We start from the raw sequence: 72089 nt of genomic DNA on the forward strand, positions 1-72089 counted from the left end.
TTGCTAGTTCTCTGTCCAACTGGGTAGGGGTACAATCTGCATGAGTCTAGGTTATGTGTGGTGGGGCTGGTTCTTGGGCAAGTACAACTGTGGTTCTATCTCCATCGGCAGGTAGCACGATCTTTTCTGAAGACCGTGTTTTTACTCCCATAGATACTGCCATCACCCCCTCCAATTGAAATGGCTGATAAACAAGAAAAGTAATTGAATGTACAGACATTATAAGATAGACAGGTGCAATGGATAGTAGCAAAGAAAATAGGGCATGAAATAATTCACATTTATGTTGTCTAACCAAACAGAATAACAGGACATAATTTCACATATATGATGGCTAGTTAAACAGGATAGCATGACACAATTTCACATGTATGATGGCTAACTAAACAGGATAGAATGACATACTTCAAAATATGATGACTATGTAAACAGGATGACATGATATAACTATACGATGTGTCTATTAAAGTGGTTGGCATTCCATAAATCACAAACATGCCGTCGATGAAAACATGATGGCATGATATAATTCACGGATAGAATGACATAATTCAAAATATGATGACTATGTGAACAGGATGAGATGATATAACTATATTATGTCTTTAGAAAATGGGTTGGCATGCCATAATTTAGATACATTTTGTCTATGTAAACATCATGGCATGATATAATTCAAATATATGATTTATATACTAAGGAAGTGAGCAGAGGGCAATCGCATATATGATGTGTCAACTAAGGAGATGGCATTCATTATCGTGTATATGATGTAAAAACTAAGCATTGCAATACAACATATGCATGATATGAGTAATATAACCCCGCCAAGTTTGAGCATACACCTCAGGGGGATAATATGACTGGTCATCTGCCTCTGAATCCTCCTCTGAAGAGCTATTTGTAACCAGCAAGATATCTGCTTCAGCAGGTAGCATTGTCTGCTCTGAAGACCTTGTTTTCACTCTAGATTTCTCCATCACCAATTCAAATGGCTGATGCGCAGGAAGAGCAGTTGAATATACAAACATTGTTGACAAAAGCAATGAGAAATACAAAAAAGGACGGCATGATATAATTCACATATATGACACTTGGCTAAATAGCGTGGCATTGCATAATTCACATATATAATGCCTTGCAACAAGATACCATTGCATAATTCACATATATAATGTCTTGAAACAAGATGGCATTGCATAATTCACATATATGGTATTAGACACTAAACAGGTGGCATTCACACAAAGCATGTCTAAACTAAGCAAATGACATAGAAATGCAAGATACCATACGCACGATATGAGCAATATAATCCTGCCAAGTTAGAGAATGCACCTCGGGGGGGAATAGGACTGGTCATCTGTCTCTGAATCCTCCTCTGAGGAGCTATCTGTAACCAACAAGACATGCGCTTCGTTAGATAGCATTGTCTGCTCTGAAGACCTTGTTTTCACTCCAGATTTTTCCATGACCGTGTCGAATGGCTGATGCACAGGAAGAGTAATTGAATGTACTAAAATTGTTGACAAATTTAACACGTAATAAAAAATGATGTCATGATATAATTCACATATAAGATGACTGGCAAACCAGGGTGGCATTTCAAAATTCACATATATGATGCCTGGCTAAACAAGATGGCATTGCATGATTCACATATACGATAAAGAAACTAAACAGATGGCATTGACACAAAGCATGTCTAAACTAAGCAGATGACATCTTTGATGCATACTGTAAGCAATGCAAGGCACCATGTGCATGATATTACCAACATCAGCATGCCAAGTTAGAGCGAAGACCTCATGGAATAAATAGGAGTGGTCTTCTGCTTTTGAATCCCCCTCAGAACAGTTATCTTCCTCTTGATTACGATCTGAAATGGGTGGAGGGGGCTGCCTTTGCGCCCACCATGGAGCGATGTCTGCATGAAATTTTATTGCCACGCAAGGCTCGTCTCTTTTGCTCTACATGTTCAGTTCCATTGTGTATAATAACTGACATGCATAGGAATAAAACATAGTGAGATTATGTAAGGAGTGCATGCACAACTCCAGAGTGATGGTAGCAAACTGTGGATAGACCCAAAACCAATGATAGCAGGCAGATAATAGCTTTAGTTAAAAAATACAAATAATGGCTCCTTTAATGTTTGTTTGCACCCAACATGAAACTCATAGTAGACACCCGAGATTAACCAGATAGTAGACAGATAGTACTGATTGCTGCCCCAATATGTACCCCACGACCATTTAAAAACTCAAGTTTCAGCATAAGTTTGGACCTGACTCGGAGTCTAATAGGTGAACACGACGATAAAGTAGCATGTCATCATATTAAGCGATGCATAATGTAAGCAGACACGGAAGAGTGTGACCTCTCTTGCGGAACCGTGTAGTCCTCAAGGTCATCTACTCAGTTGATGATGGTAATGCAGTTGTCGTGGCTGCCGGCGGCGGGGAAGAAGATCTGAGGCGGCGAAAGATAGTCTGGAGTGCGGATCCCTGCTGTAGTGAACCCTTCCGTCATTGGAGCAGCTGAGCTGGGGTGGAACACAGCACCACAGGAGCAGGATAAACCACACAAGGTTTTCTTTGACGCATATCTGTAACAGAAGTAATTGTGTAAGGGCCTGTTTGAATTTGAGGATTCTAACAATGCAGGGATAGGAAATAGACAGGAATAGGATAGGAATGCACGTGCAAAATAGAAAATTTAAAAACACGGGATTTCTACCAATCTGGGTGTTTGGTTCACAAGAATTGGAAGATCACAAGATGCAAAGAAGCACGGTGAGATTAAGTCAAACCACAAGAAAATGTACGGTTATAATGCTATTATGCTACTATCTCTTAGTCTTGTGCTTCATGAATAGGAATTTGAAAAGGAGGACAAGTGGAAATTAAAATTCCTATGGTTTTTATTTCAAGGAGACACTAAAGGAACAAATCCTACAGTTTTCCTTTGCTCCATTCCTTTGCACCAAATTCATGAAAAGTAGTACCATAGGAAACTTTCCAATTCCTATGTTTTTCATTCACTTTTCCTTTCAAGCACTGGCGATTCTAGTAGGCAGGCTTGAGCAAGGAAAAGCCTACACTAAAAAAATGTTTTTGTGATTCTTCTATTACTTTGGACCCAGGCCACTGCCCTACTAGCTCAACTCCCAGGGCCATCGACAAATGCACAGCTCAAACGCGTAGAGATAAATTATGATGGCGTTCAAGAGAGTCCATCATGGATAGCTAAGTTGCCTGGTACCTCACTGCTTGTCATATAGTAGGATAAAATAATCGTATTTCCCATTACTCCGTGTGCTCACTGGACAATATATATAACATGTAGAGCAAAAAAGATATGCAACAAGTGTACAACCTCTTTGGCGAAGCCATGTCGATCTCAGCGTGATTTGGGTTGGCTGTGAGGATGCTCCGGCTGACTTGGCTGTCGGAGGAGGGGAAGAAGATCTTAGGAGTCTGGAGATGGAGCCCAAGGTACTGCTCCACTGTGATGGAGGGTTTCGTCGTTGGAGCAGCTTCGGTGAGTTGTACGACGCTGAGGCTAAAGCAGGACAAGAGAGACAATGTTAACCTGAGTGGAATTCTAATAGCATATCCAATAGATGACATGAAATGCATAACCACAAAGTGCTAGATGTAAAATACATCAGCCTCTCATCTCTGAACTTAACTGTCAAAACTGAATTTAACTGTTGAACCTGAACTTGACTGTCAAAACTGAATTTTGCCGTCGAAACTGAATTTGACTGTCGAAACTAAACGCACTGGAGGTGAGGCTACACGTCAGTCGACTGACTTTTTCATCTCTGGTCAGTAAATTTTGTAGCCGTTGGATACGAAATCAAGGGCCTGCAGTTCATCTTCAACCTCCACCCTCCTGAGCCGCCAGCCAGCATCGGCCAAATAACCGCCCGCGGCCGGCGGTGTGCCGCCCCGCCCGCCCCGAAAACAATCCCCACCGCCGGTCCGCCGCCGCCCCGGCCATCCCTCTAGGCCCCCCGTGCCGATCTTTTTCTTCGGCGATCCCCATGCCACCGTCGGCGACCACCGCCCCCACCCTGAACCCTAAGATAGATAGTGGGTGAGGGAGTCCTGGATTAGGGGGTGTCCGGATGGCCAGACTATACCTTCAGCCGGACTCCTGGACTATGAAGATATAAGATTGAAGACTTCGTCCCGTGTCCGGAAGGGACTTTCCTTGGCGTGGAAGGCAAGCTTGGCGATACGGATATGCAGATCTCCTACCATTGTAACCGACTTTGTGTAACCCTAACCCTCTCCGGTGTCTATATAAACCGGAGGGTTTTAGTCCGTAGAACAACAATCATACCATAGGCTAGCTTCTAGGGTTTAGCCTCTTCGATCTCGTGGTAGATCTACTCTTGTACTACCCATATCATCAATATTAATCAAGCAGGACGTAGGGTTTTACCTCCATCGAGAGGGCCCGAACCTGGGTAAAACTTCGTGTCCCTTGCCTCCTGTTACCATCCGGCCTAGACGCACAGTTCGGGACCCCCTACCCGAGATTCGCCGGTTTTGACACCGACATTGGTGCTTTCATTGAGAGTTCCTCCGTGTCGTCGCCGTCAGGCTTGATGGCTCCTACGATCATCAATGGCGATGCAGTCCAGGGTGAGACCTTCCTCCCCGGACAGATCTTCGTCTTCGGCGGCTTCGCACTGCGGGCCAATTCACTTGGCCATCTGGAGCAGATCGAAAGCTATGCCCATGGCCATCAGGTCAGATTTGGAAGTTTAAACTACACGGCTGACATCCGCGGGGACTTGATCTTCGACGAATTCAAGCCACTGCTGAGCGCGCCGCACTGTCATGACGAGCATGATCTAGCTCTGCTGCCGAACAGTGCCCTGCAGGCCGCACCCGCATCGGCTTCGACCCTTAATTCGGAGCCAACTGCGCCGATCGAGGATGGGTGGTTGGACGCCGCCTTGGGGGCTGCGATCCCAACGGCGATTGAGCCGAACACCAGCCTCGCACTCTGCGAGACTCGTGACTCCAAGGAGCCGGACTCCGAACCCTCCGCGCCCCTGCCGATCGAATCCGATTGGGCGCCGATTATGGAGTTTACTACCGCGGACATCTTTCAGCACTCGCCTTTCAGCGATATTCTGAAGACACTGAAGTCTCTCTCTTTATCAGGAGAGCCCTGGCCGGACTACGGTCAGCAAGGTTGGGATTCGGACTATGAAGAAATTCAAAGCCCACCCACCACCCACTTGGTAGCCACTGTCGACGACTTAACCGACATGCTCGACTTTGACTCCGAAGACATCGACAGTATGGACGCCGATGAAGGAGACGATGAAGAACCAGCGCCTATCAGGCCCTGGAAAGCCACCTCGTCATATGACATATACATGGTGGACACCCCAAAAGAAGGAGAGGGCGATGGAACAGCGGAGGATGACCCCTCCAAGAAACAACCTAAGCGCCGGCGTCAGCGGCGCCACTCAAAATCCCGCCAAAACAAATACGGTGATTCCAGCATGGGAGATAATAATACTCCGGAAAGTGCCGAAGAAAACCCCCTCCAGCAAGATTTAGCATAGGAGGATGGAGAAACCAGCCCTCATGAGAGAGCAGCAGACAGAGAGGTCGAGGACGATAATTATATGCCTTCCTCCGAAGACGAGGCAAGCCTCGACGACGACGAATTCGTCGTGCTAGAGGATCCTGTCGAGCAAGAGCATTTTCAACACAGGCTTATGGCCACGGCAAGAAGCCTCAAGAAAAAACAGCAACAGCTTAAAGCCGATCAAGATTTGCTAGTCGACAGATGGACTGAAGTCCTTGCGACCGAAGAGCATAAACTCGAACGCCCCTCCAAGAGCTACCCAAAGCGCAGGTTGCTACCCCGATTAGAGGAGGAAGCACTTGATGCGGCCGACCGGCCACCTCGTGGCCGCGACAGAGAGGCCCCTCGGCCCTCCACTCAAGCCGCACCCCGTCCCAAGGCACGGGAATATGCGCCGGACTTACAAGATATGTTGGAGGACAAGGCAAGGAAAACAAGATCGATCTACGGATCGCGTGGGCGCCGCACGGCTCGAGACGGTAACCGTCACGCCGGCCACAAATTCGGCAGGGCCGAACACAATAGACAAAGCTCATTGGAGCTACGTCGTGATATAGCCCAGTAAAAAGGCGCCGCACACCCACTATGCTTCACAGACGAAATAATGGATCATCAAATCCCCGAGGGTTTCAAACCCGTAAACATTGAATCATATGATGGCAAAACAGATCCTGCGGTATGGATCGAGGATTACCTCCTTCATATCCACATGGCCCGCAGCGATGATTTCCATGCCATCAAATACCTCCCACTCAAGCTTAAAGGACCAGCTCGGCATTGGCTTAACAGCTTGCCAACAGGATCAATCAGTTGTTGGGAGGATCTGGAAGCCGCATTCCTCGATAATTTCCAGGGCACTTATGTGCGACCCCCAGACGCCGATGATCACGTAATTCAGCAGCCAGAGGAATCGGCCAGGCAATTTTGGACACGGTTCCTAACAAAGAAAAATCAAATAGTCGATTGTCCGAATGCTGAGGCCCTAGCAGCCTTCAAGCACAATATCCGTGACGAGTGGCTTGCCCAGCACCTTGGACAGGAAAAGCCGAAGTCTATGGCAGCACTCACGACACTCATGACCCGCTTTTGCGCGGGAGAAGATAGCTGGCTTGCTCGTAGCAACAATATGACCAAGAACCCTGGTAATTTGGATACCAGGGACAGTAGTGGCAGGCCGCATCGCAACAAGCAGAAGCGCCGCATTAATGGCGACAATGCTGAGGAGACGGCAGTTAATGTCGGATTCAGAGGCTCTAAATCCGATCAGCGGAAAAGCCATTCAAAAGGGATCCTAGGGGCCCGTCCAGTTTGGACCGTATACTCGACCGCTTGTGCCAGATACATGGCACCCCTGAAAAGCCGGCCGATCACACCAACAGGGATTGTTGGGTGTTCAAGCAGGCAGGCAAGTTAAATGCTGAAAATGAAGACAAGGGGCTGCATAGCGATGACGACGAGGAGCCCCGGCCGCCGAACAACAATGGACAGAAGGGTTTCCCCCCACAAGTGCGGACGGTGAACATGATATACGCAACCCACGTCCCCAAAAGGTAGCGGAAGCGCGCATTAAGGGACGTATATGCGGTAGAGCCAGTCGCCCCAAAGTTCAACCCATGGTCCTCCTGCCCGATCACCTTTGATCGAAGGGACCATCCCACTAGCATCCGTCATGGCGGATTCGCCGCATTGGTCCCAGACCCAATTATTTATGGATTTCATCTTACTAGAGTCCTTATGGACGGCGGTAGTAGCCTGAACCTGCTTTACCAGGATACAGTGCGGAAAATGGGCATAGATCCCTCGAGGATTAAGCCCACAAAAACGACCTTTAAAGGCGTAATACCAGGTGTAGAGGCCAACTGTACAGGCTCAGTCACACTTGAAGTGGTCTTCGGATCTCCGGATAATTTCTGAAGCGAGGAGTTAATCTTCGACATAGTCCCATTCCGCAGTGGCTATCACGCACTGCTCGGGCGAACCGCATTCACCAAGTTCAATGCGGTACCGCACTACGCATACCTTAAGCTCAAGATGCCAGGCCCTCGAGGAGTAATTACGGTCAATGGAAACACCGAACGCTCCCTCCGAACGGAGGAGCACACGGCGGCCCTTGCAGCGGAAGTACAAAGCAGCCTCTCCAGGAAGTTCTCCAGTCCGGCCATTAAACGAACCGACACCGTCAAGCGCGCCCAGAGTAACCTACAACAAGACCGCCTGGCATGATCCAAGCAGGCGTAGCAATGCGGCCCCAACCCCAGCCCTCGCAAAAATGCGACACTAGTACTTCGCGTACATAACTACGCTCTAGAAATACCATGGGTACAGGGGGAGGGGCACCATCACGGCACGCCCGAAACACGGCTTAAACCGCACCAGGGGCTGCCGATTTTTTAATTTTCTCTTACTTTCATGACTCCACTCTTCGGAAGGCCTGTTCGGCAGTTCAATTGCCACACAAACGATGCAAGAACCAGGGAAGCAGACAAGCCACGCCGCATTACGAAACTCCCAGGTGGTTTCTATCACGAGCAGTATACCTGTTTTGCATACTATTCCGCAGCTTGCCCCTGGAACGGACATGTTACATAGTCCAACCTTTTGCTTATCGCATTATTTGTATTGTTCTGCTTTGATCGCAGCCCTCTTTAATAAACAATGCATAGCTTTTGTCTATTTTTTCATTACTCTTTATATATATATATATATGTTCCTTAACGACATATTGCACCCGTACACTTTGGTACGGCCTAAATACGCCAGGGGCTTTAGCACCCCTCAATATGGTGTGAGAAGTACGAACACTTTAACAAGTGCAGCACCCCGAACTTATAGCATTATATGCATCGGCTCCGAATCATGTCTTGGGTCAATAGTTGGGTTTGCCCTGCTCCTATGTTTTGGTGCCTTACGTTCCGCTATATCGGCTAAGGTAGCACTAGGAGAACCACTGCGATTGTGCCCCAGTTGAGCTGGGTCGAGCACCTCAGTGGAGAAAGCTAAAACTGACTGTCATGATGAAGTGAGAGCTGGTCGCTGTTCGAGAGGTGTTTCGAGTCCCTAAAGACTTATGCCGCTTAGAGCGAGGAGCCGGCTCTGTCCGGCCAAGGCATGGATAGTGCCCCGAACTCGGTCTTCCGAATACCAGGGGCTTCGCCGAAATTTAAAATTATAGAATTCTATGGCTAAGTGAGAGTGTTCACGCATTATAGTCTGATTGCCTTGTTCGTTGGGCTGAGCGCCTCCCTCGAAGGACCCAAACATGGGAAAAAGAGCGCTCAGGTTTATCCCCGAACACCCCAGCACTAGCGGCACGGGGGCAGAAGCCGACAACTTGCCATCTCTCAGAATTGATAAACAACCACACAGAAGGTAATATTTTAAATTCCAAACAGCATTGCTTAGCGGATATGAACAAGTTTTTAGCGCACAGGACAAAACGAGCAAGTTTCACTCAAAAATTACATCCCTAGAACATTCATCCGCCACAAGGCAGGCACCCTTCAGAACATCCTTATAATAATTCTCGGGCTTGCGATGCTCTTTCCCTGGCGGTGGCCCGTCCTTCACAAGCTTCTCAGCATCCAGCTTGCCCCAGCGCACCTTAGCATGGGCAAGGGCCCTACGGGCACCTTCAATGCAGACGAAGCGCTTGATGATTTCGAGCCTTGGACAGGCCTCCACCAGCCGCTGCACCAGCCTGAAATAGCTCCCAGGCAGAGCCCCTCCAGGCCACAGCCAAACTATGAGGCCCTTCATGGCCTGTTCGGCCGCCTTGTGGAGCTCGACCAGTTGCTTCAGCTGGACGCTCAGGGGAACGGGGTGTCCGGCCTCAGCATACTGAGACCAGAACACCTTCTCTGTCGAGCTGCCCTCCTCGGCTCGACAGAATGCAGCGGCATCGGACACACTCCGGGGAAGATCTGCGAACGCTCCTGGAGAGCTCCGGATTCGGGTAAGTAACAAGTAACTCACGTTTATGTGTTTGCTTTAGATAAAGAATGCCTTACCTTCCGCTGTCTTCTTCACCTCATCCAACTCCTGGAGGGTCTTCTGGGATTCAGCATTGGCAGACTTGGCATTTTCAATAGCCACCGCGAGCTCGGACGCTCGCGTCTTTGAGTCAAGCTCCAAACTCTCATGTTTTTCCATGAGAGCCTGGAGCTCTTGCCGTACCTTGCCAACCTCGGCCTCATACTTCTCCAGCTCGGTGCGCTCCGTGGCCGCCCTCTTCTCGGCCTCGACCACCGTTTACTTAAGGGTCGCCACCTCAGACGTGGCCCCTACAATAGCCACTATAATCCTGCCATTTTTTGCAATTGCAGCTTTTTATATATATTTAAACAAGGTATTTCTTACCTTTATTGTCCTCGAGCTGCTTCTTGGCACGCCCGAGCTCTTGCTCGGACCGTGCGAGGTTCTGCTTTAGTGTGTCCACTTCCGCAGTCAGTGCGGCGGACGCAAGCAGAGAAGCCTGCATACGCATATCGACTCCTTTTTGTTAGACTCCTGCGAATTTTATTTGATCCTCTATTCGGCTTTTCTTCCCGAACGCCAAATAGAGCATGAGGGGCTACTGTCTATGCGGTAATATTATTTACACATTCTTTACTTACCTCAAAGCCTGTTAAAAGGCTAGTACAAGCTTCAGTCAGTCTGCTCTTGGCGGACTGAACCCTCTAGACCACCGCACTCATAATGGTGTGGTGCTCCTCGTCGATGGAGGCGCCTTGGAGCGCCTCCAATAGATTGTCCGGCGCCTCCGGTTGGACGGGGGTCACCGGCACGGTGGGCTTGCTCCTCTCGGATGGAGGTCCCCCGCCGGACTCTGGAACCTGTGAAGGTTCCGGAGCAGTGTCCGGCCTAGAGCCGGAGTTGGAGCCCTGGGGGCTTTCATCCCCTTTACTCCTGGAGTCCAGGAGGTCGCCTTGCGGCGCCTCCAGGACCACCTCCTCCCAGCTTGGAACCTGTTGGGACAACACTTCGGTGTCGTCCATAGGGCGGGGGGACGAAGCCGTCGGAAGCGAGTTCACATCCGACGAGTCCAGTGAGCCGCTCGACGACGAGTTGAGCCGGTCTTTGGGTGGGCTACATAAACATATTCGACATAAGGGAAAGCTGTGCAATAAACGGATACTATGAATTACTCGGGTATCCAGATACTTACGATTTTGCCAGGGGCTTGGCCCTGGGTGGCCAATCCTCTCCGCCGTCATCGGCGTCGGTGGAGTAGTCCGGAGGAAGGGTTTTCCCCTTCTTGGACCCTCCGGCCTCCCCAGAGAGGGCGACCTTCCTTTTCTTCTCTCCTCCCGCTGGAGGGGGAGAGGTCTCTTCTTCTTCCTCCTCGTCTTCACGGGAGGAATGCGCCTCGGAACCGTCGAATGGTGGATCTGACACCTCCTGGCGTCGGGCACTCTTTCGAGTCCCCGTGACCTTTTCCGCGACCTTCTTCTCCGGCACCACATAGGGTGCCGGAACCAGCAGCTTCGCCAAGCGAGCATCCGCTGGGCCTTCGGGCAAAGGAGCCGGACAGTTGATCTGTCCGGATGTCACCTGCCAATCCTGTCAAAGGTAAGGGAGCTTAGATCCCGCATGGAGTCAAATTATGAAAAATTGATACCCTGTAAAAGGAAAAAACAGCTTATTGCATGAGCGTGACACTGCGTACTGAATCCACGATCCTCGGTAGCGGATGCGGGGGCCTCGGCGCCCTTGAAAAGCACCTTCCAGGCATCTTCGTACGTCGTGTTGAAGAGCCTGCTCAGAGTTTGGTGTCATGCCGGGTCGAACTCCCACAAGTTGAAAGCTCGTTGTTAACACGGGAGGATCAGGCGGATGAGCATAACCTAGACAACGTTGACAAGTTTGAGCTTCTTGTCCACCAGGGTTTGGATGCATGTTTGGAGTCCGGTCATCTCTCCTTTTTTACCCCATGACAGGCCCATCTCCTTCCAGGAGTGATCCGCGTAGGGGGTCCGGATCAAAACACGGGGGCTGCGACCCATTTGGGGTCCCGCGGCTCAGTGATGTAAAACCACCCCGATTGCCACCCCTTCAGGGTCTCCACAAAGGTTCCCTTGATCCATAAGACGTTGGCCATCTTGCCCACCATGGCGCCTACGCACTCCACCTGGTTGCCGCGCACCACCTTTGGCTTGACATTGAAAGTCTTGAGCCATAGGCCGAAATGGGGGCGGATGCGGAGGAAAGCCTCGCACACGACGATAAATGCCGAGATGTTGAGGACAAAGTTCGGGGCCAGATCGTGGAAATCCAGGCCGTAGTAGAACATGAGCCCCCGGACAAATGGGTGAAGAGGGAAGCCCAGTCCGCGGAGGAAATGGGGAGGAACACCACCCTCTCATGGGGCCTAGGGGTGGGGATGAGCTGCCCCTTTTCGGGAAGCCGGTACGCAATGTTGTTAGACAAGTATCCAGCCTTCCTCAGTTTTTTGATGTGTCCCTCCATGACGGAGGAGATCATCCACTTGCCTCCCGCTCCGGACATGACTGGAGAAGGTTGAGGTGGGGAGTGCGGACTTGGGCGCTGGAGCGCGAGTGCGCGAGAATGGATAAGCAAGGGAGGAAGAAGGCATAGGTGAAAAGGTGGATCCTTATCCCCTTATATGGGTGGATGCAACTACATGTCCCCACCAGCCTGGTAAAACTCGCTTATCTCCAAGCGCTGTAATCAATGGCGCGGTTGGGTTACCCACGCCCGTATTGATGAGAATCTCAGAATAATGGGACACGATCTCTGCTTTAACAAGACGTGCCAAGGAAACTGCCTCGCATGACGCGCTGAGGTGGGATAATGAAACGACTCGGATAAAGGCTTGGCCGTGGTGTGTCACACTACGGAATACGTCAGCGGATTAGATTTGTGTAAATGTTATTCTCTCTATGTCAATATGTGGAAACTTATTTTGCAGAGCCGGACACTATCTTTGTGTTCAAAATATTCTATGAAATACTTGGAGGAGGAACCCGCCTTGCAATGCCGAAGACAATCTGCGCGCCGGACTCATCGTCATTGAAGCCTAGTTCAGGGGATACTGAGGGAGTCCTGGATTAGGGGGTGTCCGGATGGCCGGACTATACCTTCAGCCGAACTCCTCGACTATGAAGATAAGACTTCGTCCCGTGTCCGGAAGGGACTTTCCTTGGCGTGGAAGGCAAGCTTGGCGATATGGATATGCAGATCTCCTACCATTGTAACCGACTTGTAACCCTAACCCTCTCCGGTGTCTATATAAACTGAAGGGTTTTAGTCCGTAGAACAACAATCATACCATAGGCTAGCTTCTAGGGTTTAGCCTCTTCGATCTAGTGGTAGATCTACTCTTGTACTACCCATATCATCAATATTAATCAAGCAGGACGTAGGATTTTACCTCCATCGAGAGGGCCCGAACCTGGGTAAAACTTCGTGTCCCTTGCCTCCTGTTACCATCCGGCCTAGACGCACAGTTCGGGACCCCCTACCCGAGATTCGCCGGTTTTGACACCGACAGTGGGGTACCTCTCCGGCAAGCCCTCCTCCTCGCTGCGGCTGGTTCTTCCTTAACTCCAGCGGGCCCCCCCACCCCCTGAAACTCGACTGACCCAAAAGTCGATTCAATCGACTGAAGTGTAGCTAAATTGGAGCAGCATCGCAAGCAAGAGCAAGAGCGAGAGCAGAACCGCGAGCAAGAGCAAGAGCATACAAGGCAGGGGACCGAGAGTAAGAGCAGAGCAGCAACTCCTACTGATGTGGACGTCGCCGCCGAGGGAGCGACGCCGTGGAGGAAGTGGCCGACGACGCCGCCGTGGATGGAGCCGCGTCGTGTCGGCTAGGGACCGAGCGTCGGCAACACCATGAGATCGAATCAAGAAGAAAATGTGGCGATTAGTGAACACTCTCTTTGGTGGCGCCGATTAGGATGCAGCTTCATCTGAGGAAACGATGATGATGATACTCTTCCGGTGGTGCAGGTGAAGACGGCGGTGTGGGAATGGAGGTGGCGCGAAAGACGAGGGGAACGTCGGGGCAGCTCCTTGGAGGTGGAGGACGGGGTGGTTGAACCGGCGGGACGACCAGATCGACGACGGATCCTCATCCGGTACGGTGGATGAGGGACGTCAAGGTGTTTCTGTGGATGACATCATCGGGGAAGAGGCTCCGGCTGGGTGGCAGACGGAGGAGGGTGTGGGGCTTCGCGGTTTTTCCCGGCCTTGGTGTACAAATGGGTGGACGGATGGGATGGGAGTAGGGAACCATGGCTTAGGGACGCGCTTGTCCGAAATGTGGGTAAGTTACGAAAGTACCCCCACCGATTTGAGGCGGTTCTTTCGGTTTAGGGGTATCACGGGCATTTCACATGTCGGGATTTCACAGGAGGTGGGAGTTTTCGCGCGCGTTGTAATTTTGGAATAGCAAGGCGCGGGTTGAGATGGAGGGAGTTGTCGAAGCACAACGAGACAAAGATTTATCTTAAATATTTTGGGGTAACAAGGTGCGGGTTGAAGAGGCGGGAGTTTCGCATCACGATAGACAGAGACGCTAGCTTGAAATTTTGGCATAACAAGGCGCGGCTTGAAATTTCGGGAGAACAAGCTTAACGTGTATCCAAAAAAGACAATTTAGACTAGTATGATATACTACGTACAATGTGTTTAACACGCACAACACACACACACACACACCATTTAGACTAGTAAGGTACACATGCATTGCACGCAAGAGATTTGGCAACCAAATTATGAATAAATACCACATTATAGCATGTAAGCTTTGAGTCATATATGCATGATGTAGATGTTCGTTTAATTCTTATAGTTCATTTCATTCAAAATCATCTAGTTTTTATAAGAAAGCTAATCTATTTTAAGATTCATGGAATTGTGCGTTGTAAGGCATAAAGTAAAAACAAATCATGTAGAAAAACATTTGGGCAATTCTGATACGGAAGATTCTAGAACAAAGAAGAAGTACTTGTGTTTTGAGGTTTGTGCATTATGCTTAAGTTCAACCGTAGAGTCTTCTAGATTGTACATGTGGCAAAATCTGGTGGAATCTAGATGATATAGAATGGCCAGTAGTGCTCAAATTTGCCAGCTCTGCACCATCGGATTGGCCTCATCCAATGACCATCTTTCAAAGTTAAAGTTATCCGCACACTATATAAAAAATATAATATATAATATATATATATATATAGGTATAGATGTAGATATGTGATGTGAAAGCCACCCATCATCTCCAATTATAATAGTGTGTCCATGCACGGATGCAATGTGGCCAAACGATGTCTGCCATCGGTATCTCAAATTCAAACCAGTCTGACCTTGTTCAATGTGTATACATTACAACATGCTCGTTTCCAAACCACATCGCGCAGATCTCCGTTATATTCATGCATGCATGGGTTTCAAACATCATGATCTCTTATTCAAATATTTGAATTCAACTTTACATTGATTATGACCTCACCTAGTCTTTTACACCCACACATTGGTCTTCTCTTTATAATTGTACCACTAACTTTCTCTCGTGCATGCATTCACACACACTACCAGTCGGCAGTATCCATCGCACACATGCAATCTTTTTCTTCAGGTCGGTCTCCCATGAAGGCACACACACACACATCCCCCTCTCCATCATATCGGGCATTCTTTATCTCTCACGTGCATGCGCAACGATCGATGTTCCTCTGTGTGTGTGTGTATAGCTAGGTCTTTCATAGTTTTCCACATAAACCGATCAATCTATATATCTAGTGAGGTCTCACCCTCTTTCCCATGTCCACATCGATCAATCTATACCTCTCTATATAGGATTACATATATAGCTAATACACCCACATTAATTATATATCCAATGCCCCCCTCTCATCATCCATGCATTTTGCTTCATCTCTCAGACGTGCGTACAATGGCGAAGACAGGGGCAGCAAGGGCCCTGCCCCCCCCCTAACATCACTATATATCGAGGCTAATATGAATGTGATCATTAGACAATTGCTGGTAAAAATGGTTTAAGTTGATGAATTGGCCCTCCTCGTAAAGGATTAGCAATGCTTGGCCCCCTAGCTCATGGGACATTTTTCATGGCTCTGCCACTGCGCGCAACAGCGCACGTTCTCACCCCCTCTCTCTAAATATCGATCTCACAGTTGTGCACTCCTTCATAGTCTCCCTCCACTCGGCCCCTCGCACCATCTTCTAGCCCCCCACCGGATTTTGCCACATGTACAATCTAGCAGACTCCATGGTTGAACTTAAGCATAATGCACAAATCTCAAAACAACAGTGGTTCTCCTTTGTTCTAGAATCTTCCATATCATAACTACCCAAACTTTTTTTCTAGTTGAATTGCCATTATTTGTTTTTACTTTATGCTTTACAACGCACAATTCCATGAATCATAAAATAGATTAAGGGCTTCTTTGATTCAAAGGATTCTCAAAGGAATTTTGGAGGATTCTAATCCTTAGGAATTTTTCCTATTTTGGTTGTTTGATTCGTAGGATTGTAAACCATAGGAATTTTTCCATATGATTCATTTGCACTAGATTTCATAGGAAACATCCCATCCACTCAAACCTCTTTGAAAGAATTCTGTGGTTTTTTCTATGCACAGTAAAACACTCGTACAATCCTGTAGGATTCAAGACGGCATTCCACTCTAATCCCATGTTCTTCCTATTCCCGCGTTTTGGAAATCCTACGAATCAAAGAGGCCCTAGGTTTTTTATAGAAACTAATTAATTTTGAATGAGATGAACTATAAGAATTAAACGAAGGTCCACATTAGGCATATATGACTCAAAGCTTACATGCTATAGAGTGGTATTTATTCATAATTTGGTTGCAAAATCTGATGCGTGCAATGCACGTGTACCTTACTAGTACTTCAAGTATGTGCAAAACACAATGGCACGCTACACAGTGTCTCTCTTACAGTTCATGAAGCCACGTGGCACATGTGGAGGTGTTGTCGTGACATCCTTGTGTGGATTGATCGCAGTGACGTGTTGTTGGTTCCAGAAGAATGTACTCGTCTTCCCTGAGGCACACTGGCGGTACATGCACGAAGCGAAGATGTGCACGCACGCCACGCACACACTCATTCCCTCGCACGCACACACGGGTACACGCGCGGACGCAATTTTGTACCAAGATCCACCCCATGTGATAATTTGACGTGTGTAAAGTCCTTCACTTCATTGATGGTCAATTAATACAGCGCATGCAAATTGAGTGGACATGAGGGCGGAAGAAAGACATTACTACTCCACTGCGCGCATGTGAGTAGTTAAATCATGGGTTGCTAGTAGTACTTCCATTGGTATCCTTCGTATTTTGTGCCAATTTTTGATAGTAACATAATATTTACGCATCTGAGCAGTGTAGTCTACTTGAAATTTATGTTCCACTAAACTCATCGGGAGCCGTTTCGGGCCTCGAAACCAAAACCCATCAATTTATCTTTACCTTGTTCCCATCACATTTGAAAGTACTAGTGCTACAATTAAGTGCAAGCCTGCTCACACCTACTAGTACGTACCAAACCTGAATGTGTTCCCACTATGCAGGTATTAGTACTAGTGCTAGTACTTAGGTTATAAAAAGGGGAACTACCTAACCAAAAATTACTCTACCTTTCCTCCTCATTAGTGCTTCTTCTTCGTCTGTCCTTGCCATGTCCGGTGCGCAGAGCTCTAAGTCGAGAACTACTCGTAACAAGGGAGCGGCAACCAAGGCTACGAAAAAAGAGAGGGCTCGCCGCCACGCAGAGACCTTGAAAGATCTCTCACGGGCTGGCGATGGCTCCCAGGAGCGCCCTAGCCGCGGAGACGAACATGCCGAGCTGGCGGCGCTGGAGTCATTATCCCTCGACGGCATGCCCGATCAGCTCAATAAGCACCTCAATAACCAGAAGGAGTTCATCCACGGCTTGGTGGAGCTGCTGAAGGAGAGCCTCGATGACATGCCCGCTGAGCTCAATAAGCAGGGGGAGTTGACCACCGGCTTGGTGATGCTGCTAAAGAAGAGCATTGCCTCAGAGAAGAAGGCGACCGGCCAAATCCTGCAACTTCAAGAGGACAAGGCGAAGCTCTGCCACGAGCTCGACCTGCTGAAGGAGAAGAACGCCGGCTGGAAGAAGCTGCATGAGAGTAGTAGTTCCTCGATGAAGATGCTACAGGCCCTCGTCATGGAACAGAAGGAGGAGTTGGCGAAGCTCCGCATCAAGCACCCGGCTGCTGTCAAGGTACGTAATGCGGCCGTGGAACAGATGATGAAGGCTCGCGTCGAGAAATCACGCATCATGGACAGAATGAAGAAGATGGCGGAGGAGACGTGCAAGGAGATGGAGGTCATGGAGGCGATGAAGAAGAAGTTACGACTCTGCGGCAAATTAGATCATTTGGGGTGATAATCTTCCTTCTTCTTTTGCTCCTGTGTTTCTTCTTTTCCTTCGGGTGTTTCGTCGCACGTGTCATGTTCTCTGTGAGGCATGAATAGAACAATTTTAACAATGAGATGACTAGCAAATTAGATCATTTTTATCGCCATATGGCACTGGGCTGCCGTGTTTTGTGCTCCTCTACCGTAGTACTACTCCAGTGGAAAACTTGAGTATACCGCATGGTTCTTTGCTCCTCCTCAGGTCATCGGCACATTTATATGAGCAATCAAATCATAAGGCCCCGCCTTCCAGCAGTAATGAGTTGTCAAATCACAAAGGCCCTCGCCTCTCATGAAAAGGACCAAGCTGGACTGTTGTAACGCCCTCGATGCGGCTATATCTCCCACGTGTTGAAGCACGACTTAGAGGCATAACCGCATTGAAAGCAATGTCGCAAGTGAGGTAATCTTCACACAACCCATGTAATACATAAGGGGAAGAGATACATAGTTGGCTTACAATCGCCACTTCACACAATACATGAATAAATCATTCAACCAGATACAATCAAGGTCCGACTACGGAACCAAAATGAAAGAAGACTACCCTAAAAGCTACACAGATCCCCGATCGACCCCAACTGGGCTCCACTACTGATCAACTAGAACAGAACAACACAAAGGACAAGGTCTTCATCGAGCTCCTCCTTGAGCTTGGTTGCGTCATCTACACAGTTCAATGGCACCTGCAAGCTGGTTTTGGAAGTATCTGTGAGTCACGGGGACTACGGGGACTCAGCAATCTCACACCCTCGCGATCAAGACTATTTAAGATTATGGGTAAGGTAAAGGTACGAGGTGGAGCTGCAGGAAGCGACTAGCATATATGGTGGCTAACCTATTCGCAAAAGAGAGCGAGAAGAGAAGGCAAAAGCACGGTCGAACAACTATGATCAAGAAGTGATCCTAGAACAACCTACGTCAAGCATAACTCCAACACCGTGTTCACTTCCCAGACCCCGCCGAGAAGAGACCATCACGGTAACACACGCGGTTGATGTTTTTTAATTAAGGTCAACTTCAGGTTTTCTACAACCGGACATTAACAAATTCCCATCTGCCCATAACCGCGGGCACGACTTTCGAAAGTTAAAATCCCTGCAGGGGTGTCCCAACTTAGCCCATCACAAGCTCTCACGGTCAACGAAGGATATTCCTTCTCCCAAGACAATCCGATCAGGCTCGGCATCCAGGTTACAAGACATCCTCGACAATGGTAAAACAAGTCCAGCAAGACCGCCCGATGCGCCGACATCCTGATGGGAGCTGCACATATCTCGTTCTTAGGGCAACACCGGATGAACACTACGTACAGCTAAAACCAGCCCTCAAGTTTCCCCGAGGTGGCGCCGCAAGTGGCTCTGTTTCGGACCAACACTTAGACAAGCACTGGCCCGGGGGGGTTAAAATAAAGATGACCCTTGGGCTGGCCTAACCCAAGGGAAAAAGGCTAGGTGGTGAATGGTAAAACCAAGGTTGGGCCTTGCTGGAGGAGTTTTATTCAAAGCGAACTGTCAAGGGGTTCCCATTATAACCCAACCGCGTAAGGAATGCAAAATCCGGGAACATAACACCGATATGACGGATACTAGGGCGGCAAGAGTGGAACAAAATACCAGGCATAAGGCCGAGCCTTCCACCCTTTACCGAGTATATAGATGCATTAATTAAATAAGAGATATTGTGATATTCCAACAAGTAAACATGTTCCAACAAGGAACAAACTTCATCTTCACCTGCAACTAACAACGCTATAAGAGGGGCTGAGAAAAGCGGTAACATAGCCAAACAATGGTTTGCTAGGACAAGGTGGGTTAGAGGCTTGGCTCAACAATATGGGAGGCATGATAAGCAAGTGGTAGGTATCGTAGCATAGGCATAGCAAAAGAGCGAGCAACTAGCAACCAAAGATAGAAGTGATTTCGAGGGTATGGTCATCTTGCCTGAGATCCCGCAAGGAAGAAGAACGAGTCCATGAAGAAGAAAAACGGACGTAGACGAACGGGTCCTCACAAACGCGACGTAATAGGAACCAACCCGAAGAAGCAACACCGGAAAGAAGCACACAACATAGTAAACAACCAACACATGAACATGGTATGATATGCGGGATGCGGCATGTGATGCATATGCATGATTTGCAAAGGAATGATTGAACCTGGCCTCAACATGGAAATCCAAGAGTGCCACTGGAAAGGTGAGGTGATTTCGGTTGAAATCGATATAAAGATCACCAGAATCGGATGCACGGTTTGGAAATGGCAAGCAAAACAAATATGGCATCGGTATGCAGTTAACAGCAAGTAGCCATTTAAATGCATCAAGATAAATATGCTACAACACTCAAACATGACAACAAAATGCATGGCAGGGATCCACTCATGATGCTTGACAAAATATGAACACTGAGCTGTGGCTAATTCAACCATTAACAGGTTCAAACAAGCATGGCAAAAGTGCAAATGATAGCAGGTTTCAGACTTAGTGAAATTAACACAAGTCTGGAATTATCATCAGGAAGAAAACTTTAGAGCATGAAAACTACATGCTACAGGAACATATCATGGCGTAGAAAGGCATGGCATGAAGCTAATCAAAGCACTTAACAAAAGTCCCTTAGTGACCTTGAGCCAAAGGGATCAGAAAATACAATTGCAAGCATGTGAACATGGCAAAAACATAAACAGATTCAGACTTAGTGAAAAACTGGAGCATGCAAATCGGTTAACGAGTAGGCATGTTTACGAGCTCGATGCACTCGCTACAGAGCATGGCATGACCAACTAAGCATACAACCATCAAGAATACATGGCATAGAAGCTATACATGGCAAGAACAATAACATAGCATGCACGGATCAATAGCAACATCCTCGGCAAAATCGCTAAACATGTCAACAATCTGCCAGGATCATTTTATAGCAAAAGTAGAGCTCAATTGACTCAAGCTAGGGTGCTCCATAAATGCAAAAAAAGAAATGGATGGATAGAGCACCATAATATAAACAAAACATCCTTACCGATCATCCTCAAAAGAGGCACGGATCACTAGGAAACAACATGAACATAAGGCATAACGATAAAATTAGGACAAGGACTTAGTGAAATTCTAAGTCCCTGAAATCAGCATTACCGATTACGCTACTTTGCAAGCTTGTGCTAGTCACCACAAATATCACAAAAATACATGGCATACACCCCTATAAAGATGGCATGGCATAGAACAAAACACATGTAGAGCTCAGGATCGTAGCATGCACACATTAATCATGGCAAAAATGAAAAAATGCCATTTGCTGAAACAGATCTGACAAATTCATCACATAGCCCTCTTCCAACAGCATTTCGGGCATCAAGATGAGCTCAAATGAAAATGATGCAATGGTATGAAATGATGTACTTGTCGAGAAGAACATTTTGATATGCTACACGCACGAATCGGAGTAACGGGTGATGAGTTATGATGCGATGAAAATCCCAAAAAAATACTGGGGGAAAAAGGACTTAGACGAATTTTACCCTCTCAGAATCAGATCTAGGGTTGACTTGCACGTGGTTCGAGGTTCGCCGAAATGTGTCGCCGGAAATATGCAGCGGCGGCCGGAGTTCATCGGGGTTGACGCCGGAGTGGGGGAGGACGACGGAGGAGGCCGGAGAGGAGGAAGGAGACCCCGGGGAGGCCGGTTCCGGTCGGATCCGGCACCGACAGAGGCAAGGCGCGGCGCGGCGGCGGAAGGAGACCGGCGGAGGTCGGCTCCAGGGATGCTTCGGTGACCGGCAAGGTCGACAGGAGGCGGGGTCGCACGGGAACGACGACGATGCCCGACGCGAGTGGCCGAGCGGCTCGGGCGAGCAGGCAACCGAGCTCGGGCGGCGGGGTTGGCCGGGAGGAGGGCCGGAGCTCCTTGGGCGGTGGCGGAGCAAGGTCAGCGACGAACGCGGTGGCCGGCACCAGCGCACGGCGGCGGAGACGAGGCGGCGAGGCTCACTACAGGCGGCGGGGGCTCGGGCCGAAGCGGGCGAGCGGTGGCGGCGCGCGGGCCTGCGTGGGCCCGCGATGGGCTCCACGGGCCGCGGTGAAGTGGGGCGGTTTGGGCACTGAGGTGGCGGGCGTCGATTGTCTGCGGCGGCGGGGAAGGGTGACGTGTCATGACAGGATTGGTGGAGGTGAGGTGGAAGGCGCGGTGGACACATCCGGCAGCGGGAAGAAATGTCCGGCGGCGATGAGGGAGTTGGATCTAGGGTTTGTACCGTGAATATTTCGGAGGGGATCACATATATATAGGTAGAGGGAGCTAGGAGAGTCCAAATGAGGTACGGTTTTCAGCAACGCGATCATGATCGAACGACCGAGATTATGGAGGGGGTTTTAGTGGGTTCTGGGCCACTTAGAAGGGGTGTTGGGCTGCAACACACACGAGGCCTTTTCGGTCCCTCGGTTAACCGTTGGAGCATCAAACGAAGTCCAAATGGCACGAAACTTGACAGGCGGTCTACCCGTAGTAAACCAAGGCTGCATGACAAGTCTCGGTCCAATCCGAAAACGTTTAACACCCGCACACAAAAAGAGGTAGAAAGGGACACCGGGTGACATAGTAGCGCCGGATTGCAAAACGGACAATGGGGAAAAGGCTCGGATGCATGAGACAAACGTGTATGCAAATGAAAGGCACATGATGACATGATATGCAATGCATGACACGCAAGCACATGACAAGGCAACAACAACGAATAACTGGAGGACACCTGGCACATCGGTCTCGGGGAGTTACAACAGCCCCGCCCTCTAGCCTTTAAAAAATGTATACATTTGTACAGTAGTAGTATCGATGGATTGTGCCATGGAGCAAAACTAATAATATGAAATTAAAGAAAAAAGGTGGTACATATAGAGAGCGCTCGTCGCCAAATTATGCATATACTATATGACACTACCCACTATGAAGGTACTAGTAACATAGACTAGTAACTAGTCTATGTTACTCTCCACTATGACGAGCCAAAGTCGAGGCGCGGATACGAATGAGGGCCTGGTTGTGTCTATACTTGGACAACTCACCCGACTGCATGCGCACCAGGCAGACGAAGCTCGTGTCGTGTTGGTGCCGTGTGCGGCCCGCACATTAACCAAAACCTCGCGCCTCCATCTTAGCCTTTGCATTTTAAACTTCTCAATCTCAAGGCCAAGGAGCAACATGAAACCTATGATAGAGCCAATCGGATGGTTGAGAACACTACAATTCGTAGCTACAGATGCGTGTGTGAGAGAGGATGAGTGCGTGCATGCACCTCTTCTCATAGTACAAGTGTATGTGGGTGGCATCGACCTAGGGAGCAGTGATGGTGCATGCGAGAAGTCCCGAGAGATAGATGTAATGCGTCTGAAAAAAAGACTAGTCTATAGCTCGCCATGAGGCTATTCCTGTCGAACGCCAAGCGTAAGATATGTATCCGACGTTGCCAGTTTTTGCACATACACAACAGTAGAAAAAGAACTAGTATCATGGCATATGCTACACCATGACCGAGAAAACGTGTCGATGTTACGCCATCCGAGAATAGTGCCGCACTTCGAAACTAGAACCGTCAATAAATTTTGAGCGTGTCTCATCACATTCGAAATTACTACTACTACCATGCTATATTTAATTGCAAACCTGTTCACACCAATCACTACCTAAACGGTTTCCCACTTAGGAGCGTATTAGTAGTACTCGGTTATAAATACTACTATGCTAAGATGACTGCACATTCCTCCACAAAAAACAATCAAGTCAATCAAGCCATAGCCAGCGTGAGTTCTGGGTCGAGAGATTTCCACCAAGGAGAGGTGAGCATGGAAGAGGAAGCACGAGAGATGTCCCGCCTCGCTGCGAAAGCAGCCGACATGTCCAGCCACGCAGTAGTAGCAGCACATAGGCCCCGTCGCGCCACCGAAGCAGCATGGAGGTCCCGCTGTGCTGTCGATGTAGCAGACTGGTCCGGCCCCGCCGCGGAAGCAACAGAGATGTCCCGCCGCGCCACCAAAGCAGCACAGAGGTACTGCCACGCAGCAGCGGCCTGGGAAAATTTCTTGCGGGCAGGCGAGGACTCTTACAGGCGCATGCATGCGATGGTCCATAGACAGATGGATCAGATCTCCGGTTGGGCGAGGTTGCGGGACGAGGCTACCGGCGTCATCCGGCAACTAGGGGAGGGCAATGCGAAGCTCCGGGGCGAGCGTGACCTGCTAAGGGTGAAGATCGCCGGAAGGGCGAAGCAGGAGGAGGAGACCGCTGCCTTGTTGCAGAGGACGGGCATCATCATCAAGAAACTTATGGACGAGAATGCCATGCTCCGCATCGAGCGCAACAGGCTGGTGGAGGAATCCATGGATGCTGCCAAGCAACGTATTAATGACATGAAACTGATGAAAGAGATCATCGCCCGCCGCGAGAACTAGTCCCTGCGACCTGTAGCGCATAAAGAAAGTAGAGATCAGCGAGCCAGATCGTTGTATGCGTCTTCCTTATTCTTTTTCCCTTGTGTATTTGGGGCGTAGACGCATGTCGATTTTTTAATTATCTTCCTAATTATGTAAGAAAATTATTATCCACTCTCGTTGTCCTTATATATGTTCATCAGTCTTGCTATAAGTCACAGTAGATGCTATATAGGTCCGTCGGATCTTACATCAAGATCCGTGCAAAATTTTCTTTTCAGATTTTCTTTTTTCTCTCTTAAATCTCAGTCGAGTGAGACATTGCCACACCATTAAACAGAGGCTTGGGCGCCATTAATGGAGACATTAGGAGAGAGGTGGACGGCAGATGAAGGTCAAAGGGCTCGCACACCTCCCGTACTCAAATAGCTACCCTGCATGGTGCCTCCTAGCTAATAAAAAAGGGGACGCATGGTGACACGTAAATGGTAAATAGAACGCCCATGGTTTCAATAATACTTGTGTTTCCGATTGTAACGTGATAGCACTTGTTCCAAAATGACTTTGTTGATTGTTAATGTGTGCGCCTTCGCAAATCGGACAGCAAAATTACCACAGCATGTTGGTGCCATGTCATGACACCAAGCCAAGTTTCATTATTTTCATGCGTGTTTCGGATTTACAGGAATTAAAAAACCAAGTTTCTCAATGTTTCCAGCTGAGCCATGACGCCCAGATGTTTGAATTCCATTCCCATTTCTGGCATGGGACCTAGAAAATTACCAGAGGACACACATGTGATTTTTCAACCAACTTTGGTGCACTAGGGCATGTGCTTGCATTTAAAATTTGAATTATGCACACAAAGGTGACACGTTCCCTCTCAGAACCACGAGCCTTCTTGAGAGAAGCTCCGGTTTGCAAGAAACTTATACCAAAACTTGTTCCTATTCTGCATTTTTTTACCACAGCATGGTAGTACCATGACATTACACCATGCCAAGTTTCATGATTTTCAGGCATGTTTTGGATTTACAAGAATTTTAAAACCAAGCTTCTCAATGTTCTCGGCCGAACCACGACACTAGACATTGTTAAGTTAGATGTTTGCTCAGAAATGCCACTAGACATTGTTATTTTCATGTCAAACCCGTTGAACATGTTACATGACAAAAATAAGCCGATTCTCACAATGATAATTTCATGGTGTCCAGCACAACACACCCCTCAAATAAAACTAAGCACCCTAGAATTCTTTGACAAAACTAAGCACCCTGAAATTCTTTGACAACTAAACCGCTGGCTATATGATGTTGGCCATATATATTGTATGTATATAATGTGAAGAAATGAGTGGTAGTACTATACCAACTAAAAGATGAAATGTACGAAATATAACGAGAAGAAATATAACATAGTTCTGTTGGGGGCTCAGCACAACACACCCCTCAAATAAAACTAAGCACAGTAGAAATTAAACTAAGAAACTAATCCGGTAGACACTACATTAGAACCACCATGAGTAACGACACTGCCACCTTACTCGGAGTCCTCGTCAACATCCTCGACTTCGTCCTTGTCCCTCTTCCTCTTGGGCGATACTTCTTTGCTTGAACCGCACACTTGGCTCTTGCTCTTCATCCAACCCTTGTAGATATTGAAATAAAGGTAGCCATCCATTGCAGCGTAGTGGATGTGGTATATATCTAGTACAGTCCACTGCCATGCACGATGAAACATGTGCGGAGGTTTCTTTAGTTCACCGTACGAAGGATGAACCATGGCTCCTGTCAGGGTCAACATTGAAGGCTGATCAAGGGAGGGCACCAGCCCTTCCTTCTGGAGGTCGAAGGGGTCACCTACAACGAGGCCTATCCGACCCAGGATTTCCTTATCGTTCCTAAAGTCTACAGTAACAAATTTGACTTGGCCGCCCTTGAGGAACTTCTTAAATTCCTCGCACTCAACGCCGGCATGGCATATGTGGTAGACCAAGCATAAGTCATGCACGCAAACCTGGATCACGGCGGGCTTCTTCTTCTCTGCCTTCTTTAGATTCTTCTCGCTTCCCAGGACTGTGGTGTACTCAACATCTAGCCCAGCGACCCACTCATCATTTGAGTTTTCAAACATGTGTTTGAAGCGAGCAAGACATTCTTTCACCGTTGCGAAAGAATGGGTGTAGATGACGTCGAACTCATCGTCGGTGATGGTTCTAACCTTGTACTCACCGCCGATCATGGAGATTTGGGACACCATGGATTTGGGAGGAGGGTTAGGATTAGTGGAACTGTCGTAATGTGAAAGGACGGGACGACTAGGAGCGGTTTATCGATTGTAAAAATGTCGAGTGGGGGGCGCGTGCGAATGGCAGGGTGGTGGCTTGCCTGGTGGATAAATGGATTCATGCACAGTACTATGGGGGCTCAATTAGATGTCATGTCTACTGGATGTCCAATTAAATGGCTTTCGATGTCATGTCAAGCGTCGGGAAAATTACAGGTGATACGAAACTTTCCATTCTCCCATGATACGGGCTTTCGAGAGCCCTTGGATCTGAGATCGAACGGTTGCATGGCGTGATTCCGGACCTATGGGTGAATATCCTATCCTGGAGGGTTATTCTGCAAATTTTCAGCAACTTAGCATGCGACCGTTCAATCTCAAATCCAAGGGCTGCCAGCAGCCCATATCATGGTCGCGCCTACCACGACCGTTGCCTCTCTCGCGCGGTCGCGCCCTTGGAGATTTAACACGATGCGTTAGGCTATCTAATGTTGGCATGTCATACATAGTCATCACTTAGTCACTCATACAACAAGGTTGGCTATAAGTTTGGCTATAAGAGTATTTTTTGTTTACTTCTCTCTATCTCTTTCTTCGTAGTATTTATTGCATTTGCCAAGGAGTGACCTCTTTCAATGAAATGGTGCTTAGATGAGGTGCTATGGGCATTAAATGGCTTAGCAACTCAAGTCCCCAATGCATAGGTGCTTAGTTTTTTGTTGCTAAGTTTGCTTCGTCTAGGTACACACGCTTATCACCGTTTCTTCCTGGGGTCACCAAACTAGTCTCTCTCTTCTAAATTAACTTGCCACATCAGACTTTATGCCTATGTGGCAGGCTTAGCACCTGTAGGATCAAGTACAATAGTGGGCTATAAGCCCGCTTTACATGACATTTTTGCATATGTGGGGGAAAGAGGCGAGGAAAAAGTGGAGGAGTGGGCTCTCAAGCAAGAGCCAGCCTCTACATGGTGGAGCATCGGGAGAGGCACCTTTATGGAGGTGGTCAGGAATTGGGAGACTCACCTCGGTCATAGCACCGCAGTTAAAATGATAATGGCAAGTCAAATCACCGGGCCCCACCTGTGGAGCAGTAACTAATTGTCAAATCACAGAGCCCTACGTTTGTAGCAGCCTACTCCCTCATCTTCTCGCATATCTATTGAACCGACTAGGCGGAACTGCCCCGCCTACCGTGCAGGAAAAGCCCTGCCCTCGATTTTTAAATAGTACAGTATACTAATTTTGTATCCATGGATTGCGCCATGGAGCAAAGCCTCAAGAAAACAGTGGTACACATGTATGGAGTATATAGCGCGCCCGTCGCGTTTGCGTCGCACCCCAGACGGTCGGTCGGTCTGGCACGCCGCTCTCCAAATGGAACGCGCGTCATATTGTGTTTGCACACACATGTGGGGCCGCAATTGAGAACCAACCATAGGCACACTCCCTGGCCCCGCAAGTCGGGTGAGTTAATAGAAGAGAGAGACGAGCGATAGTACTACTAGAGAAGTGTTGTAGGAGTACGTACATTGGTACCTGGATGATCCCCGCAAGACACAGAAGATCAGTTCATCCATGCATGTGACCAGACTCCAGCACACACGCCTGGATTGGCTATTGTCTACATATTGTGCAGGCTGTGTTGTACAGGGTTGTAGTTCTGGTGAGAAATCTAAAAAAAGGTTTCTTGTCATCTTGCAAAATTAGGTGTCATGTGCTTCGGATCATTGCGAGGGTTAAACAGCGACAACTGAGTTGGGCTAGTCATTGGGGGCACATGCACGAAGACTACTCGGTTGCCATCTAGGTCAAGCCGACTATGTTAATTAGGACATCTATCGATGGACCCCTTTTCTATGAGTTTATCTTTAATTTGAGCTTTGATCCTCGTCTAGTTTGTCCGTCGGGATTCATCTTGTCTCCTTTGGGAAGTGAGGTTATGATTTCTTGTCATGTGGCATTTTTTTCGTGTTATATGTTATAATCCGGTGCTTCAGATCAAAATGAAGACAACTGCGCCTCCGGGGCACGTGCATGAAGACTTCTCAATAGTCATTGCCGAGGTCAAGCCGGCTCCGGCCGGTAGACAAAAGAAAACTAGTACTCCACTATATAGGCAGGAGCCTCCGCGCTCGCTTGCTAGTGTTTCTCTCTTCACAATGTCTCGTACTCTCTAGATCTAAACACGACAGCGGTGTCCACACACACACTCTCTCTCTCTCTACTCACCACGGTCACAGATCTAGCCGGATCCTCCCCGCCGGGGAAGGTGAGAAGGTGCAATGTTCACGTGGTCGTCCTCGGCGACGGCTCTTACCCACTGCCGGTGCGTCTAGATCAGTGTGCCTTGCAGTTCTCTCCCAAGCATCGCTCGCGATGGAGGGCCTCCCACCCATTCTTCCTCGCTGTCGTGGTGTGGGCAGATCCGGCCTCCCGCCGCCCACCTAGCGACATCCCGGCAACCCTCAGGTATAACTTCCTTCAAAACCGGCCTTGCTCTACTTCCCGAGCTCCTGACGTCGCTGCATTTGTATCTTTTACTATTTCTCAGGCCCCCTCGTAGATAGGATTGATCAGTTGTTCGAAAACCACCTATTTTTTTACTGTTAAGAGGTAAAACTAGTTCATGCACTCGAATATAGTACTACTTGGTTCAAACAAGGAAGAAAGGGGTGGGGTGGGGGAAGATTTGTTACCTGAATCTAGGACTTGGTCGAAAGAGGAAATAATGGGTGCGAAAAGTAGCAGAGACTGGCTATCCAACTGGTCTCTAGGTCTAATAGGGAAATAAAGGGAACGCAGTACAAACTCAATATAAACCCGATCTATTGGTTGAAAAAGGAAAGGAAGTAGGGACTAGGGGACAAGTCAACAGAGTAAGTCCAGCACTAGATTTGCTAGCCTCACACAGTATAAGGTGGCTATATACCGAACAAAAATGGGACCAACCCAGATATCCTCATTTGATGTTTGTTGCCCCGAGCCGCTCTTATGTAAGGCCACTGGTAAAATTTAGCAGTCGCACTGTTAAAAGTAAGGACACGTTAAACCAATGTTGTTTTCAATGTAATGCCTCCAGTAATATGAATCAATGGCACTTTTTCATGTCCTGCTAAATTTCCCATTAAGATAAGTTGCTTCTTTTCGTTAGAGATGCAACTGTCCTGGTCCGCCTACTCTCTCGTGCCCAAATACCGACTCTGTAGCAGCTGTTAATGTAATGTTGCTAGTAAAATGAAGCAATGGCACCATTCAAGTAATGTCGTGTTTAACGGTTGTCATAGTTAATTCTAATGCCCACACTAATATCTAGCAATGCTGCTAGAAATTGCTACTGTCCTTGTACGATAGCCATTCAGATAAGGAACATGCTTTTTTCATTTGATGCATGTTTCATCACTTGTTAGTCACCCTCCTTTCCACCTTTTTTGTGCAAACAGAGATATACATTTCACGCTTGATCTTAGTTGAACTGCACAAATGATATCCAAATTATAGTTGAACATTCCAGGAGCTTCATGACCAACCTTGATGTTGCTCAATTTTATTGCAACTAATGAAGAAGAAGCTCTGTGGGTTTTGTTTTCTGATGGAAATGGAACCGGGGCTGGAGCCCTTTTCTTAAAGAAGAAGAAGAAGAAGAAGAAGAAGAAGAACAAGAAGAAGAAGAAGAAGAAGAAGAAGAAGAAGAAGAAGAAGAAGAAGAAGAAGAAGAAGAAGAAGAAGAAGAAGTTGCTAGCTCATGGGACATTGCTTCATTTTAGGTGAACTGCGCCAAAAGGTCCCATGAATTGAATCATCCATGTTGGTGACTGGTGTCATCCCTTCTACGATGGCGTTGACTGTAGATATGGTTCCCTGTCACATCCCTAGCTTCTAGTAATGCTCTAGGCTAGCTTCATGTGTGCATCATGTTTAAATTCTGAAATTTGAACTGAGGGAATTTTGGAAGCCTCAAAAACTTAAATAAAAGAGGGGCAAAGAACCCTGGAAAATGCATTCAATGTTTTCAAAATGGCCTTAAATAATGTTGGTTATATTTTGGCAAGGGTTTTGCACCAAACCAAAAATAATGAACATTTTTGAGGAATATTTTGAGCACTGAATTTAAATCATTACTTTATTTGCATTTGGAACTATATTCATAACTTATATAGAATATATTTCCAAATACCCTGAAACATTTTTATGTGCTTTTGGAAAAGTCCATTAGGCAGCATAAATATTCTCAGAGGAGTTTTTGGCATTGTTTGAATTATTTTTAATTCAAAACAGTGGCAAAAGAATTAAATAAAACAGAACAGAAATAAAAGGGAGAGAAGGCCACCTGGGCCACTTACCTGGCGCCACTTACCTGGCCCAGCTCCATCTGGCCGGCCCAGCCCACCTCCTCCCCCTTGTCCTCTTCCTCCTCTGCCAGGAGGACGAACAGAGGCGAGGCGTGGCGCGCGCCGACGCTGCCTCGGCCACCTCCTGCTTCCCCTGGCCACCTCCTGCTTCCCCTGGCCGCGTGGATGAATGCCCCGATGTCGTCCCGATCCGCCCGACCTCTCTCACTCTTCCCCTGCTCCCTCTCTCGCCGTTTCCCACCTCACCGAACACGCTCGCCGCCGCCGACGAGCTCCCTCGTGGCCACCGGCCACCCCTAGCCTCGCCGATGCGCTCAAAGGCTCCGCCTCGACCCCCTCCTTCCTCCCTACCGACCCACGGCCCTCCGGAAGCCCTGCAACGCCGCCACCATCGCCGTTCCGTCGCCGGCCACCGAAGCTCACCGCCGTTGATTCGTGACGTCTGGCGCATCCCCGAGCCCACTGAGCCACCCTGCTGCCCCCCTGTGAGCTTACCGTCGTTTCCCCTCACCTCTCTCTCTCACACGCGCCCTGTAGCCGCCGCCCCATGAGCACCCGAAGCCGCCGTCCGCCATGGCCGGCGAGCTCCGTGCCCCGAGCACCTCTGCCTCGCATAGCAGCTCCGACATGCTCCTGCCGTCCTTTAGGTGCTGCCTAGCACCTCCGTTCACCCACCTATGAGCTGCAGCACCACACCCGCACTTAGCCGAGCTCCGGCCGCCGCGGAAGTGGACGTCGCCGTCGATCTGAGTCGTCTCCGGCAACCCCACTAGCACCAGAGGACGCGGACGAGGCTCGGGGTTCCAACGGTGCCATCCGCGCCTCGATCCGTGGCCTGTGCTGCGATTCCGCGCATCGCCGCCGTCTCGGGCCTCGCCGGCGTCATGTCGCCGGTGGACTAGCCTCGGTTGACCAGGGATTTGACCCCCCTGGGTCACTGACGTGTGGGCCCGTCCCCTGCTAACTCTTGGTTAAGATAATAACTAATTTTAACTAAGACACTGACTCACTGACATGCGGGCCCCGCCCGGCTAACCAAGTTAGTTAGGGTTAATCTTAATTAGGTTAGTTAGTCCAGACACTGACACGCAGGGCCCACAGGTCAGTTTGACCTGGACGGCGCCCGTTGACCTGCTGAGGTCAGCATGAGGTCATGCTGACGCAATAATTCCTTTCTGGAATTAAAATAAATTAGGAAATGATTTATAATTCCAGAAAATTATATAAACTTCAATAAATCATAGAAAATTAACCGTAACTCCAAATTAAATAATTTATATATGAAAAATTATCAGAAAAATTCAAGGAATCCATCTGTAGCATTTACATGCATGTTAGAACAACTTATCACTACTGTTTAGGGCAAATGAAGTGAATGACATTTAAATAACCACATATGGAGTTTGAATTTGAATCTTGGATTCAAACCAACTCCATTTAATCTGGTTTTAGATGCATTAGCCCAAAACACATTCATTTTGCCATGTCATGATCATGCATCATATTGTGCATTGCATTGATTGTGTTCCCTTCTGTGTTGCCGGTATTTGTCCCCTCTCGATAGACGTGATACCGATGATGTGATCGTTGACACTGATGAAGACTCAATGTTATCTTCAGAAGTGCCAGGCATGCAAAACCCCCTTGTTCATTCCGATAAAATCCCACTCTCTCGCTCCTGATCTCTTTTACTGCATTAGGACAACAACGACATATTTGATACTTGCTACGATAGCTGAACCCCTTTATCCTTTGCATGACCTGTCGTTGCCACAGTAAATAGATGAAACCCACTAGCATGAGTAGGAGTTGTTTGAGCCCTGATGTGCCTACTCATTCGTGCTTGTTGTCATGCCTGCTACTGCTTAGAGTTGAGTCAGGTCTGATTCATCGGGGATGAATCAGAGGTGTGTGAACATGTCCTACGGTGTGTGAGCTAAGCGTGTGAACACGATTTGGTAAAGGTAGCGGTGAGAGGCCATGTAGGAGTACATGGTGGGTTGTCTCATTGCAGCCATCCTCAGGAACTGAGTTCTGTGTTTGTGATCCATGATTCAGCTACTACCATACATTGGGCCCTGAAATATGACCCCGCTCGACTTCTTATTCACCCTAGTCCTCTGTCCAGGAGTTGCAAGTAGTTTCTGGTGTTTGTAGCTTACTGGGGGCCGTGGACAGCGCTGGCCGTAGGGGTGGGCTGTGATGCGGTAGGTACGTGGCACGGTGTACCGGATGCCCGTTTGGTATCTCGGGAACCCTGTTCACATCGTTTGGGTCTGTGAGCGAAACTCCGGCCGGATCTCCTCATGGATGGAACCCGAATAGGCGATAAACCTGGACTAGAGACTTAGGTGTTTAGGTAGGTCGTGGTCTACACCCACGTCGGCTTTCGCTTGAAGTCTGCCGAGCACATGTCGTGTGCAGACGCTAAGTGGTGGAAACATGTATGAAGAAGTACACCCCTGCAGGGTTAACATCATCTATTCGAATAGCCGTGTCCGCGGAAAAGGACTTCTGGGTTGCTTATATCAGTTCATAGACAAGTGAAAGTGGATACTCTAAAATACGCAAGATAAGCGTGAGTGCTATGGATGGCGTTCTCGTAGGGAGACGGGAGCGGATCCATAGTGGTGTATTGATATGGTGAATATGTGGACTCGTGTGCGCCACCTCAAAAGAGTTACTTGCAGTCGTAGTTCAGGTTAGCCACCGAGTCAAAGCTGGCTTGCTGCAGTTAAACCCCACCACCCCCTTGTTGAAAATGATGCATATGTAGTTAGTTCTGATGTAAGTCTTGCTGGGTACATTTGTACTCACGTTTGCCTATTTTATGTTTTTGCAGAGAGACTTCAGTCTCACTAGTAGTTCCGCTTGGACTTCGACGTTTAGCTTGTTACCTCAGCTACGATCTTGTGCCTCGGCAGGATTGGTAGATAGTCAGGCTTCTCAGCCTTTTTCATTTATAGATGTCTGTACTCAGACATGTTAAGCTTCCGCATGTGCTTTGACTTGTATGCTCTGATTGTTGGGTCATGAGACCCATGTTTGTAATATCTCGCTCCTCGGAGCCTATTGAATATTTACTTGTGTCGTAGAGTCATGTTGTGATGCCATGTTGTATTTGCACATATCGAGCATATTGTGTGTATGTTATTGAAATGCTTGGTATGTGTGGGATCTGGCTATCTAGTTGTTTATCCTTAGTAGCCTCTCTTACCGGGAAATGTCTCCTAGTGTTTCCACTGAGCCATGGTAGCTTGCTGCTGCTCCGGAACACTTAGGCTGGCCGGCATGTGTCCTTCTTCGTTCCTGTGTCTGTCCCTTCGGGGAAATGTCACGTGACGAATACCGGAGTCCTGTTAGCCCGCTACAGCCCGGTTCACCGGAGTCCTGCTAGCCCAGTGCTACAGCCTGGATTCACTCGCTGATGACCGACACGTTCGATGTTGGGTCATGGATGCCTGTCCCTGTAAGTTTGTGCCACTTTGGGTTTATGACTAGACATGTCAGCCCAGGCTCCTTATCATATGGATGCTAGCGACACTGTCATATACGTGTGCCAAAAGGCGCAAACGGTCCCGGGCAAAGGTAAGGTGGCACCCGTGGGAATACCGTGCGTGAGGCCGCAAAGTGATATGAGGTGTTACATGCTAGATCGGTGTGGCATTGAGTCGGGGTCCTGACAGCGTTGGTATCAGAGCTTGACTGCCTGTAGGATTACCAACCAAACTGGTCGAAGTTGAGTCTAGAAATTCTTTAGTTATATAAGGGAATTGATTGTGGGATGGAACGTAAGGCTCTTTTTACTCCTTATACTTTATGCCCTTCTGATCTGAGTCATCATCTTCTCTTCTACGGGGATTAAGAACTAGGCTATCTCTTCTCTCTATTAGGATCACGTGTTGCTAATCAGTAGACTTATAAGATTGTTGGATTTAAGTCTCAGTTCAGTTCCTACTACTTCCGTATGTTAATTGTTGATCTCGAAACCTTGATATTGTGCTTCTGAGTGGTTATGCCACCATTTTTGTGAATGTCTCAAATCTTTTCTGAGCATTTACAGCCGTTATGCTGTCCGAGTCATCCCAGGTTTCCAAAGAGTCTGATGCATTTGCAAATCCCTTCCTCCTGTTTCCGATGTGCCTTTGGTCAGATTAATCACACAAATCAGAGAGTTGAGGTACTTTATTGCCTTGACATATATGTTGGAGTTGGTATTATGACCCTAGGTGTCTTAGGGGATCATCTAGTAATTTAGCCATGATTGTGTCCCAGTGTGATGATTCTGGCCATCATTCTCATAAGCATCCCTTGATGCCACTTAGTTAGTAGGTATTCCATTCCGGGCTTCTTGAACCCGAGATTCACCCTACTTACTTCATGTCGATAGTGTTTGCTAGTTCCCTTAGGTTATTAGTAACCTTTGCGATAGTCCTTGAAGTCTATGGTATCTTCTTCTTCCAAATACCATGAACTACTTATGGCAGAAATTCCTCGTTGAACTGAACGATCACAACCAGAGTGCTCTTGATGAGTTCTCCATTATATATTGTGGTTCTGCCAGTTCTACCTTTCTGCATGGGTTATCCGGAGGAATTATGTTGAACTTGGTTCGACATACTAATCTATGCATCCACAACTCAGAAAGTTATATGTTCCTTTGAGTTGTCCCTCTTTAGTTGTCTACTGACCTTCGTCTATCAATTGATAGTCAAGAGTATGCGTGCGTTCGTTTGTCGATGCCTATTACTCTTGTGGTCCGTCAAGCCATTCTGTCCTGAATGACTTGGAGAAACAAACTCCGGTACCTCATCCATATCTAGGATTGGGTCAAAGTAGTTGTATTCCGTAGATCAAATGCCAATCCAGCTTTTGGTTCTGTTCTACCTTGGAGTATTACCCCCTTTATGTCAGAATTGTCATGAGAACTGCACCAACTCTCATGAATTTTGACGTAGTGATACTTCTCACCATCATTAGTCATTCCTCGGCCCTCGTGTTGATGCAACTGGAATACCGACAAATGAATTGTGATGTGTGAAATCCATACTCCCAGCAACCTCGTTGTTTGGTAGTTAAAGGACAATAATTCCATTCTTAGCCTGTTGGTTCTTGAATCATCATTCTAAGACTGATCGTGCTATCTAGTCCTTATTTCCGGTGCACCCTTCGATCAATGAGTTAGGATTGTGCCAATCCCTCGCTCTGTTGATCATATCGTCTTGCCCTGAAAAGCAAGATTGTTCCTGAGCCTAATAGCATATCGGTGGTTGTGATTTTCCAATTATCTTCTCGGAAGTATCACCGGGTCGTCACCCGACCGCTATGTTGAGCTCGTGATCAAGTTGGTTTATCCTTGTAAACCACCCCTTCTCCAAGAATCTGTGTGGGATACCCCTGAGCTAGTTGGCTAAGCTGAACAACAACTTGGAAAGTTGGAAGATGGAAGCTTGGCCGACTTAGTTCGTTCCAAAGGGATATTCTTGTGTAGGTGTGTTGAAGAAAGATGATATCTTCATCAATTGGTCCTTGTGATCAATTGTTCGATCTATTATCTTACCCAAACCTTTGATTTGAGTATGGGCTATCGTCAAATCAAATCCGAACCAACGATGTTCGTAGTGTTGTCCTACTCGTGGATTTTCCCCGAGCATACACCATTATATCGTTTGGCTCTGACTAGTGCTATCACTCGTTCACATAATTATGGAACTCCTTCTTCATGGAAACCAGGATGAGTTGTTGTTGAGCCCATCAGCAATATATTTAACCTCTCCATGATTATGTTGAACATCCAGCTAGTACTGGAAACTTTTCTAAGCATTATCTTCATGACCCGCTCATGGAGCATATGTCCGGATGAAAGATGTGACTTTCTCTAATTCACGTGCACTTGGTGTAAGTTGCCGCCGTGAATCCGAGAAAGATTGTTTTTGCTTCCTTGGAATCATCCCAAGTCAGTCATGCATGTGTGAAGTATACATTGGATTGTGAGATTAGCTACCTCCATTCTATATGTGTCCCGAGCACACCAAGCCACTGATTGATTTGTTCAAGGAGAAGAAGTTCCTTCTTAAGAGTATACCTTATGCAAGGACTTCGATATCCTCGATGATGGTTTTTCCCCGGAACTCGGTAGTGTTTTATTATAAGACTACCATGTGTTCGTGTTTGTCTGTGACAGCGTGTTCACACGTGTGTAGCAGAACCAGCTCATGTTTTGGAGCTTGCTATCGTAGTTCATTTCCCGAGAATCTCGCAACGTCATCTCGTCGATTTATGTTGCAAACTTTCTTATTCTTCCTAGACTCGATGAGTCTGGAATATCCTGACACCAACCAGATCTGAATCTCAGGCAGATATGATGGTTGGAACATTTCCCAAGAACTATAATATTGGTCCCTCAATAACCGGTAAGGTGGATGTCGTGGCCAACACACCCAGCCAGAAGACCCATTGTTGTAGTATCTTGATTAAGGAGGTTGGCCACCTCCCCATAAGGATTTCGTAGGATTTACTCCCTAGTTGTTCCTTATGGATTTTTGTGTTCCTGAAGTCCGACCTTTACTTGATGTTCTAGCTACCAAACCATTTCAATGAGTGGGTTACACTGGCACATCAAGGAGAACATTAGAAGCGGAGTGCTAAATGTCTCTCGGTCGATCATCCAGATTTTATTTCCTTGGCCCCGCCAAGGGTGAAATCTGAGAAAGTGTTATCTTCCTTTGCATCTGCATCATCCATCATCATTCATCATGGTAGCAAGTTGTGTTGCCAGGATCATTGACACGGATGTTGGTAAAACCTTGATGATTGTGGAAATGCTCAAGTTCTTGAGAGCACGCACAAGCGCTAGGTGTTATCTTCGGCACTAACTGGGGATCCTCTCCGTTTCCTCGGCAATGCTATGACCTACTCAAAGAGTGAATTCACTCTCTATTGTTGGGTTCTTCCCCAGTTACCAGAATCATTCCCAGCATTTGCATTTTGTTCCCAGCTTGCACCGCCAATGTGCCATTCTACCATGGGTCTCTTCCATTTCCGGTGGTAAGTAAAAATCATCCATTGTGTTGTATTCAACAAGGTAATCCACATCATCCAAGTCCGAGTATGCCATTCTACCGAACCCCTCTAAATGATCGATTATGATTTGCCTTAAGCTGGTATAAAGAGTTTCAATGACCTCTGAATCAAAGGTAATTCTTTTTGCCACTTAGGGTAATAATCTACGAATCACCCTCCTCCAGGATGTTTCGTCATGGTATCATAGCAACTCAACTCCTCGCTACGTGGACAATCGTTTACCACCTTCTTAAGTGTGGAATTATTGTCTACCTAGTGAACCTTCGTCATCCGTTTCTTTCCACCCCTCTTGATGTGTATCTCGTGTCTCAACCCGAGAGATGGTCCTATGTCTCATTCCGTGAGTTGTTCGATCTTCGAGGAGATCGACCCTTCTAGAGTCTTCTTCCCTCCATGTCATGTTGACAGGATTTCTCAGAGCAAGACTTCAAGACAATGATGGTGATCGAATCAACGTTCAACTGAAGTGCACCCTGGATCGTGAAGATTATACTAGTTGTGTTTACCCTTCACCGTACCCTACGCCTGAATCTCGAGACGAGATTCTTGTTTAGTGGGGGTGAGTTGTCACATCCCTAGCTTCTGGTAATGCTCTAGGCTAGCTTCATGTGTGCATCATGTTTAAATTCTGAAATTTGAACTGAGGGAATTTTGGAAGCCTCAAAAACTTAAATAAAAGAGGGGCAAAGAACCCTGGAAAATGCATTCAATGTTTTCAAAATGGCCTTAAATAATGTTGGTTATATTTTGGCAAGGGTTTTGCACCAAACCAAAAATAATGAACATTTTTGAGGAATATTTTGAGCACTGAATTTAAATCATTACTTTATTTGCATTTGGAACTATATTCATAACTTATATAGAATATATTTCCAAATACCCTGAAACATTTTTATGTGCTTTTGGAAAAGTCCATTAGGCAGCATAAATATTCTCAGAGGAGTTTTTGGCATTGTTTGAATTATTTTTAATTCAAAACAGTGGCAAAAGAATTAAATAAAACAGAACAGAAATAAAAGGGAGAGAAGGCCACCTGGGCCACTTATCTGGCGCCACTTACCTGGCCCAGCTCCATCTGGCCGGCCCAGCCCACCTCCTCCCCCTTGTCCTCTTCCTCCTCTGCCAGGAGGACGAACAGAGGCGTGGCGTGGCGCGCGCCGACGCTGCCTCGGCCACCTCCTGCTTCCCCTGGCCACCTCCTGCTTCCCCTGGCCGCGTGGATGAATGCCCCGGTGTCGTCCCGATCCGCCCGACCTCTCTCACTCTTCCCCTGCTCCCTCTCTCGCCGTTTCCCACCTCACCGAACACGCTCGCCGCCGCCGACGAGCTCCCTCGTGGCCATCGGCCACCCCTAGCCTCGCCGATGCGCTCAAAGGCTCTGCCTCGACCCCCTCCTTCCTCCCTACCGACCCATGGCCCTCCGGAAGCCCTGCAACGCCGCCACCATCGCCGTTCCGTCGCCGGCCACCGAAGCTCACCGCCGTCGATTCGTGACGTCTGGCGCATCCCCGAGCCCACTGAGCCACCTTGCTGCCCCCCTGTGAGCTTACCGTCGTTTCCCCTCACCTCTCTCTCTCGCGTGCGCCCTGTAGCCGCCGCCCCACGAGCACCCGAAGCCGCCGTCCGCCATGGCCGGCGAGCTCCGTGCCCCGAGCACCTCTGCCTCGCATAGCAGCTCCGACATGCTCCTGCCGCCCTTTAGGTGCTGCCTAGCACCTCCGTTCACCCACCTATGAGCTGCAGCACCACACCCGCACTTAGCCGAGCTCCGGCCGCCGCGGAAGTGGATGCCGCCGTCGATCTGAGTCGTCTCCGGCAACCCCACTAGCACCAGAGGACGCGGACGAGGCTCGGGGTTCCAACGGTGCCATCCGCGCCTCGATCCGTGGCTTGTGCTGCGATTCCGCGCATCGCCGCCGTCTCGGGCCTCGCCGGCGTCATGTCGCCGGTGGACTAGCCCCGGTTGACCAGGGATTTGACCCCCCTGGGTCACTGATGTGTGGGCCCGTCCCCTGCTAACTCTTGGTTAAGATAATAACTAATTTTAACTAAGACACTGACTCACTGACATGCGGGCCCCGCCCGGCTAACCAAGTTAGTTAGGGTTAATCTTAATTAGGTTAGTTAGTCCAGACACTGACACGCAGGGCCCACAGGTCAGTTTGACCTGGACGGCGCCCGTTGACCTGCTGAGGTCAGCATGAGGTCATGCTGACGCAATAATTCCTTTCTGGAATTAAAATAAATTAGGAAATGATTTATAATTCCAGAAAATTATATAAACTTCAATAAATCATAGAAAATTAACCGTAACTCCAAATTAAATAATTTATATATGAAACATTATCAGAAAAATTCAAGGAATCCATCTGTGGCATTTACATGCATGTTAGAACAACTTATCACTACTGTTTAGGGCAAATGAAGTGAATGACATTTAAATAACCACATATGGAGTTTGAATTTGAATCTTGGATTCAAACCAACTTCATTTAATCTGGTTTTAGATGCATTAGCCCAAAACACATTCATTTTGCCATGTCATGATCATGCATCATATTGTGCATTGCATTGATTGTGTTCCCTTCTGTGTTGCCGGTATTTGTCCCCTCTCGATAGACGTGATACCGATGATGTGATCGTTGACACTGATGAAGACTCAATGTTATCTTCAGAAGTGCCAGGCAAGCAAAACCCCCTTGTTCATTCCGATAAAATCCCACTCTCTCGCTCCTGCTCTCTTTTACTGCATTAGGACAACAACACATATTTGATACTTGCTGCGGTAGCTGAACCCCTTTATCCTTTGCATGACCTGTCATTGCCACAGTAAATAGATGAAACCCACTAGCATGAGTAGGAGTTGTTTGAGCCCTGATGTGCCTACTCATCCATGCTTGTTGTCATGCCTGCTACTGCTTAGAGTTGAGTCAGGTCTGATTCATCGGGGATGAATCAGAGGTGTGTGAACATGTCCTACGGTGTGTGAGCTAAGCGTGTGAACACGATTTGGTAAAGGTAGCGGTGAGAGGCCATGTAGGAGTACATGGTGGGTTGTCTCATTGCAGCCGTCCTCAGGAACTGAGTTCTGTGTTTGCGATCCATGATTCAGCTACTACCATACATTGGGCCCTGAAATATGACCCCGCTCGACTTCTTATTCACCCTAGTCCTCTGTCCAGGAGTTGCAAGTAGTTTCTGGTGTTTGTAGCTTACTGGAGGCCGTGGACAGTGCTGACCGTAGGGGTGGGCTGTGATGCGGTAGGTACGTGGCACGGTGTACCGGATGCCCGTTTGGTATCTCGGGAACCCTGTTCACATCGTTTGGGGCTGTGAGCGAAACTCCGGCCGGATCTCCTCATGGATGGAACCCGAATAGGCGATAAACCTGGACTAGAGACTTAGGTGTTTAGGTAGGTCGTGGTCTACACCCACGTCGGCTTTCGCTTGAAGTCTGCCGAGCACATGTCGTGTGCAGACGCTAAGTGGTGGAAACATGTATGAAGAAGTACACCCCTGCAGGGTTAATATGATCTATTCGAATAGCCGTGTCCGCGGAAAAGGACTTCTGGGTTGCTTATATCAGTTCATAGACAAGTGAAAGTGGATACTCTAAAATACGCAAGATAAGCGTGAGTGCTATGGATGGCGTTCTCGTAGGGAGACGGGAGCGGTTCCATAGTGGTGTATTGATATGGTGAATATGTGGACTCGTGTGCGCCACCTCAAAAGAGTCGCTTGCAGTCGTAGTTTAGGATAGCCACCGAGTCAAAGCTGGCTTGCTGCAGTTAAACCCCACCATCCCCTTGTTGAAAATGATGCATATGTAGTTAGTTCTGATGTAAGTCTTGCTGGGTACATTTGTACTCACGTTTGCCTATTTTATGTTTTTGCAGAGAGACTTCAGTCTCACTAGTAGTTCCGCTTGGACTTCGACGTTTAGCTTGTTACCTCAGCTACGATCTTGTGCCTCGGCAGGATTGGTAGATAGTCAGGCTTCTCAGCCTTTTTCATTTATAGATGTCTGTACTCAGACATGTTAAGCTTCCGCATGTGCTTTGACTTGTATGCTCTGATTGTTGGGTCATGAGACCCATGTTTGTAATATCTCGCTCCTCGGAGCCTATTGAATATTTACTTGTGTCGTAGAGTCATGTTGTGATGCCATGTTGTATTTGCACATATCGAGCATATTGTGTGTATGTTATTGAAATGCTTGGTATGTGTGGGATCTGGCTATCTAGTTGTTTATCCTTAGTAGCCTCTCTTACCGGGAAATGTCTCCTAGTGTTTCCACTGAGCCATGGTAGCTTGCTACTGCTCCGGAACACTTAGGCTGGCCGGCATGTGTCCTTCTTCGTTCCTGTGTCTGTCCCTTCGGGGAAATGTCACGCGACGAATACCGGACTCCTGTTAGCCCGCTACAGCCCGGTTCACCGGAGTCCTGCTAGCCCAGTGCTACAGCCTGGATTCACTCGCTGATGACCGACACGTTCGATGTTGGGTCATGGATGCCTGTCCCTGTAAGTTTGTGCCACTTTGGGTTTATGACTAGACATGTCAGCCCGGGCTCCTTATCATATGGATGCTAGCGACACTGTCATATACGTGTGCCAAAAGGCGCAAACGGTCCCGGGCAAAGGTAAGGTGGCACCCGTGGGAATACCGTGCGTGAGGCCGCAAAGTGATATGAGGTGTTACATGCTAGATCGGTGTGGCATTGAGTCGGGGTCCTGACATTCCCATCATGAGGTATGTTCCTTTTTGGTCTGATCGTTTGCCAAAGATCATGCATGTTGATCCCGCTCTTGTGCTACTATGTTGGCACTGCCATGATAAAGCAGTAATGTTATTATTTTGCACCTTAATCTAGTGGCACTATTAATTTGAGGCAATGTTTTGGCACCGCTAGTGCCATTGTTTTTTTTATATACCGAAAGAGGGGGCTCCCTCCGATTTCATTAAAGAAACCCAAGCATAGATAACCATTATCCGACAACATCTCAATGTAAACGGGCAGTTATGCAACTACTACTAGAACGGACTGAGTACTAGCAGTAGACAAGTTCGCCACATAAGCTAGGCAGGTAGGGGGACGCAGCACCAGCTCAACCAAGTTTGGATTACAACCCAAATGCTACCACAGAAACATCAGGGGGAAGATAGGGACTGAAAGAGCCAGCTTCAGCATCCCAGTCTAAGCACCCCCTGCCTTCATCCTTGCGACGCACAGCACACCTCATTTGCCACCTGCTCGACCCTAGTGTCACTGATAAAATGAAGTAATAATACAGTTAAAATAGAGCGAGTGTCCTCTCTATCATTTCATTTCCAATGTAGATAAAGAAAGTGCTTCTCTTTATTAATGTATGTTTCATCAACTAGTCCCATTGTTAATGTTTAAGCGTTTTTGCAAACTGGGGTGCTTAATTTTAGTTGATCTGCACAAAAATAGAGATTTGAATGTCTCAAGGCCCCTCCTTGTACTACCGCTGTACACTGATGTTCATCACTCGCAGAAGGTGTATCGGGGAGACTTGGGATAATTTCGAGTATGAGGCGTGGCGTATCGTATGAGGCGTCGCAGGGCCCATCTCGCCCTTGCAGCATGGCATACTATGATACTATCGCAATATTTTCTTCTATTTATTTTGCGTGTTTCATCAACTAGTGCCACTATAATGTAATCACGCTTTTTCATTATCTGTGCAAACAGGGTTATTCAACTGCATTTTGGTGGAACTGCACAAATGTACGGATGGAACCGGCACATATGCAGAGTGCGAGGTGTGCCAAGTAAAAATTACCGACACCAACCATGCTCCATGCATGCATTGGCATCCACCACCACCAGTGGGATGTGTGGCGCTCCCTATGGACGGATCTTTCTCGGCAGCAAATCCTCTAACCAAATACTAGTAGCTTATATTGGCAGTTTTCTAGGGAGTACTCTTTTCTGAAAGAAGCACCAATCTATTTTTTTTCTTTATTTGTACACAGTGTCACAACTTTGACCCAAAGGTCCAGAGCTATTTAAGGGTGATTGGCGTAGTACTCGGAGACTGATTGTAAGCATGATTTTCATTAGCTGTCACACTGATTGTAAGCATGAGCAGGTGGAAGATTAGGTTAGTGCGAAGCTTACCTTAAACCGTACCACCGCCATTGAAACGAGGTGAGCGTCGAGGGAACCATGGAGAACGGTGGGGAAGCGACGTCGCACCATCCGGCCTCCTCTTGCGGTGGGAGAACGAATACTCCTGTGGCTCTGGTTGGCTCTGCACCCTCACGAATGGCACACCGTACTCGATCGATTTGTTATCCTCTGGGTACTCGACCTTCGACCTGTATGCCCACCACCTCCGCCTGACTTTCGCCTCGGGCGAATCTGTCGGCTCCATCGCCCAGAGGAGATACTCGATGAACTCGAAGGACTGCGGCGTGACTGCCGCCGAGGAGTACATGTACATCACCGCCCTCATTGCCGTTGTCTCGCTCTTTCGCATACATTGCCACATGGCCCTCACCGTCCTCGAAATCTCCCACTCATTGTCAAACCAAGTAAGGATCTCCTTCAATCTGGCTAACTTTGCCTGGTCGTCGTCGGCGATCTGCCTGATTCGCTGCTGCATCCTCTCCATAAATGTCCTTCTGAGTGGTCCGGTGCTAGCTTTGGAAGATGGAGGAGAGATGGTCGTCTTGTAATAGAGAAGAGGGAGAGGTGAGACGGTGGTTTTGGAATGGCAATGATGGAGAAGAGAGGATAGGAGGTGGTTTTGCAATGGAGAAGAGGGAGAGGCGACATAGTGGTTTTGGAATGGAGATGATGGAGAGGAGAGGAGGCGGTTTTGCAATGGAGAAGAGGGAGAGGTGAGACGATGGTTTTTAAATGGATATGATGGAGAGGAGAGGAGGTGGTTTTGCAATGGATAAGAGGGAGAGGAGCGTGCGGCGGCGATTTAGGATTGGATGGGAGGGCCGACACGCTGTGACTGGATCAAAATCAAAATCAATTTACCCTTCAATTAAGAAAGCGACCCCACATTAACTAGTCTCCCTTTTATTCTGGGTCATAATTGACCATCATTTTCGCAAATAAAATATATGTCATACATTGCAAAAATAATATAATTTGAAAGTACATTTAGATACGAACCAAATGATACAATTTTTGGTGACATGCATTCACATTTTGCTGTTCAAATATAGTACGTGGTCAAACTTTGACCCAAAATACGTAAAACAAAAAAAATACTTCCAAGACCAGCGCCGCTCTTCCGCTCTTCTCCTCTTAAACCACCGCCGCTCCTCTCCTGTTCCAATCTAAATCCAGTGCCGCTCCTCTCCTCTTCCATTTGAAAACCACCGCCCCTCCTCTCTTATCCAATCCAAAACCAGCATCGCTCCTCTCCCGTTCTAATCCAAAACCAGCGCTGCTCCTCTCCTCTTCCATTCAAAAACCACCGCCGGCGAGTGAAGGTGCTATGGAGAAGTAGATCGATGGAGGAGTACAACCGATACGTGAGGATCACAGACGGCGACCCTGTGAAGCTAGCTAGGATGTTGGAGATAAAGTCTTGGTTTGACAACAAGGACCAACTAGCGGCGACGGCGACATCCATGGCCAAATATCTGCAACAGAGCGAAAAAGCGGTGATACTCCCAGAGGGAGTCATGCGGGAGTACATAGAGCTGCTCCTATGGGCCATGGAGCAAACAGATTCATCGAATCCGATCATGAGGGAGCGGTGGTGGGAGTATCGATCCCAGATGGAGCATCCACCAGAGATTGAAGGATCAAGCATCTACAGGGTGCCGTTTGTGAGGGTGTCGTGCCAGAGCGAGCTGGTGGAGTCTTCGCCGACCGAACCCAACTGCAAGAGGAGAAAAACAGTTGGCCCGACGATGCTTCCCCGCCATCCTCTCCCTCGCCGTTCACATCGTCTTACGGGGCGGCTGTCTGCCGCCAAGGAATAGGAGGGACTGCCCCCCATCCCAATAGTCGGGCAGGTTGTGAATTGTCAGGAGGAGCTTAGGGTTGTCAGTATTTGCAGGTTGTGAATTGTGTTTTGTATTGTGTATTTTGAGAGTACTTTCATATATGAATGTCTTTTGAATTTCATATTTTCAGTATTGAGCATATGAAGTATTTTATGAATTCTAGAGATCTATTTTTAGCACCTAAAAAATGTAGTTTCATAGGAGTATAAAAGTGCAGACAATGTGATTCTCAGAGAAGAAACTGCAAGTTTCAGTTTCAGATAAGAAACTCCAAGTTCAGTTTCAGATAAGAAACTGCAACTTTCAGAGGCAGAGCATTTATATTAACACGGTCTTTTCAAACAGTGTTAACATCATGTTGGAAGTTTTATTCATGGTCGAAACTGGAACTACCAGCCAGTTAACATCATGTTGATCAACATTCATGCATAGCACATCTTCATATGATGCACAGTCAAAAAGATATGCTATTTTCAAAATGCCCACAAAATGTCGAGTGTGCGAAAAACAGAGGAAACGAGGGACGAAGTTTTGTCAAGTGTTGGACGTGGTGTGCGTAGATGACAATTGGGACCCACATGTCAATAAAGGCAGAGGCAAAAATGTTGGAGATATTTTCTCTGCACAGGTGGAATCGAACCCGGGCGGAACAGCTGTCGGGTAGTGTCACTCGGCCACTAGGCTAGTTTAGTTGTTTCGTTACTAATAAGGCACTTCCTCAGGTGGTCGGATCTCCTCCTGCGCCTTTGTGCATTCACCGCGACGCCGCTGCCTACCATTGTGAACATGCTGAACAAACGAGAGGAATCTGGAGAGGACTGTACGTGGAGAGGCGGATAGTCGGGATCCACCAGGTCTATGGCCGTACACAAGCAAGTGCCTCATCGAAAAAATACTTCCTCCTAATGCTATACTGACGTTGGGGCCCACGGGTTTGTCAACATAGTTACATTTTTTAAGGTGCTTCAACGTAGTTGCTATAGGAGATAAATTCACAACGAAGCTGGGGAGCTGGCAGGTATCATTTATTATCACTGGGGCAGCAAGTATCAGCTGGGTTTTGGGCTGCCCCGTCTAGGCTTTCTTTTTTAACATGCGCAACCCACGACCTCGGATGGGAGGTCCATAGGCATGTTTGTATTTTCTTGAGGGCCGTCATGTATCGACCGGCCTATAGACCTCCCATCCGAGGTTTTATTTTTCCTGAAACATCGGCAGCCCAATTTTTTTTAAGAAAACACAGAGGTCTGTTCTATTTTTCTATATAAGAATAGGAACGCCTGGTCCAACTTATGTTTCCCTTCTAACTATATTATATATATTTAAATTATTTTATATGTTATTATATATTATTGTTATTGTCATCATATATTTAACAGATACTTACATATGTAAGAAAACTATATCCAACATCTTATTAACTTATAAAAATAATTTCTTAACAATAAAATCCTGGATTTTTTGGCAACGAAAATCCTGATGATTGTGTACAAAAGCTTGGTAAGATTTAAGGACCAATTTAATAATAAATCACTTATTATTTATATATATAACAAAATGTTCAGCCCCTGTTTATTTTTTGATAACATTATTGCGCCCACCCCAACATTATAATTAGAATCAGCCCAGCAAAATCGTGTATTTCGGGAAAATTCAAATGGCCTGTAATTTTTTAGGAAATATATAAATGGGCGGCATGGACGCTACATTATTTGTTCACCCAGCCCAGTTAATGGATTGTAATTCAAAAAAAAGATCAAATTGACTGTAAATTCTACCCCGCAAAAAAGACTGTAAATTCTGAAAAAATGGGTTGAATACGTGCCACATTTTTGGAGGCTGGAATGTGGGCCAATAGGCCGAAGCCAATGCAAGTCATTGTCAACTTAGTCAATGAATGATTCTGACATCGTTAGCCGTTGGATTTACATCCAACGACCGGCATCCATCTTCAATCTCTTGTCTTCTTCCTCCAGCGCCGCCGGGACCACCTGCTCCCGCCTCCTGCTGCTAGCAGCTCTGCTTAGCACGCTTCATTGTGAAGCGCTACTCCACTGTTGGCCAGGCCATCCCTCCACCCATCCACACCTCATGTTCTTCTCCATTGACTGCCGAACCACACCGCACCAGAACCTGTTAACCCTCATACACCTCTCCATCTGTGACTCTACTCCCGCGTCTTCCCATCTCCGGCTCGTTGCTGTCCGAGGCCTCGCCATCGTCCACCACCTTGGATGTGCTTGGCGCGGAGTGGTCAACGTGGTCAAAGAACGACACCATCAGAAGTAGACTGTGCGTGGAGAGGCTAACGGCTGGGTCCAAGGCCGCACGCAAGGAAATGCCTCCTTATTACGCGCACAATAATGATTCATCCACCTGACAGCTGGGACCCACCACTGACAGGTCGGACCCACCAGCTATATCTTCGCACGCAAGGAAGTGCCTCCTTATTACGTACAAAAAAATGAATACCCCCTGCTAGCTGGGACCCACAATAGTGGGAGGATGACTTGTGGGACAACTAAGTTGACGAGGATGGAGGGCTTTGTCAACTTAGTCAATATGAACGATTCCAGCTCCAGTGACCGTACGATGTCCATCCAACGGCCGTAGTGCTTCTTCGACCTCTGGTCTTCTTGCTCCAGCCGCTCAAACCAGCGCCGGTCGTGCCTCATGCTCCTGCCTCCCGTGGCTGGCTACGATGCCGCGGAGGCCTCACCGCCCCCTACTACTCCCACCGCTGGCCAGGCCATCCCTCTACTCACCCACACCCCCTGTTATTCTGCGGTGACAGCAGCCTCACACCGCAGCGAACCAGTGAACCCTCATACTCCTCTACACGTGGGCATCCATTGTCGCGTCTTCCCCGGCTCGGCGTCGTCCCTTCCTAGGACTCGATGTCGTCCACCTCCCTGTTGCTCTCGGCGTGGTGTGGTCAACATGGTCAAGGAACGGCTTCCATCGGACATGGACTGTACATGAAGAGACTGATAGCTGGGTCCACGGCCGCAGCAAGGAAGTGCCTCCTTATTCCACAGAAAATAATGATTCCTCCACCTGACAGCAGGGACCCACCGAACGGGCAACCGTATTTCCGAAAATAACGTTTCCCCCTAACTGCTGGGACCTACCAGCGACATCTTCGCACGCAAGGAAGTGCATCCAGGCAAAAAAAAATGATTCGCCCCCTGACTGCTGGGACCCACCAGCTACATCTTCGCATGCAAGGAAGTGCCTGACAGTCGGGACCCACCTGGTCAAAGCGTACGTGGCGTTGTCATTCTGGTCGCGAACGTGTACATACATATTGGTCCATGTAGAGGCGCGCATGTGTCGTAGTAGAGGCGCGCACGTAGCATGTACATGTATGTACAACGACCAGTGTGCAAGAAAGAAAATACGGCCACGTATGTACATACGGGAAGGGTCTCGAACGCCTACTCGCGTATACGTATGGCCAGGGCTCGTGTACATGGCTGGGTCAGAATGGAGAAACAGCATCGTCGTCGTGTTCATGGGGAGCCAGCCGGCTGGGTCGGAACGGAATGCGTCATCGTGTTCATCGGGAGGGCTTGGATGGAACAGCCGATGGAAACGAGGCCTGGCGTACCGCAGAATGGAGGAAACGGCCTTGTGTTCGACCGGCCACGGTCGAAACGGGATCCTGTTCATCGGGAGGGGTCTGGCGTACCGCAAAACGAAGGAAACAGACCTCCTACGGTCGAAACGGAGGTCCCGTTCATCGGGAGAGGTGTGGCATACCGCAAAACGGAGAAAATGGACTTGTGTTGGAGCGCTAGGTCAAAACGGGGGTCTTGTTTATCAAGAGGGGTGTGGCGTACCGCAAAACGGGACTCCACGGGATACTGTTCATCTCCACCGTCGACCCCCTCCAGCCTCCACGGGCTACTATTCATCCACCGTCGACCTCCTCCAGCCTCCACCTGCGACTGTTCATCCACGGGCTCCTGTTCATCCAGCCTCTACCACGCGCTACTCCACCGGCTACTATTCAACCAGCCCTCTCCACAGGCTCCTGTTCAACCACCCCTCCACGGTCTACTGTTCATCCATCCCTCCACGGTCTACTGTTCATCCATCCCTCCATGGGTTCGTCCTGTTCATCCAGCCCTCCATGGGGTCCTGTTCATCCAGCCCCAACTGGCTCGATCGATCGGGGTCCTGTTCATCCAGAGGCAACACCACGGGGTCCTGTTCATCCACCCCCACCAGGAACTGTTCATCCACCCCCCCAGCAACGCTCACTGTTCATCCAAAGGCAGCATCAATCAGCTTCAGTTAGTAGCAGTAGCGAAGGAATCGCTCGATCAGGTTCAGTTAACAGCCATCGATCGATCGCTCGGGTTCAGTAACACATAGCTGATACGTCTCCAATGTATCTATAATTTTTGATTGCTCCATGCTATATTATCTACTCATTTGGATGTTTATGGGCTTCATTATACACTTTTGTATCATTTTTGGGACTAACCTATTAACCCAGAGCCTAGTGCCAGTTTCTATTTTTACCTTGTTTTAGGGTTTCGAAGAAAAGGAAAATCAAATGGAGTCCAAATGACCTGAAACTTCACGGAACCTATTTTTGGATCAGGAGAAGCCCAGAAGACTTGGAGTCTATGTAAGGGAAGCTTCGAGGAGGCCATGAGGTAGGGGGCATGCCCTCCACCCTCGTGGGCCCCTCGTGGCCCCCCTGACGTACTTCTTCTGCCTATATATCTCCATATACCCTAAAAACATCCGAGAGCACAATAGATTGGGAGTTCCGCCGCCTGAAGCCTCCGCAGCCACCAAAAGCCAATCTAGACCCGTTCCGGCACCCTGCCAGAGGGGGAATCCCTCTCCAGTGGCCATCTTCATCATTCCGGTGCTCTCCATGATGAGGAGGGAGTAGTTCTCCCTCAGGGATGAGGGTATGTACCAGTAGCTATGTGTTTGATCTCTCTCTCTCTCGTGTTCTTGAGGTGATACGATCTTGATGTATCGCGAGCTTTGCTATTATATTTGGATCCTATGATGTTTCTCCCCCTCTACTCTCTTGTAATGGATTGAGTTTCCCCTTTGAAGTTATATTATCGGATTGAGTCTTTAAAGATTTGAGAACACTTGATGTATGTCTTGTCGTGCGTATCTGTGGTGACAATGGGATACCACGTGATTCACTTGATGTATGTTTTGGTGATCAACTTGCGGGTTCCGCCCATGAACCTATGCATAGGGGGTTGGCACACGTTTTTATCGTGATTCTCCGGTAGGAACTTTGGGGCACTCTTTGAGGTTCTATGTGCTGGTTGAATAGATGAATCTGAGATTATGTGATGCATATCATATAATCATACCCATGGATACTTGAGGTGACATTGGAGTATCTAGGTGACATTAGGGTTTTGGTTGATTTGTGTCTTAAGTTGTTATTCTAGTACGAACTCTAGGTTTGTTTGTGACACTTATAGGAATAGCCCAACGGATTGATTGGAAAGAATAACTTTGAGGTGGTTTCGTACCCTACCATATTCTCTTCGTTCGTTCTCCGCTATTAGTGACTTTGGAGTGACTCTTTGTTGCATGTTGAGGGATAGTTATGTGATCCAATTATGCTATTATTGTTGAGAGGACTTGCACTAGCGAAAGTATGAACCCTAGGCCTTGTTTCAACGCATTGCAATACCGTTTACGCTCAATTTTATCATTAGTTACCTTACTGTTTTTATATTTTCAGATTACAAATACCTTTATCTACCATCCATATACCACTTGTATCACCATCTCTTCGCCGAACTAGTGCACCTATACAATTTACCATTGTATTGGGTGTGTTGGGGACACAAGAGACTCTTTGTTATTTGGTTGCAGGGTTGCTTGAGAGAGACCATCTTCATCCTACGCCTCCTACGGATCGATAAACCTTAGGTCATCCACTTGAGGGAAATTTGCTACTGTCCTACAAACCTCTGCACTTGGAGGCCCAACAACGTCTACAAAAGAAGGTTGTGTAGTAGACATCAAGCTCTTTCCTGGCGCCGTTGCCGGGGACGTGAGTGCTTGAAGGTATATCTTTAGATCTTGCAATCGAGTCTTTTAGTTTCTTGTTTTATCACTAGTTTAGTTTATAAAAGAAAATTACAAAAAAATGGAATTAAGTTCGTCTCATATGCTTCACCTTTTTAATATCTTTCGTGAGTATGATGGAAAGGATAATTGTGCTCAAGTGCTAGAAGAAGAAATCTATAAAATGTTTGGTACTAAATCTTTGAATGATGAGCATGATTGCAATGTTGTTAGTACGAATTCTTTGAATATCCATGATACTAATGATGATTGCACTAGTTATGATGAAAATGTCTCCTATAAACATGTCAATTTTTGTGGAGTGCATTGGGTTTGTAAGTACACACCAAATAGGGAAGATAGATATTGCAAAAGGCATAAGTACTTGATGTAGGGTAGAACCCTAATCGCCTAATCTTTCACGAAAGGAGCGGATCCTGCGAAGAACACGAGGAACACAAAGAGGGAAATGAGGGAAAACGAGGGGAAAACACAAGAGGAACACTCAAACTAACAAGAACAAGTCACACATGTGCTAGATCCTCGGGTACATAGAACGATACACGAATCCACGGACAACTTAGGACGATACAAAGGGTAGCCGGTTCTTCTTCGTGAGGAGGTCTTGATGTTCTTCTCCAAAAGGAGGTCTTGAATCCAAAGGGATCTTCTCCGAAGAGGCCGCGGTCTCTCACGAGGAGTAGATCCGATGTGGATGAGCGAAGCTCTATCTCTAAGTATGAGCTAAACCAACACTGCCCTAGAAAGTTGTACGAGATAGAGTATATATATTCTAGGTGACGAAAGGGTACACGGGCCTCGGCCCAAGTGGCTGCACGCAGGCAGGGCCGGAAGCTCCGGGCTAGGCCGAAAGTTCCGGGCGCCGGAGGTTCCGGGGAGGGTCCGGTCTAACCAAAGAGTTGGCGCGGTGGAGATGTGTTGCCATCCGGGGGGCGGAAGGTCCGGGCAGGCCGGAGGTTCCGGGCGCCGGAAGGTCCGGGACGGGGTCCGGGCTTACCCGAGAGTTGACACGCCTGGGCTGGTCGAAGTTATCGGCGGCCGGAAGCTCCGGGTCGGCCGGAAGTTCCGGGCTCTGGCCGGAGGTTCCGGGTTGTCCAGAGTGTTGACGCTTGTCTCTTCTTCTACAGTCCTCGGCTCCGAGTCTTGAGCATTGTACCTGATGACACATAGTATCTCGGACTTAGGCAGTAGCCATGTCTCACTTGAAGAGGGGGAAAACTCAAGTAGGAGTGATGTCACCTCGGATTGAATAGCATGTGCCCTAGCCCTTGTCATTGGTCCACTTGGAGCTTGGATAGTTGAGGTGGCGTCCATGGGGATGGTCGTGGGATGCTCCGCATCATCTCCCCTCCCTTGGGGAAGATCCGTCCTTGGATCAAGTTCTTCATCACCATGGAAGGGAGAGAGATCTTTGATGTTGAAGATGTCGCTCACGTTGTATTTCTCGCGCAGGAGGTCGATCTTGTAAGCGTTGTCGTTGTAGCGTGCGAGCACCTTGAAGGGTCCATCTGCTCGAGGTCGAAGCTTAGACTTGCGTTCGTGTGGAAAGCGCTCCTTGCGAAGGTGTAGCCACACGAGATCACCGATGTTGAAGATCATGGGTTGCTTGTTGACGTTGAGTTTGGTCGCAAGGTGTTGTACTTGGTGCTCAATGGTGTGTCTTGTATCTTCATGCACCTTCTTGAGATGGGTCGCTCGTGCACTTGCGTCCAAATTGATTCGCTCTTGGAGTGGAAGAGGTAGAATATCCAATGGTGACAAAGGGTTGAATCCGTAGACGACCTCGAAAGGGGACTTGCCGGTTGTTGAGTGTCTTGCTCGGTTGTAGGCGAACTCGGCGATGGGTAGACACTCCTCCCACTCCTTGATGTTCTTCTTGATGAGCACTCAAAGTAGAGCGGAGAGTGTGCAGTTTGTCACCTCCGTTTGGCCGTCGGTTTGTAGATGGTATGCCGTGGAGAAAAGTAGCTTGATTCCGAGCTTGGCGCATAGGGTCTTCCAAAAGTAGCTAAGGAACTTGACGTCACGGTCCGAGACAATCGTCTTTGGCACACCATGGAGACGCAATATTTCCCTAGAAAAGAGATTAGCAACATGTGAAGCATCGTCTATCTTGTGACAAGGAATAAAATGTGCCATTTTGGAGAAACGGCCCACAACGACAAATATGGAATCTTTCCCATTTCGAGTTCTAGGCAAACCAAGTACAAAGTCCATGCTAATGTCTTCCCAAGGTTGGTATGGAATCGTTAAAGGCATATAGAGACCATGAGATTGAGCTTTGGACTTAGCTTTGCGACATGTAGAACACCGGTTGGTGAAACGATTGACATCCCGAAACATCTTAGGCCAAAAGTAGCTCTTCGAGAGTGTGGCGAATGTCTTGTCGCATCCAAAGTGTCCCATTAAGTCTCCTCCATGAGATTCCTGCAAAAGCAACAAACGAAGCGAGGACTCAGGAATGCAAAGTTTGTTAGCTCTCATAAGGTAGCCATCTTTGATGTAATAGCGTTCCCAAGATGTATTCGACAAACACTTGGCATAAGGAATGGCAAAAGTTGTATCATGCTCATATAAGTCTTTGATATGCTCGAAGCCAATGACATCTAACTCAAGTTGCGTGACAAGCATGCAAATGCGGGAAAGAGCATCCGCTACTATGTTTTCTTTACCCTTGATGTACTTGATGACATAGGGAAAAGACTCAATAAATTCACTCCATTTAGCATGACGCTTGTTCAACTTAGTTTGTCCCTTAAGATACTTGAGAGTCTCATGATCGGTATGAATGATAAACTCGTGGGGACGAAGGTAATGTTCCCATTCATGTAAAACGTGGACTAAAGCATATAGCTCTTTGTCATAGATGGGATAATTGAGTTGCGCTCCGGAAAGTTTCTCACTAAAGTAAGCTATGGGGCGTTTCTCTTGCGTTAACACACCTCCTATGCCATTACCACTAGCATCGCAATGAATTTCAAAAGGCTTGTCGAAGTTTGGTAAAGTAAACACGGGAGCATGAGTAAGCAAATTCTTAAGCTCATTGAATGCGGTATCTTGGGATGGTCCCCAAACAAAAGGCGCATTCTTCTTGCTCAAAGCATGCAAAGGCGAAGCGATGGTGCTAAAATCATTCACAAAGCAACGATAGAAACCCGCAAGACCAAGAAAACTACGCACTTGATGCAAGTTGGTTGGTTGCGGCCAAGTCTTAGTAGCATTGATCTTGGACTCATCTACATGAACACCCTTAGAAGAAACAACAAAACCCAAGAAAACGAGCTTATCAACACCAAAAAGGCATTTCTTCATATTAGCATAGAGTCGCTCTTTTCTAAGAGTTTGCAAAACGGTGCGGACATGGGTGACATGCTCTATAATAGATTTGCTAAACACAAGAATATCATCAAAGTAGACCATAAAAGTGCCCGGTGCTTCCGAAAGACCCATAGGTATGACTAACCATTCATACAAACCAAACTTGGTTTTGAAGGCGGTTTTCCATTCATCACCCTCTTGTATGCGGATTTGATAGTAACCACTCTTAAGATCAATTTTGGAAAATATAGTGGCACCACTAAGCTCATCAAGCATATCATCTAGGCGTGGAATTGGATACCTATAGCGAACGGTGATAGCATTCATAGGTCTACAATCGGAGCACATGCGAAAACTACCATCATGTTTTGGCACAAGAATGACCGGAACGGCATAAGGGCTCAAACTTTCACGCACATGTCCATGGTCTATGAGATGCTTTACTTGCCTTTGTATTTCTTTTGTTTCGTCGTGGTTGACACGGTATGGAGCTTTGTTCGGAAGAGGTGCTCCGGGGATGAGGTCGATTCGGTGCTCAATGCCTCGTAGAGGAGGTAGACCCGGAGGTAGCTCATCGGGAAAACATCTTGAAATTCCTGCAAAAGAGAAGACAACACTAGAGGAAGAGTGTGAGAGGTGTTAGTTTGTGGTGCATTGTCCTTGCACACGAGGACGTAGTGTAGGACACTTGATGGGTTCTCACACACTTCTCTCATCTCACGTTTGGTGGCAAATAGAACTATGTTCGTGTTTTCTCTCATCGTGGAGGCACTCGATTTTGGCTTGTGGCGCTCACTCTCATTTTGGTGGCTCGCTCTCTCACTATGATCTCCATGATGGGTGGTATGCTTGTCGGCGATCACTTGACTTGGCGACATTGGACGGAGGACGTACTCCTTTCCCTTCATCTTGAAGATGTAGTGGTTCGTTCGGCCGTTGTGGACGACTCCTCTATCGAATTGCCATCGCCGTCCAAGGAGAAGATGACAAACGGTCATTGGAACAACGTCGCACTCCAAGGTGTCTTCGTAGGTGCCGATCTTGAAGGAGACTTGTACTCGGTGCTCGACTTGGATAGTGCCGGAGTCACTAAGCCATTGCACTTTGTATGGATGTGGATGTTTCATCTTGGGCAATTGGAGCTTGGAGCAAAGTTCTTCACTTGCGAGATTGTGACAACTCCCTCCATCGATGATGACCTTGACGGATCGTCCATTGATGCCGGCTTTGGTGTGGAATATGTGGCATCGTTGGTCTTCTTCTTGGTGATGTTGGAGAGTCAAGACTTTGGAGACAACAAGTGCGGGACTTGAGTCTTCATCACAAAAGACTTGTTCTTCTTCATTGTTCTCTTGGCGGTGCATGGCGACTTGCTCGAGGGCTTCCGTTTCGCCGTCGCTCATGGAGTCATAAGTGCCATCGTCGTTGAAGACCATGGTTCGCTTGTTGGTGCACTCGTAGGACTTGTGGCCTCGGCCTCCGCAAGTGAAACACTTGAAGGAACTCGTCTTGATGGTCTCATCGGTTGGGGTTGATGATGATGAAGCTCTTGGCTTGAAGTTGCTCGTAGTAGGGTTGCTTGTAGTTGGCGAAGCTTTCTTGGAAGTCGACTTGTCGATGTTGGAAATAGAAGGTTTTGTAGTCGGTGTTGGAGTCGTTGAAGCTTGGTTATTGGAGAAACCATAGGACTTGGATGAGAACTTCACATACTTGAAATCATCTTGCACTTGGCGTTCCGCTTTGGTAGCTTGGTGCACTAGCTCGATGAGATTTGAGTATGGTTGGAAGTCGATGATCTTCTTGATAGGATGATTGAGTCCATTCAAGAAACGTGCCAATGTTTGCTCATCATCTTCCATGACATTGGCTCGTATCATGGCAATCTCCATCTCCTTGTAGTACTCTTAAACGCTCTTGGTTCCTTGTTTGAGTTGTTGGAGTTTCTTGAAGAGATCGCGATTGTAGTAGGTAGGTACGAAGCGTGCTCTCATGACATCCTTCATTTGCGCCCAAGTAGTGATGGGTGGATCACCTCTTGCCTCTCGGTGCTCAATGACTTGTTCCCACCAAATGAGCACATAGTCTTGGAACTCAAGGGATGCCATTGCGATCTTCTTCTCTTCTTCATAATTGTGCAAATGGAAAATCTTGTGAACCTTCAATGCCCATGAAAGGTACTCTTCGGGATCGTTGCTTCCGTTGAACTTGGGCATGGTGAACTTGAGCTTGCCGTAGCGTTGCTCTTCATTGTGTTGTGGTCGGGGATGATGACGCCCATGTTGTAGATGCAAATACTTAGCAAATATAGTATGCAAGGTGTTGCTATGATATGATCCAAGATGATCGAGTATGACAATCTTAATGTTGTATGATGCTATGGTTCTTGCTTAAAAGCTCTTTGCTTATCTTTCCTCTTTGCTTAAAAGCTTGGTTGGCTCTTTGATGTTTAAGCTCTTTTCTCATGAAATGCTTGACGAACCAAGATAGCAAGTGAGTATGCGATGACAACTTTGTGACACAAGAGATGATACCAATATAGGCAACAATGATGTATGTATGTATGCTATGGGAAGTATGATCACTAATGTGCACAAGTCTCATTGCCGGCAATACTCAATGGCTAGTCTCGATGGGTAAGCAATGCAAAGGAGTAAGGCTATGATGGCTATCAATGTAATGGAAAGAGTGATATGTCCAATACCAAGATGAGGTTACCAGTCTTGCTTCTAGTATGGTGTCAAAATGGTGGCACGAATACCAAGTCGTAGTCGAGGTGGTCATTGTTGATGACGCATCCGTGGCGAAGATGAGCGGCGGTGATGTCGATGTCGAACCGTACCTAGATAGCCGAAACACAAAAGGATATAGTACCGCAACTCAAATTCTCAAACCTCAAAGTAGCAATTGTGTCGGAGAGAGAAAAGTTCCAAAAATAGTTGGGTTATGCGGAAGTGGTGGAGGTATGCGGAAGTATATATGGTATATGGTGAGCACCGGAACAAAATTTTGTGGAAATTGGGCGGAGTTGTGGAAGTAGTGCGAACTTTCTGTCGAAGCCAGAAGTTCCGGGCAAGACGGAGGGTCTGGGGTCCGGAGGTTCCGGGGAAGGCTGGAAGGTCCGGGGGTCGGAATGTCCGGGCTGGACCGGAAGTTCCGGTGGTCGTGATTCTGCCAAGAACAGAGACTTCGGGATCGTGGATTTGGGCGGTAAAACTTGGGGAAAAGCCCAAATCCGAAGGGGAAAAGGAAGAAATTGGAGGAAAACAAGGGTGGGGAGGCTAGATCTACGAGCCACACACAAAATTCATGGATCAAAACCAACAAAATCTCAACACACGAACAAATCACAAAAAAAAAATGGGGCTATTTTTGGTGGGGATTTTCGGATTAGGACGAAAAACAACAAAATTAGGCTAGAAACACAATGGGGAGGCTCCGAAATCGTGATCAACCTTGCTCTAGATACCAAGATGATGTAGGGTAGAACCCTAATCGCCCGATCTTTCACGAAAGGAGCGGATCCCGCAAAGAACACGAGGAACACAAAGAGGGAAACGAGGGGAAACGAGGGTAAAACACAAGAGGAACACTCAAACTAACAAGAACAAGTCACACATGTGCTAGATCCTCGGGTACATAGAACGATACATGAATCCACGGACAACTAAGGATGATACAAAGAGTAGCCGGTTCTTCTCCGTGAGGACGTCTTGATGTTCTTATCCAAAAGGAGGTCTTGAATCCAAAGGGATCTTCTCCGAAGAGGCCGCGGTCTCTCACGAGGAGTAGATCCGATGTGGATCAGCGAAGCTCTATCTCTAAGTATGAGCTAAACCAACGCTGCCCTAGAAAGTTGTACGGGATAGAGTATATATAGTATAGGTGACGAAAGGGTACATGGGCCTCGGCCCAAGTGGCTGCGCGCAGGCAGGGCCGGAAGCTCCGCGCTAGGCCGGAAGTTCCGGGCGCCGGAGGTTCCGGGGAGGGTCCGATCTAACCAGAGAGTTGGCGCGGCGGAGATGTGTTGGCATCCGAGGGCCGGAAGGTCCGGGCAGGCCGGAGGTTCTGGGCGCCGGAAGGTCCAGGACGGTGTGCGGGCTAACCCGAGAGTTGATACGCCTCGGCTGGTCGAAGTTATCGGCGGCCGGAAGCTCCGGGTCGGCCGGAAGGTCCGGGGGCCGGAAGTTCCGGGCTCTGGCCGGAGGTTCCGGGCTGTCCAGAGTGTTGACGCCTGTCTCTTCTTCTACAGTCCTCGTCTCCGAGTCTTGAGCATTGTACCTGATGACACATAGTATCTCGGACTTAGGCAGTAGCCATGTCTCACTTGAAGAGGGGGAAAACTCAAGTAGGAGTGATGTCACCTCGGATTGGATAGCACGTGCCCTAGCCCTTGTCATTGGTCCACTTGGAGCTTGGATAGTTGAGGTGGCATCCATGGGGATGGTCGTGGGATGCTCCGCATCAGTACTTAGAAACTGAATTATTGCAAGAAAGTCTTGATGATTGTGCTGAAAAATTCAATATTTTTCGTGCCCCTTGTGAACTTTGCAATGAACATGGTCATTTAAATCTCCAATACAAATTGTTTCATGACCGAATCGTATCCAAAAATTGTGATAATTTGATTACCCTTGAGAATCATAAAGAGCTTAGTCTTATTTTGGGGTATGAGGAAATTAAATGTATAACTGAGGGTATTCCAAAGTTTAATCTTGATAGATTTCTTGATTTTGATCTACAGAAAAATTATATGTATTGTGCGGTGAATTGTATTGAAAATCCTTATATTGCCAATTACATAAAGAAAACAAAACAAATAGAAAATGAAGAGAATACTAATGAAAGGGAAGGGACTTCCCAATACCCTCCTATTATTTCTTATGATGAATCAGGTTACGAGGAGGAGCCTCCTATTCAACCAATCTCATTAATAAGGAGCTCCAGAAAGAGGATTGAACCCACACATGATGTGGTGAAGAAGAAGAAAAGAAAAAGGAAGAGAGGTAAAAAGATATCTCTCCCAAATAATGCTGCTCCTATTACTATTGTGCCTCATGAAAATATAATTGTGGAAGATAATGATACTTCCTATGATCTTGAAAATCTTTTTGGCACTTGCTTGGAATAATACAATAATTGCTATACTATTGGTGCTATCCATACTATTAATGATGAGAGTGATTATGCTTATGATATGAAAAGTCCCAAGCTTGGGGATGATATGTTTGATGAAGATGATGTTTTTGAGAATATATTTGCTGCAATTAATGTTTGTCCCAAGCTTGGGGAAGCTATGATTAATGAATATGATATTTTTAGTCTCCCAAGTTTTGATATGCAAATTTATAATGATGATAGCATGCCTCCTACTTATGATGATTATTGTGATGATACTTATACTTATAAAAGTAGTGATTATATTTATAAAACTTGTCATGATTATGGTTATCCCTTTTCTGAACATTACTCTTTTAATATGGAAACAATTTATAGTATTCGAGTCTCTTATGATACTCCCACTATTTAGAATGAGAAGAATTTTGCTTATATGGAGAGTAGTAAATTTTCTATGCTTGTAGATCATGAAAAGAATGCTTTAGGTGCTGGATATATTGTTGAATTCATTCATGATGCTACTGAAAATTATTATGAGGGATGAATATATGCTTGTAGGAATTGCAATAATACCAAGTTTCCTCTCTATGTGCTTAAAGTTTTGAAGTTATGCTTGTTTTACCTTCCTATGCAAGTTGATTCTTCTTCCCACAAGTTGTTTGCTCACAAAATACCTATGCATAGGAAGTATGTTAGACTTAAATGTGCTAGTCATATTCTTCATGATGCTCTCTTTATGTTACAATTCTTATCCTTCATGTGAGCATCATTGAAATCAACATGCCTAGCTAGGGGCGTTAAACGATAGCGCTTGTTGGGAGGCAACCCAATATTATTTTTGTTACTTGCTTTTTGATCATTTTTAGTAATAAATAATTCATCTAGCCTCTTCTTAGATGTGGTTTTATGCTTTTAATTAGTGTTTGTGCCAAGTAGAACCTTTGGGAAGACTTTGGGAAAGTCTTGTTGATCATGCTATAAAAAAACAGAAAATTTAGCACTCACGAGAATTGCTGCAATTTTTATTTGGAGAGTGATATTTAGTTAATTATTTTTGCAGATGATTAATAGATAAATTCCTCAGGTCCAGCAATTTATTTGAGAATTTTATGAGTTCCAGAAGTATACGTTTGATCCATATTACTACAGACTGTTCTGTTTTTGACAGATTCTGTTTTCGATGTGTTGTTTGCTTATTTTGATGAATCTATGAGTAGTATCAGAGCGTATGAACCATAGATAAGTTGGAATACAGTAGATATTACACCAATATGAATTTAGAATGAGTTCACAGCAGAACCTAAGTGGTGATTTATTTTCTTATACTAACGGAGCTTACGAGTTTTCTGTTAAGTTTTGTGTTGTGAAGTTTTCAAGTTTTGGGTAAGGATTCGATGGACTATGGAATAAGGAGTGGCAAGAGCCTAAGATTGGGGATTCCCAAGGCACCCCAAGATAATCTAAGGACACCTGAAAGCCAAAGCTTGGGGATGCCCCGGAAGGCATCCCCTCTTTCGTCTTCGTTCATCGGTAACTTTACTTGGAGCTATATTTTTATTCGCCACATGATATGTGTTTTGCTTGGAGTGTCATGTTATTTTATTTAGTTTTGCTTGCAGTTTGAATAAATTACCAAGATCTTAAATTATTAAATGTTAGAGAGTCTTCACATAGTTGCATAATTATTCGACTACTCATTGATCTTCACTTATATCTTTCGGAGTAGTTTGTCATTTGCTCTAGTGCTTCACTTATATCTTTTAGAGCATGGTGGTAGTTTTATTTTGAAGAAATAGATGAACTCTCATGCTTCACTTAGATTATTTTGAGAGTCTTAAATAGCATGGTAATTTGCTTAAAATCCTAATATGCTAGGTATTTAAGAATAATAAAATTCCCTTATGAGTGAGTTGAATACTAAGAGAAGTTTGATACTTGATGATTGTTTTGAGATATGAGGATGGTAATATTAGAGTCATGCTATTTGAGTAGTTGTGAATTTGATAAATACTTGTGTTGAAGTTTGTGATTCCCGTAGCATGCACGTATGGTGAACCGTTATGTGATGAAGTCGGAGCATGATTTATTTATTGATTGCCTTCCTTATGAGTGGCGGTCGGGGACGAGCGATGGTCTTTTCCTACGAATCTATCCCCATAGGATCATGCGCGTAGTACTTTGTTTTGATAACTAATAGATTTTTTCAATAAGTATGTGAGTTCTTTATGACTAATGTTGAGTCCATGGATTATACGCACTCTCACCCTTCCACCATTACTAGCCTCTCTAATACCGCGCACCTTTCGCCGGTATCATACACCTACCATATCCTTCCTCAAAACAGCCACCATACCTACCTATCATGGCATTTCCATAGCCATTCCGAGATATATTTCCATGCAACTTTCCACAGTTCTGTTATTATGACACGCTTCATCATTGTCATATTGCTTTGCATGATCATATAGTTGACATCGTATTTGTGGCAAAGCCACCATTCATAATTCTTCCATACATGTCACTCATGAGTCAATGCATATCCCGGTACACCGCCGGAGGCATTCATATAGAGTCATATCTTGTTCTAAGTATCGAGTTGTAATTCTTGAGTTGTAAGTAAATAAAAGTGTGATGATCATCATTATTAGAGCATTGTCCCAGTGAGGAAAGGATGATGGAGACTGTGATTCCCCCATAAGTCGGGATGAGACTCCGGACGAAAATAAATAAAAGAGGCCAAAGAAGCCCAAAAAAAGAGAAGAGAGGCCATAAAAAAGAAAAAGAGAAGGCCCAAATAAAAAAATAAAAAAAGGAGAGAAAAAGAGAGAAGGGGCAATGCTACTATCCTTTTACCACAATTGTGCTTCAAAGTAGCACCATGTTCTTCATGATAGAGAGTCTCCTATTTTGTCACTTTCATGATAGAGAGGTAGGGGGCGTGCCCTCCACCCTCGTGGGCCCCTCATGGCCCCCCTGACGTACTTCTTCTGCCTATATATCTCCATATACCCTAAAAACATCCGAGAGCACAATAGATCAGGAGTTCCGCCGCCACAAGCCTCCATAGCCACCGAAAGCCAATCTAGACCCGTTCTAGCACCCTGCCGGAGGGGGAATCCCTCTCCGGTGGCTATTTTCATCATTCCGGTGCTCTCCATGATGAGGATGGAGTAGTTCTCCCTCGGGGCTGAGGGTATGTACCAGTAACTATGTGTTTGATCTCTCTCTCTCTCGTGTTCTTGAGGTGATACGATTTTGATGTATCGCGAGCTTTGCTATTATATTTGGATCCTATGATGTTTCTCCCCCTCTACTCTCTTGTAATGGATTGAGTTTCCCCTTTGAAGTTATCTTATCACATTGAGTCTTTAAAGATTTGAGAACACTTGATGTATGTCTTGCCGTGTGTATCTGTGGTGACAATGGGATACCACGTGATTCACTTGATGTATGTTTTGGTGATCAACTTGCGGGTTCCGCCCATGAACCTATGCATAGGGGGTTGGCACACGTTTTTGTCGTGATTCTCCGGTAGAAACTTTGGGGCACTCTTTGAGGTTCTATTTGTTGGTTGAATAGATGAATCTGAGATTATGTGATGCATATCGTATAATTATACCCACGGATACTTGAGGTGACATTGGAGTATCTAGGTGACATTATGGTTTTGGTTGATTTGTGTCTTAAGGTGTTATTCTAGTACGAACTCTAGGGCTGTTTGTGACACTTATAGGAATAGCCCAACGGATTGATTGGAAAGAATAACTTTGAGGTGGTTTCGTACCCTACCATAATCTCTTCATTTGTTCTCCGCTATTAGTGACTTTGGAGTGACTCTTTGTTGCATGTTGAGGGATAGTTATGTGATCCAATTATGCTATTATTGTTGAGAGGACTTGCACTAGCGAAAGTATGAACCCTAGGCCTTGTTTCAATGCATTGCAATACCGTTTACGCTCACTTTTATCATTAGTTACCTTGCTGTTTTTATATTTTCAGATTACAAATACCTTTATCTACCATCCATATACCACTTGTATCGCCATCTCTTCGCCGAACTAGTGCACCTATACAATTTACCATTGTATTGGGTGTGTTGGGGACACAAGAAACTCTTTGTTATTTGGTTGCAGGGTTGCTTGAGAGAGACCATCTTCATCCTACGCCTCCTACGGATTGATAAACCTTAGGTCATCCACTTGAGGGAAATTTGCTACTGTCCTACAAACCTCTGCACTTGGAGGACCAACAACGTCTACAAGAAGAAGGTTGTGTAGTAGACATCAGTAGCATGCAGTGCAGTCGCTCGAGTTCAGTAGGCGAATGCCTCGCTCGGGTTCAATTAGAGCCCAACGCCTCGCACCCACGCGCGTGCGTGTACGAGAGAAACGTGCAAACCTCCATGCATCGCTCAGTCCCGACCACCCACCGTAACCGGGAATACCCCGATATTTTCCTCACCCTCGCTTCTACCATGGTTTTTTCCATCATGGACGGCCCAAAGAATGTCATGCAGCTGCGTCTCCGGCCCGCCCAGGACGAAAATCCCATTTTCTGTCATGATTTTTTGTCATAGAAGTAAGATCCCACCACATCTATGATGATACCGGGTTTTGTCACAATTATCATCATAGAAGTGTCATAAGTATGACAGAAAAAAATCCGTTTGGCCCAAAATGTCATGGATGTGCCTTTTTTGTAGTGTTGGGGATCCTATGTTTGATGAGAATGACATGTTTGAGAATTTATTTGCTGCAATTAATGTTTGTCCCAAGCTTGGGGATGCTATGTTTTATGAATATGATATTTTTAACCTCCCAAGTTTCGATATGAAAATTTATTATGATGATAGCATGCCTCCTATTTATGATGATTATATTGATGAAAGTGGGTTTGGAAGAGTGTCAACTTTAGGAAGTAATGATCCCACTATTTTGGAGGGTGTTGAATCTTATTGTGACAATTATGAAAGTGGATTTGGAGAGGTAATGACTATATTTAGTAATGATTCCACTATCTTGGAAGAGGTTTCAATTGATTATGATGAGAACAAAGTTGCTACTTATGATGATTATTGTGATGACACTTGTGCTATAAAAAGTAGTGATGATTATATTTACAAAACTTGTCATGATTATAATTACCCTTTTTCTGAACATTACTCTTTTAGTGTGGAAACAATTTATAGTATTCAAGTTTCTTATGATACTCCCACTATTCCGAATGAGAAGAATTTTGCTTATGTGGAGAGTAGTAAATTTTCTATGCTTGTAGATCATGAAAAGAATGCTTTATGTGATGGTTATATTGTTGAATTTATTCATGATGCTACTGAAAATTATTATGAGGGAGGAATATATGCTTGTAGTAATTGCAATAATATCAAGTTTCCTCTCTATGTGTTAAAAATCTTGAAGCTATGCTTGTTTTGCTTTCCTATGCTAGTTGATTCTTGTTCCCATAAGTTGTTTTCTCACAAAATCCCTATGCATAGGAAGTGGGTTAGGCTTAAATGTGCTAGTTATATTCTTCATGATGCTCTCTTTATATTTCAAATCTTATCTTTTATGTGAGCATCATTGAAATCATCATGCTTGGCTAGAAAGGCATTAAAAAAAGTGCTTGTTGTGATACAACCCAATATTTACCCCTACTGTTTTGTATGTCCACATGATTACGCTACTGTAGTAATAATGTTTTATAGTTTTTGTTTCAATAAAGTGCCAAGTAGAACCTTTGGGAAGACTTGGGTGAAAGTTAATGTGATCTTGCTATAAAAAACAGAAACTTTGCCGTCACGAGATTAGCTGTCATTTTTGCAGAAGAGTGGTTTTAAGTTGATTCTTTTTTGAAGAAGATTAATAGTCAAATTACTCACGTCCACCAATTTATTTCAGAATTTTTGGAGTTACAGAAGTATTCGAGAGTTACAGATTACTACAGAGTGTTCTGTTTTTGACAGATTCTGTTTTCTATGTGTTGTTTGCTTATTTTGATGAATCTATGAGTAGTATTGGAGGGTATTTGTCGGATTTCGGGTTTCGGCAAAACCCTTGAGCTTCGAACACTGGGATGCGCACGAAGATCTCTCCCCCCTCTAGCTCACGCCCTCACCGCGATCTCAAGGCTCAGCGCATTGAACTCGCAGAACGAAGGGACACAAGATTTATACTGGTTCGGGCCACCAATGTGGTGTGGTGGATTGCCTCTTGGGCTGAGGATGAACAGTTACAAGGGAAGAACAGCCTCTTGAGGAGAGGTGCTCTTGTGCTTGGCGAGTTTGTGTGGTTGCCTTGGTGGAATGGATCCGACCCAAGATAAGGTATCTGCCTACGATGGTGGCTAGTCCTATATATAGAGGCCCGGGTCCTCTTCCCAAATATTAGGCGGGAAGGGATCCCACAACGGAAAATTTGAAGGGGGGCAGCTAGTACAAGCTATCCTGACAAAAGATGGTCTTCTCCTGCCAAAGGCTCTAGTGATGATGTCGTCCTGGGCTCCACGGTGACCTCCGTCCTGCCGTCCTCCTGGTCTTGGTCTCGTTGCGCCGATTTGGAAACCTTTGCCTCGGGACACCGCGTGTGCGCTTGCCTCTTTAGCACCAAAGAGGAAACGAGGACACTGCGCGTTGGCGCCCGCCTGGCGCCCGCTTGGCCCTGGTCGTCATGGCTTGCGTCACAGGAACCTCGCGAGGCGCCCCTTGCCTTGATATCTCCGCCCCTCGTGAGCCATCCTGATGAGGCCGCCCCCGAGGAGGTCTTGCGTCGTCCGTCTCGCGAGGGTATTGAGTGTTTGCTGGTGAAGATGGGTCATATAGGGCTACTGGTGGAGCCATGCCGTGGGCCGCAGGTAGGCAAGTCTGGGGACCCCCGTTCCCAAGACGCCGACAGTAGCCCCCGGGCCCAAGACGCGCTCGGACTTGGCTTCGAGGCGAAGCCAAGGGGCAAGTGTGGAGCGCCGCGGTCCCCAACAGCCTGCTGCCTCCCTTGACGCGTGGCGATTGATTGGACGTGGGTGTCTCCGCTTCCCCCACACTGCCTCGGCAACTGCCCGACTGACAAAAGACCGGCGCGGGCTGTATTTGCCTTCATTACCTTCCTTCGTTTTGCTCCAGATCCCCTTTCTTGCCCTTCATTTCTAGAGACTCCAGATCCACCCAGATCCTCCTTCGAGCTTGCCGTCAATGGCGCCCAAGAAAGCCCGGGCTACTGCTTCATCATCCTGGTACGAGCCTGCACTCGACGCGCCAAGCATGTTGGAGAAGAACCTTGTCGTTGTGCGCTTGGTGATGGCAGAGGGTGACAAGAAGAGGAAGATTGTGCTCCGGGTCGGCTCCACCGAGCCTGAGGCCCTTGGCAGCACTTTCTACCCCTTATTCACGAGTAGCATCATCGCTGGGTTGGTTCCCCCCTTCTCCGACTTCTTCTACTCCGTCCTCGGTCACTATAAGATCCACGCCCTCCATCTTCATCCCAACTCCGTCCTTCTCGTGTTGATCTTCGCCTTCTACTGCGAGGCGTACATCGGAGTGATGTCGTCCGTGGCACTGCTGCGCCACTTCTTATTTCTTCGGCTTAAGGAGGGCCCCTACTCAGGGTGTGTTAGCTTCGTCGCGGCCAACAAGACCAATGCCATCTCGAAGGCTGGGAAGAAGGATGAGGGCTTCAGGAGCAAGTGGGTCCTGATGGACACCAAGCGCGTCCACCTCGGGTTGGTGCTGCCGACGGAGATGCATGTGTCCCATGAGGGATGGCTTTGCGTGAAGCTCGCCGACCCGCAGGCGACGTCGGTGCTGGAGAGGATGGCTGCCAACCTGAAGCCCGGCGACTCAAGAACGGCGAAGCTGACGGGGGCAATGATCGCCAAAGAATTCATGGCGCAGCGCGTGGCTCCCCTCCAAGCGCACCCACCCACTATGGAAGCTTGGAGACGAAGGGGACGACCTCCGCCTGCGCCCGGAGCCCCTTTACAATGAGGAATTGCGCTCGACTCTTCGTTCCTTGGTCGGGGACGACCAAGGGTACTCGCCTGATGGACTTGTTCCCTTGTTCCGCCGCTAGGACAGGGCAAAGGTCGCCGCCGCCATACCCGTCTTTGACGAGCACAGGCTCGTGCCGCCTGCGCCCACAAACATCCCAGTGGCGACAACTCCGGTGGTTGTGTCTTCCGGCGAGTCTCGCAAGGAGGGGGAGGAGGAATAAGAGGGAGAGGAGGAGCACGACTCGGAGGCGACCCGCGAAGGGGTGGGGGAGACCTCCCCCTTGCGCAAGGCCGACATCCTCTGCACCCTGCCTGATGATGACGACGAGGCCGATTTCCCCCTAGAAAGGGAGGAGTTGCTTACTGCAGGGGGCTCCTCGAGGTCCAAGGTCAGTCCCCGGAGGAAGTCAGTGGTCTCGATTCCGATGAGAGGAAGGTCGGCGATGGTCTCCCGAGACGACGCCCCTGTTCTGTCGCTGCCTGAAGCTGCTTCCAACTTGCCTGCTGCCCCCTCTTCTGCGCCTAGGGCCCTTGCGTGCCGCGCCTCAGGCTGGGAGGCTCTCAGGCTTCAAGCTCATTAAGCAGAGGGACTACGCCGCGGTGGAGCAGTAAGTATCCTTGGCTTGCCTTGTTCCTGCTTTTGCTGTTCATTCTTGATGCCTTCCGTTGCTTGACTAGGCCGACGCTCGTGGGGAAGAGGAGGAAGGAGGACACAGCGGTACTGCTCGGGACCAAATCGCCTGCAGCGGCCGCTCCCTCCTCCGCGGGGAAGGACGATGGTGATGCTCGCGCTTCCCTGGCCCGATCGTCCTCACGAAACTTGCGGGAGCATCCTTTGGAGGAGGCAGCCCCCATGGCCCCGCTGGCACCAAAGGTGCTGGCGTCCGGTTCGGCTGCTGAGGTCCCCAAAGCTCAGGAGCCATCAGCCTCCCAGGCCATCGTGACCATGTTGCCTCTTCCTTCCTCCGCCGCTCTGTTGCCCCTGGATTCTTCGGCCTCCCCCGACATCCTAGAGCGCGCTCTTTCTGCACTAACCTTGCTGCGCGAGGATCTTCAAGGCACCGACCGTCGCCTGGTGGCCGGGCACCTAGAGCTGATCTCAGGCTGGCTCCACTCCGACATGGTCGTCCGGGCGGTGCTGAGCCAGGCTGCAGTGGACTCCGAGAAGGACAAGCAGGCTGTCGCCCAAGCTATGGCTGCCCGTGAGGCGGTGCTGAAGGATGCCGGAGCCGCCCAAGATCGCTGCCAGCTGCTAGAGGCCGAACTGAAGACCATGCGCAGTGAGCATGCGGACGAAGCTCGGGGCCGCATGGCGGAGGAGGAGAAGATGAAGGCACGGGAGGACGCTATTAGGGGTCGCAATGCCGAGATAGAGCAGTTGGCGGAGGCGCAGGCGGTGGAGCGCTGTCCGCTAGAGAAGCTGGAGTAGAAGGTGGAGGCAGAGAAGGCCGAGCTGGAAGCCAAGGCACGGGTCATGGCCGAAGACCGCATGGCTTTCAAGTCCCTCGAGGAGAGGTCTCATGCGGCACTGCGGTCACTCTATGAGAAGGGCTTGGAGGAGCCGCTAGCTACCAACGACGAGGGCCCCACCCAGCTGCTTCCTTATCTGGTCGAGGCGCTTGAGGAAGTCGTGAGCGGTATCGGTCCCTTGGCAGAGGCAGAAGCCCGCATCCTTTCCTTAGCCGCATTGATGTGCATCTTCAGCCACCTCCATCTTCACGATCCTGCCGCCCACCTCGATGAGCTGCTAGAGCTTGTGGACACCGAGCACTGCGCAGCTGCTGCCAGAGCCATGAAGGGTCAGGTGGAGGCCCTGTTGAAGAGGTTCTGCACCCTCAACTAGCAGTGCTGCTGATCCTGCAACTCCGGCGGGTGGTGCAGGTGAGGGCGACGCCGCTATGGGAGAAGCATCCCTTGTGGGCGACGACGGCGTCCGGGGATGACGAGATGACATGCTGGCGGCTCCTTTCCTGTTTAGCTCCTGTGATATGCACCATGCCTCGTGGAGGCGTTTAAACTTGCATTTGGTATTGGAAGAACAATATGTCTTGTAATATTTTCTTGAAATTTTGCGATTTCCTTCCCATTTGCTTTACGTTCTACGTCGGCAGGGCCCGACCGCGTGCATACCTCAGCCGTTGTTGGGTCGCCCGGATCACCAGGACGGGACCAAGGGTGAGGGGCTATGTGGCCAGTTAGTCTCCTGAGTCGCGATGCTCATGAGTCCCCCTTGACGCGCAAACAGCTTATAGAAAGGTGATGCGGCAGTAGGCCTAGTGTTCTACGTTGGCAGGGCCCGACCCCGCACATACCTCAGCCGCCATTGGACCGTCCAGATCACCAGGACGGACAAGGAGTGAGGGGTTACGTGGCCAATTAGGCTCCTAAGTCACGATGCTCAGGAGTCCCCCTTGACGTTCAAACGACCTTCATACCTTGGCTTTGCTTGGGAGGGCGCGCGACGACCAGGTCCGAGGGACCTGGCAGGGTGGCGTACGCTTGGGCGTGACCCAAGCGCAGCCCCCGTGCCCAGCCCCCTCGCACAACTCTCCCGAGGGGAGGTGTTGCGATGAGGCCAGACACTAAGCTCGGAGTCTCCCTGAGGTTGATATGGCCATGAGGCCGCCCTCAGTTGTTTATCACCAGCGCGGAGCATAGCGCTCCGCACTTGCACGGGCACAGCCGCTCCTCGGCAGTGTCGACTGCCAGCGTAGAGCATGGTGCTTCCAATGGTGCGTGGGTGAGAGCTCCCTCTAAGTGGAGCCCCCGGGGTGTGTATAGCCCCGCCCTGACACATGGCTTGCACAGTAGGGCTAGATGAGGTGTGTCTGGGCACTCGTGAGCCAGCGCGGGACTCACGAGGCCCTACCTCAAGGCGGGTTGCGCCTGGTCTTGGTTCTTGTTGACCGCGGTGGTCCTACGAGATGGTTAGGCAACCTACACCGAACGAATCTCCTGAGGTTATCGCACAAGAAGGCCAAGCACCAACGATCCCAGGAGGTGACGTGAACGGGACTGGCCCGCCAGACAGAGCTCAGCCGTTGGATTTATCGACGCTGCAGGGACAGACCCGAGCAAAGACGTCGTGCCTAGCCTTCTTATGTGAAGGATCCTGAAGAAAGACGATCAGCGCGCGGCTCCCGTGGTGGGTGATAATCAAGCAGGTAATGACCATAGATAGCTTATGCATGGAAAGCAAACTAGCTTAGGTAAATGCAAGAACGATACATGCCACTGGGTCGGACCCGAGCGGCTTGGGGATGATGCAGCCCGAGGGGAGCCCCTAGCAGGGTAAGCTAAAGATGCAAGAGGATACACGCTGTAGGGATAGGCCCATGCGACCTGGGAATCATGCATCCCAAGGGGCACTCCCAGCT

Source organism: Triticum dicoccoides, chromosome 1A (genome assembly GCF_002162155.2).
Source record: "Triticum dicoccoides isolate Atlit2015 ecotype Zavitan chromosome 1A, WEW_v2.0, whole genome shotgun sequence".
Classification (NCBI taxonomy): domain Eukaryota; kingdom Viridiplantae; phylum Streptophyta; class Magnoliopsida; order Poales; family Poaceae; genus Triticum; species Triticum dicoccoides.